General features: G+C 38.4%; 1 protein-coding gene across 1 annotated transcript; it reads right to left on the bottom strand.

Moving 5' to 3' along the window:
• Positions 1–28,088: 28,088 nt before the first annotated feature.
• On the bottom strand, positions 28,089–61,750 carry Papolg (poly(A) polymerase gamma). Its single transcript, XM_020185102.2, has 22 exons — positions 61,503–61,750; positions 57,995–58,156; positions 55,321–55,387; positions 50,690–50,771; positions 50,342–50,451; positions 49,401–49,454; positions 47,287–47,398; positions 45,061–45,150; positions 41,613–41,751; positions 40,252–40,324; positions 39,395–39,515; positions 39,016–39,100; positions 38,467–38,520; positions 36,585–36,704; positions 36,047–36,156; positions 34,562–34,683; positions 34,144–34,319; positions 33,583–33,671; positions 33,280–33,500; positions 32,670–32,735; positions 32,420–32,476; positions 28,089–30,114 (listed from the first exon to the last, which is right to left on the bottom strand). The coding sequence occupies exons 1-22, from the start codon at positions 61,517–61,519 to the stop codon at positions 30,016–30,018; spliced, it is 2,226 nt and encodes a 741-aa protein (XP_020040691.1). The 5' UTR covers positions 61,520–61,750; the 3' UTR covers positions 28,089–30,015.
• Positions 61,751–68,404: the final 6,654 nt, after the last annotated feature.

Below are 68,404 nucleotides of genomic sequence, written 5' to 3'. Positions count from 1 at the left end.
GGGATATATCTGTGAGTCCTGGGTCACCCTTGCTGCTTCTGCATGGATACAGTGTCTCCCTCCCACTGTACCTGGAACAGTGCCCCGCAGAGTGGCTGATGGTGGTAATTTCACACTCAGAACAAGACAAACACCGCCTTAAGGGGCAGGGAGATGGCTGAACCAGGGCTCCCAGGGAAATTCCTTTGGCCTGGAGCACTGTTCAGCAGAATGACTACATAGTGTTGACATATTTAGAGCAGTGATTATCAAATGGAAATACCCTATTTCACCAGGGACTGAGAGCCGAAGTCATTGGCTTCATATCTAAATGTCATTTACCTCTTCAGTGTAACCAAGGCTCTGAGAAACAGAAACACATGACTACATGCTAGGGGATTCAATTCCTGTTTTTCCTTCCTGTTTGTCCTCTGCTTAAAAAAAAAAAAAAAGAAAAAGAAAAGAACTACATAAAGAAACTTCTTTGTATTGTTATCCTGATAATACATTACTATTACATATGTGGAAATAAAATGAAACAAGTAGTTTTTGAGCGGGTGGCATTAAATGCCATCAATTTTTTTAAAGGCAAGTAAATAACAGCTGGGCCCTAAATCTGTTTGAAGGCATAGATTCCTTCTCTGGGTAATTCTACTTTTATACCTGCTCCACTGAAATGGCTGTAGGAATTTTTGTTAAGCTGGAATCAGTAAGCTTTTCTTTCAGTGGCTCATTCCTTAATTCAGCCGATAATGATAAACTTACGATGTGGCTAAAGCGATAGAGCTCCTGCCTAGCAAGTGCAAGGCCCTGAGTTCAACCCCTAGTACAGCCAAAAAAATAAATAAATGCGTATCAACCAGTATTTATCAAAAGTGTACGCTCAGTCACTGGACAAGATAGATGCAGGGCCTGTCCTCAGGGAGACTGATCTAATCTAGTACATAAATTCCAGATAGGAGCTATGTAAGAGAAAAGTAGGAGAAACAGTGATACAAATCCTTCTTCCAGTCTTGGGGTTGCTGGACAGAGAGTTTTCAGGAGAAGGTAACATTAAGATAAAATCTGAGTGTGGTAGGTGAAGGAAGAGGGGTTGGGTTGGGGGAGGGGCAGTCTAACAATAGAGAATAGCATTTTAGAAGGCTCAGGTCAAGGAAGAGAGAGAGATAGAGACAAAAAGTAGAGTTTTAATGGATTTACAAGTTCACTCTCACTGAATCAGAGAAGAGAAGCATGGAGAGAGACTATCATAACAGCAAATACTTTAGGTATGTACAGTGGGTGTCAGTTTTATATTTATTTACTTATTTATGTATGTACTTATTTATTTTGGTGGTACTGGGGTTGAACTCAGGGCCTCATACATGTTAGGTAGGCTCTCTACCACTTGCGACACACTCTTCCCGCCAGCCCTTTTGTTGTCGTTAGTTATTTTTCAGGTAAAGTCTCACATTTTCCATGGCCTGGCCTGGATGGTGATTCTCTTATCTAGGATCACAAGTGTGGGACTACCATGCCCAGCGTATTACTTGAGATGGGGCCTCACTGACTTTTTGCCTGGATTGGCCTTGTACTGAAATTCTCTTAATTTCTGCCTTTTGAGTAACTGGGATTACAGGCGTGACCCACTATGCCTGGCTTTAGTTTTTATTTTATTTATTTATTTATTTATTTTTTTGTGGTACTTGTGCATGATAGCGAAACTCTCTACCACTGAGCTAGTCCCCAACCTCCAGGGGTGCTATTATTACCCCCATCTTGCACATGTGAGAACTGAGAGGCTCAGGAACTTGCTCAAGGTCACCTAGCTAGTATGAGCAGATTCCATCTCAACCAAGTGTCTGTGCTTTGGAACTGACACAATACTACCTCCTATCTTGCCTTTGGGATAATTTTCAAAACTCCTTCCCAGCAACTTCTTGGAGGCCCCAGGAGAAAAGAGTAGACTGAGGCACTGATTTCATATTTTATGGGAAGTCTGAGTGGAAATGCCAACCACAGGAAGCCTATCCTCCCCCATCTCCTGCCCTCCATGCATCAGATTAAGGCTCTTCTTAGGGAATTTTCATTTAAATGGGAGAGCAGGTAGAAACAAGTTTTGGACACCCCAATTGGCAGGGTGGAACAAAGGGAGATATTTTGCAGTAGGGGGGGTCCAGCCTTCAAGGGGACAAGTAGGTAACAGATAAAGGGCCACCTAGTCATATATTCAGAGCATCTTTTTTGCCTCAAAGGGTTGGTATGAATCACTAAACTCTTAATTTTCTATCAGTAATGACTTGGACTCTCAAAATTTACATAGAAGATATTTTTTCCCCTTCTAATTGCTAATGACATAAGTGAACATTATTCAAGTTGACTAAAGGAGTCAGAAGCTTATTCAGAGAAGCTGAGTTTGGTTTAATTCAGAGACTGATTTAGAGCAAATAAAAGCTTTCTATTCCTTAAGGAGGAAGAAAACAAAAAGACTTTAATGCCATAAACTTTGCAAGTGAAGACTTCAACGTGGGGAAGTGTGCTCAAGCATGGGACATGGTGGTATGAATTCTTGAGACCAAATAATCTCTCAGGGATAATTACCCACCAGTTAGATGAAACAACATGAAATCTAACTTTTGTTCACAATTTTTCCTAGAATAAAAAAATTTCAGATTGAGAAGGACTGTATGCCATCCTTCCTGAGTTGAATACTCACTTTTCCTTGTTTCATTCCAGTTGGACAGAATAATACCTTAAGTGCTGAAAATGGCTGGAGTTAAAATGCCACCTCCAAGACCTCCTGTGGTGACACGAATGAGGACAGAGAGTTACCTTCCAACACTGATGGAGTTGATTGTTTAGAGATTGTGTGTGTGTGTGTGTGTGTGTGTGTGTGCATGTACATTTTGAATACAGACCCATACATATAACTGGATACAGGTGGCCCTTTTTTATCTGTGAGTCTTGCATCTATGGATTCAACCCATTACAGATTGAAAATATTTGGGAAAAAAATTGCATGTGTGCTGAATATGTACAGACATTTTTTGTCATTATTCCCTAAACAGTAGGGTATAACTATTGACATAGCATTCACATTATATTACGTATTATAAGTAACCCAGAGTGATCTACATTCCTCTGTGTCTGCAGGAAACTTGTTCCAGGAACCCCTCAGATATCAAAATCTGAGGGAGGGTGTTTCACATCCTTGTTTACACCAGTACCTAGGAAACTCAATCTTATGTGGAAGTCAATATGGTTTATCAATAAACCAAACCATTAGCTCTCTCCATTTAAACCATTCCCCATATCTCAACCAAAAAAATGGACAATAGTTTTATCAGCCTTTTCCCTACTACTTGAAACTCCTTGCACTTAGCCAGATCTGATTCTTCTCAGGCAGGTGAACAGAGAGCTGGGTTAGCATCTTCGGCTTGCTGAAGTTTCATATAGCTAATTAGTTGATTCACCACCATTACAATTCAGGAATGTCAGTTATCCCATGACTAACATCTTTTTCGTTGGAACATAGGCTGCCTCTGCCCTTTAGGCACGTATTGTGGTCAGATACGCAACAGTGAGCAGTGAGCCTTTATCCTTGTTTGTTTCTTCGTTGCCATTGGGTCTACGGATCTCAGTAGCTAGAAAACAGAGATGGGTCACTGCCCTTCTTCTCATCCCCCACCCTGAGAAGCCAGTGGCTTCATGAGTGCTGGCACAATGAGCCGGCCTGGAGGTTCTCATTCCACAAACATTGATTTGTTCAGACAAATGTGAGCTACACAGTAGGAAGCAAGGTCTGAACTTGAGCGCTCACATTTAGAACTCATTCAAAGGTGGGCCCATCAAAGTTGCTGAACACAACTGAGGTTTATTTGCTTCCTCTCTTCACAAAGCACAATGGATGGCATTTATTTCCACACTCCTCAGGCCTGACCTTGCCCATCCAGCTGTCTGTTGGTACCCACTAGGGATTGGTTCCAGGACTTGCCTCAGATACCAGAATCTGTAGGTGCTCAAGTGCCTTGCATAGAATGGTATGATATTTGCATATATTGTGTACATACATACTAGGTCACCTCTGTAACTTCAAGTTCCTAATACAATATAAATGTTATATAAATGGTTGTTACACTATATTGTTTAGGAAATAATGATGAGAAAAAAGTCCAGTACAGATACAACTCTTTTTCTGAGTATTTTTGACTTACCGTTGGTTGAATCTGTGGGTGTGGAACCTGTGGATGCTGAGAGCTGACTGTGTCAGTAAAACTGAAAGGGACAGACTCAAAATGACAGACAAAAGACAGGCTTTATTAGAAGGCTCCTGTACCTGAAAGAAGATCCAACAACCCAGTCATGAAGGGCAGCATTGGGATGAGGGAACCAGGGGATTCCTGCCTCCCCTACCCTCCCTGTCCCATGATCCTCTCTGACTGTCTTCCTTCTCTTTGCAGAGAAGGTCTCTCCCCACCTGGGTGGCACCCCAGCCTCATGTCTCCCAGTTTCTATCCCTCTCCTTATTTGTCTCCTTGTGGACTCAGTCCCTTACCTGGATGTCAAGTGTTAAAGCTCTTTGAGGTTCCACTCTAGAATCTCTTCTCCCTCAGAGGTCTCACTCATGCTACAGCTTCTGTCATCACCTCTACTTTGAGGGTTCCCAAATTTATTTTCCAACAGACTTTTCTCCAGGCCCCAGGCGTGTCTCTCCAAATGCCTACCTGGTGTTTATTCTTGGGTATCTCAAAGGCATCTGAAAGGTTTTCCTCTGTTGGTAATAGAATGACCAACTTATTGGAAATGGCAGTGAGTCCAGGTAAAAGGACTACATTTCCCAGATCCCCTTGCAGCCAAGAATGGACAATGAAATATAAGGGAAAAGTTCTTTATAAAAGACTGAATCAGCTGGAGTTTTCCATCTTTGTCCTATGCCTTCCTCTACTTTGAATGTAGACATGATAGCTAGTGCTACAGGGATCATCTTGAGACTAAGATCGTAAAGATGGAATCCAGCACTAAAATGGCAGAGAGAATGGTAGAAAGAGTAGGAATAAAGGCACTTTTTTTCTTTCATGAGAAGAATTACAAATATCTTATTAAAGACACTCCTAAGGGCTGATGGAGTGGCTCAAGTAGTAGAGCACCTGCCTAGTGAGTGGGAGGCCCTGAATTCAAACCCCAGTGCCGCCAAAAAAAAAAAAAAAAGGCTCTTACACATAATTAGAAGCTAAACACAATTCCTAACAGATATCATGGTCTCTTCCTACAACTCCATCCATATCTGATGCCAGCCCACGCCACCCTCATCCCTTTCTCCTGTCATGTTGCCCTTTCTTCTGATACCATGCCCTCTCCTGAGTTTTCTGCCTAGATCTCAGCTCAGTCATCATTTCTTTGCAGACACCATCTGTGACCTACTTCCTGGGTTAATTCCATCATTGTAGGCTCTCAAAGCATCTCAGCTTCTCCTTTGTTGCACCTGTCACTGCAGTTTTACATTTACTTCCATTATCTTCGAACTCACCTCTGTCCCTCATACTAGATTTTAAGGTCCTCAAAGGCAGGAATTTTGTCCTTCCTTTTCTTACTCTTTTATCTGTTCTACATAAGCACAGTAGTATAATAAGTGTTCACCCCCGAAACAAAAATGTTGACTACATGAATGTATCAGAAAGGAGTTACTCCAGTTATTGGAAAAATCCTGGGAAAGAGATCTGACTGGTCTAGCCTGGGCCAATTCCATGTCAAGACTGTGGCCAAAGGCAAGTCTATAGGAATATGGTAGCTCCCATTCAAATCACATGTTTAGAACAGGAAAAGGAACAATTCCAAATGAGGGGAAAGGAGATAGATATAACAACAAATGGCTACCCTTTTAAGACCATCCTTGATGCTTATTATAGCCTAATTTTACCTGGAGGGAAGACTGAGGAAAAAGCGTACACAATGTAATCAGACTCAGGTCCTGCATGCTCTAGGAAAGGATATGGTTCCCAAACTCCTACATATAATGAGATGGTGGTCTTATTACATTCCCTCGAGACCTATTATGCATTCATTGTCAATAGAAAAAGATAATAGGAATGAAAACCCTGTCTTATCTGACTATATGACTTTTATTTAATTCAACAAACACTTAGAATAAAATATAATATTATTATTTAATTCAAGCCCATGTCTCCTTCCATCTTCAGTCCTTACTGCCCTCATTGTGTTCTATTTACGCCAGCCTCCTACTTCTCAAAGACCAGGTTCAGTCCTGCCTCAGGGACTTTGTACTACTGTTCTGTTTGCCTTGAACTCTCTGCTCCCGGATCTTTGCAAGGCTGGTTCCTAAGGAGGCAGTCACTTCTCCAGTCTGTGCACTGTAAAAATACTGAGCTGAGCGTTGGCTAGGGGTGAAAGTCAATCCCAGTCCTTTCCTCAAAGTCTTGCACCCTGAGAAAGAGGCAAGTTTTCCTTCACCAAAGATAGCATCCTGCATAGCAAGTTCAAGGGTCCTTGGAGCCACCTTGAGCTACAGGGGAGATAGATCTTTGTTTAATTTGTATACACCATGTAAAGCCAGTAGTGTTCCAGGGCTAAAAGTCCTCCCCATAGGAGCTGGAAGGTTTTCTCTTCTGGATGATGACCTAAATTGACATGGGAACTAAGAACCTTGAAACTCAGGGCAAAGGTCAGGAGGGAGCCAGTTATCTTAACTGACTGAAGGGGAAGGGGAGACTGTTTCATGGGGTGATCCTGAAAGATGGTTCTGGGTTCTACGCTGTCCCAATGCTCTTTTGATTTTGTCACTTCATCACATCAGGCACTTCACTGTCTCACAGGGGTATTCTCAACTCAGACCTGTGCTGGCAAGGGATTACAGGCCTTGCCCTCAGGGAATGTATAGGTTATGACATTAGCATACCAGCATGAGGTAATTCCACTGCAATAAGGATCAAGAAGGAGAGGTATGGGTGGGGCTCCACAGCATATGTAGGGGACTTGATTTAAGGGACTGGGGAAGTGATTCCAGTTGGGAATGGCAGGATGGACAGAAGATGGACAGCCAGAGGATTAGAGGTGGTGTGGAGGGTTCCCTAGTTCCAAGAAGTATATAGTCCTGGAGTCTGAGACCTGGGCCCAACTCTGAGTGTAGGTCACTCTCATGCCCAAAGCTTTTTGGCCTTTAAGAAAATGAGGTGACATTTGTGGCCATTCTGGCAAGTTATCTCTCAGGGTCCAAGTAGAGGATGAGTTGGTGGTGTGGTGGAATAGGATCTTTTTTCTTGCAAGGGCTCAATTTCCTGTAGCATCACAAGTTTTCTTTACAAGGTTGCATTCATGGCAAAGTGACATGATGGCCTTTGGATCCTGCCTGAGACTGACTCACCTGGGATCTAGCATGATTTCTGTCACTCACCAGTGCTTCCCAGCAATTGGTTTTCCAGAAGCAGAGCTCCCAAGTGCTATAAGCAGAAGGGTTCGAGGTATTTTGACTTGGTCGGTCAGTGCTCCTGGCTGATTCCCTCCATTGTCAGATACTGTGGCCAGCTCTTGGGGCAAAGGGTAAAGGCACTAAGACCTCATCCCTCCCCTCCCCAACTAGCAGTTGGTTAGCAAGAGAGCACAGGTAAGAGTTATGAGTGTCATTCCCATCTTCCGTTTTCTACTTCTCAGTCCCTTGGGGAGGTCCCCATTCAGATGATGTGTCCCCTGAGAGCACAGTCAAAGTGATCCTTGTGCCCCTTGCAGTGTCTGGCCTGGTACCTGGCACACAGACAATCTCTCACTACAAAAGAGTCTGGCTTTTGAATTACTGCACCCCATGAAAGAGAACCCAGAAAATCTACACAGTGAGATCTTCCCTTCGCCCCAGGGGTTTCTCTTTCTGTCTTGTCTTTCTGACAACTCCTCTTTATCTTGATAAACTTAGCTCAGGGGAGCGCTGGGAAACCTTCCTTGGAGCCCCTGAGATTGGGGGATGTGACACATCTTTTTTTTTTTTTTTTTCTTTTTCCTTTGAACTCAGTGTTTCATGCTTGCTAAGCAGGTACTCTAGCACTTGAGTCACACCCCCAGTTCTGAGCCCCATCCCCACCCCCAGTCTGGATGTGACACTCTTCATCAGGGAATGGGCACCACATGTGACTGTGGGGCTGACCCTAGCACAAAGAGGACTCAAGGTTCAGAAAAGATTGCAGAACACCACTCTTAGAATCTGCTTCTGCATGTGAGTCACTTGAAGGGCAGAAAAATGTTACCAAAAACATGCCATGTTGGCATAAGGATTATTTAGAGATAAAGACAACTAAGGTGCAGATGCAAGAGAAGCTCTCTACCTCTTTCTCTTTGTCCAAAAGCAGAACATCAATTTTCAAAGATGTCTTTTCTTCCCCTCTCTACCAGGAAGGAGAGAAGTCAACCACCAGAGACAACTAGACCCTCATCAGCCCAGGAGGACATAGGAGGGAGCTGTGTAATGAGCTGCAGGCCCCAACTCCCTTGGTCCCCTCATGATTTGTCTTCCACATTTTCCTGCTTAGGAGCTGAAAATCCTTTTCCTTTGTTGTCACTTCTGTACAAAGCTACTGTGCTTTTGTTAAGATGTCCTGACCCAGGTTCTAACATGGCCCTGAGATGTCCTTTACTGAGCACTCCTGCATGAAAGCAGGGCGCAGGTGGTGACAGACTTCTGGTGGGGCTTCTCTCCTTGATCTGTCTTATGTCAGTCTAACTTATAGGAGAACTTATAAATTAGAAGAGTAGAGGGGAAAAGGGTTTTTTTCCTCTCCTACATATTGTACAAGGTCCTTCATACTCTTTCTCTTTTAATCCTTACAACCCTGTGAGGTAAATTCTATTGTATTCATTTTACAGAGAAGGAACTGAAGATAGTCACACACAACTTATAACAGGAAGAGCTAGTTTATTGGGGTCCAAATATTCCCAGTCTTCCACTGCACAGTGAGTAGTCATGGTGGGCTGGAGCCAGGATACTCAGTTGCACTGGTTGAAGCTGTTTTGACTGGAAGACCCTTTCTCTGCCTGGTTCTTGCCTTACCATCGCAGCCTTTGCTCCTTGGGGCCCATTAACTCGCTGTAAGCTTACAGGACATTGGGATCTATTTCTGTTGTGATCCTCACACCATCTCAGGGAACATGATGAACCAGTATTCCATTCACTTCAAGTGCTTTAGGTTTATGTAGCGGGAGCAAAGACTGAGATGCTTACGGAGCAGTAAATACATTCTGTTGAAACTCTTGACCAGTATGTTTTAGAGTAGCTCCAAAATAATTTGCACTGGAATTTTTGGGGATTTGGATAGGATTCGGAGTCCTGGCCCTAACAGTATAACAAAGCATACTATATTATTAGAGCTATAGCTCCATTACTGTGACAAAAGACCAGAGACTGGGTACTTCATAGGCTTTATTAACCTCAGTTTTGGAGACTGAAAGTCCGAATAGCAGGGCACCAGCTCTAGTACTGCTCCCCCTGCCCTCCTTCCAGGATGCATCACATCCTGGTGGATGGCCTCCTGGTGGGGGAATCACAAGGCAGGACAGGAAGTCAGAGGGCTCATGCTTTTATAATAGCCTTCTCATGAGAAGAGCTGGGGTCCCACAAGAACTACATCAATTCCCTCTGAGGACAGTGTCCTTAATGACCCAATGACTTCCCACTAGATTTTCTCTCTTATAGGCTCTGTCTCTTACCATCACCACACTGAGAACTACTTCCAACACGTGCACCTTGGGGCACACACTGAAACCATATCACAGCCATAATAGAGGGTAAATTGAGAATAAGAAGCACCACTGCCCAAAAATGCCCATTCCTGGGTATCTGTGTTGGGTGGGGCAGATCCTGCAGGTGCAGGGGGCACAGCGATGCCCCCAAAAAGAACCAACAAATAATCAGAGTCTAAACAGTCTAAAGAGACCTTACTCTCTCAGCCCAGTGCCCACCTGACCCACGAGAGCTTAGTGTCTCTTATTTGCACTTTGTGTGGAGGGAGGAAGTGATGAGTGTCTCCACCGCCCCACGGGTGTCACTGAAGATCAGATCTCACCCGGAGGAAGTTCGGGAACCGCAACACAGCCACCACACTCGAGGCTTACTCGGCACCTCCCGCCCATTGTTCTTCTTTCGCTCATGTGTGTTGTTTCCGTCCCAGCAGACATTCCCTTGTGACAAATGGAAAGAAAGTAAAAAATCTGGAAAGAATGAATGCACCAAAGAGAGAGCAGATGCCATGAACCAAGCCAGGGGGAGACACATTTAGCCCTGGACACCAGGCAGGAAGGGGGCTTTGAGAGAAAGCTCTGCGTTTCTCCTGACGTGTCCTCTGGAACCTAGGCCTCTAGTGGACCATTCATCTCTCCTGAGGGGTAGGTGACCAGCTGTGAGAAGGTCACAGGAGTAGTGTATCCCACACAATTCCATGCACTGAATTCAGCTCATGTGTGAACACACACCTGAGCAGCGTATGAACCCTGGCCAAATGCACTTACAACTAGGGTGGCCCAAGCAAGCCTCATACCCATGCTTTAGCTTTCTGTGCCTTGGTCTCCTCATCTGTAGAATGGGAGTGATAATAATGGTATTTGCCTCATAGTGTTATAAGGATCAGATTAGTGAGTATATGTAAAGAACTCAGGCTGGGTACTGGTGGCTCACCCCTGTCATCCTAGCTACTCAAGAGGCAGCAATCAAGAGGGTCATGGGTCAAAACCAGCCTGGGCAAATAGTTTGCAAGACCCTATCTCGAAAAAACCCATCACAAAAAAAAGCTGAAAGAGTGGCTCAAGGTGTAGACCCTGAGTTCAAATCCTAGCACTGGGAAAATTTAAAAAAAGGAACTCAGAACAGATTGTGGCACACACAGCAGTCTCCTACATGAACATTCTACAAATGGCAAATGGCACCAGTCCTCAAGCTGTTCCTATACTTAGGGAAGTACCACATTTTCATTTTTTACCTGACTGAAAGGCTGACATGCACGGAGGATTTTCACAATTTTGCCTCCTCCTCTCCACACTTCAGGTAGGGATATTGCTGCCCCCTTGGGGTTGTCATTTCTTGATTGCTTCGTGTCCCATGCTCCAGAAGGGGGAGATAACCACTGTCTTTTGGGTGAGGTGGGGGGTGTGGCAGAGAGGAAATTTTGATGAGCCCCTGATGACTCATGAGTTGCTGGCCGTTTGGCTCAGTGGATGAAGTCACAGCACAGACAGGAGACCAAGCTCAGGGCTCTTGGCCAGGAAATGGAGCTGTTTCCACATGAGGGAACCCAAACCACGGAGGGACCCTGCACACCACATAGTCTTCCTTCCTGGGTTCTTTTGCTCAGAGGGAGGGGTGAGGTGAGTCATGCAAACACAGGCAGGATTGGATCGTCTGGTTCTGGGTCTGGGGCTCAGTTTATTTGTACCATGTCCAATTTCCCAAAGATCCTTTGATCTCCCCAGAAAGTGGAGGAACATTTTCTGAACACAACAAGCTGACTTCTCCAGAAAGCAGGCTCCACGACAGAGATCTGTGCTAGGACATTTACTGGGGACTGTGCTCAAGTTCAGTACCCATGTGGAGAAAAGACACCAATAGGCAGGGGAAGCCAATTTAGAGGCCATCACAACAAAGGTTCTTGCCAGTGCCACTAGGAGTTCTGGAGCTAGACTGGTGCTTTGGAATGGGGGAGCACGGCCAGCTTCCTATCCCTGCATGTTCATCAGAAGCAGGTGTCCTGGAACTGAGAGAGGAAGCAATTGTAAGCTGGCAGCCAACCTGTCCAGCAGCTGGACCATCAGTGCCACTGTCTTTCAAGGAAGATCTGGGACAGGTCCCTCAGCAGTCAACACACTGAGCAGGGTTTGGACCTTTCTTACCTTTTGCTCCTATTTATACATTTCACATCCTCTAAGATACAGTGTATACTGACTGACGTATTTGTGCTCAAATGCCATTTCTGTATCCATTTGACAATATTTAGAGGAGCTATATTTCAGGTGCTTTTCCAGGCCTGAAACTTGCAACAGTGAATAAAAGAGATGGAGCCTGGTGCTGGTGGCTCACATCTGTAATCCTAGCTACTTAGGAGGCAGAGATCAGGAGGATCATGATTTGAAGCCAGCCCAAGCAAATAGTTTGTGAGACCCTATCTCAAAAAAAAAAGCCTTTCACAAAAAAGGGCTGGTGGAGTGACTCAAGATGTAGGCTCTGAGTTCAAACCCCAGAACTGCCAAAAAAAAAAAAAAAAGAAGAAGGCTGGCAGACTGGCTCAAGAGAGCCTGCCTAGGCTCTTTCAAGCATGAGATCCTGAGTTCAAACTCTAGTGCTGCTGAAAAGTAAAAATATAAAAGAGATGAACTCCTGCTTGTGGAGTTTATGTCCTGTGGGAGGCAGGGGGATGCAGACCATTAAAAGAGAAATATTTAACATGGTGATTTGTGCTATGTAATATACTTATGATCACCCTTTTAAAAATTAAGTGGGTGCATGGGGAAGGGGGAGGGTATGGTGGAGTTTTGTGTGGAGGTCAGGGAAGGTGGTGTTTGGGAAAAGAGGAGATGGTGTGGTTACAGAGAGCTAGGGCTAGTGGATTCTGGGTGGGGGAAAGAGTGAGAAGCAAAGCGCTGAGCAAAGAGTGAGCTGCCAGTGCTCAAGGCCCTCAAGGAGAAGGAAGGTGTTTCAGGAGCAGGAGATAAGATGATAGAGGTTTCTGTGAAATATCCCCAGAACAGGCCAATGTGTAAATAGAAAGCAGGTTGTTTAGTGCTGGGCAAGTGGGCGAGGTTGGTGAGTGTTCACTTGGGGATGCAGGCTTATTTCCGAAATTATGAAAATGTTCTAATTTTCACTGAGATGAAAATTAGTACAGAACCCTATGAATGTACTAAAAGCTACACAATTGGCTGGGCGTGGTGGCTCATGCCTGGAATCCTAGCAACTTGGGAGAGAGAGATCAGGAGGATTGAGGTCGAAGCCAGCCAGGGAAAATAGTTCTGGAGAACTTATCTCGAAAATACTCAACATGAATAAGGGCTGACAGAGTGAGTGCCTATACAGTGTGAGGCCCTAAGTTCAAACCCCAGTACTGCCAAGTAAAAATAAATAAATAAATAAGCTTTTATCCAAAGGAATATAAGTCAACAGACAACAGAGATACCTGCATACCTGTGTTTATTGCAGCACTACTCAAAATAGCCAAACTATTAGTCTTGATGCCCAAGAACTGACAAATGGATAAGGAAGATGTGAGGCTGGCAGAATGGCTCAAGAGGTAGATCACCTGCCTAGCAAGTGAAAGGTCCTGAGTTCAAACCCCAGTACCACCACCAAAATAAAATAAAATGTGGTATATACCCTATGGAGTATCTTTCAGCAATAAAGAAGAATGAAATTATGTTGTTTGCTGGAAAAATGTATGAAAGTATAAATTATCATGTTGAGCGAGATAAACCAAGCTCAGAAAGACAACTACACAAATATCAGGTGTTTTCACTCATGTGAAATCCAGACCTCAAAAAAAAAAAATCACATGATTGTAAAATTGTACTGGTATTGGGGGGGGAGGCAGGGAGAGGGAACAACCAGAGGTGGAAAGGGGAAGAGAGTGATGAAGGGTGGAATGTGACTGACGTATGGGGTGTGTGTGTAGGAAAATAGCATAATGAAACCCACTAAAAACTATTGAAAAGGAGAGTTAGGGAGGCTGGTTAAGAAAGAGTAATATAAAGAGTGTGAATTTGATCAAATACAATATATGCACGTCAGCAAATATCACAATGAAACTCCTTTTTACAATTAATTAATAAAAAATAAATTAAATTAAATTAAAAAAAGAATCTCTCCATCGAGGCATTGAGGATAGCTGGAAAGAGGATGGCTGGTGGAAGTGGGAGCTGAGTAAGGGGTTGACCGAAGTAATGGCAACTCCTACCAGGAGCTGGAAGCAGTGAGTAAAGGTTCAGTTCTGACACCATTTGATGGAAAGCTGGCAGAAAGTGCTGCATGTGCATGTGTGAAAGAGAGGAGTCAGATTTTTAGTTCTAGCCAAGTGATGTGGCACATGCCTGTAATTCCAGCTACTTGAGAAGTAAAGGCAGGAGGATTTGGAGTTGGAGGCCAGCCCTGGCAAAGTTAGTGAGACCCTATCTCAAATCCCTATCCTAACTGGTAGTAAGTCTCCATTTACCAGGATGGAGACTACTGTGGGAGTCACACATTTGGGTTGGAATCAGGAGCTGGTGAAGTTTGAGAGGTCTCCTAGGCAGTTGGGAATTGGGTCTACAGTTCAGCATTGGCACAGTCTGGCTAGAGATGAAATCTGAGTCAGCAGCATACTCACGGCATTGAGCCTTGAGACTGGATGAGAACTTAGGAGGGAAGACAGAAGTCATGGCCAGGTGCCAAGGAAGATCTACCTTGTAGATGCAGAATGGACAAGGTGCTCATGAATATTTGTCTTAGAATTCTTCAGGCATGTGTTGTCTGCTCAGCTCACTTTGGATCTCAGCATCTCCAGCCTTAGTGTTTCACTACTTGATCTGGTTCAGTCTTGAGCACTGACTACAAATCAGTTTATATTCTGCTGGGACCATCAGCTACCTAACGATCTACACTTTCTACCCTCCAAGGATGTACCTTCTAGTGGAGAAAACAGAAGATTCATCTCCTCTATGATAATGTGAAGCTAACTTATAAGGCTGGAACAGGTACAACCTTGGGCTGCTGGTGAGACATTGATTCAGACTGGAGGCATTTGTGAGGACTCATCAAGGAGGCAGAATATGGGCTTAGAGTTGAAAAGTGTGTTGGGGAAAGATGAAGGACAGACAGTGGGGGAGGAGGGGAGGAGGGTGACCAGGCAGATGTAACAAGAACAGAACCCTAGGAGTCCTTTGTAGCTGAAGCATGGTGCTTGTAGTAATGAGAAGGGGGAGCTTAGACTGGATGAGTTGGTAAGGGGCATTGTTACAGTTTGGATCTGGAATGTCCCACACAGGCCCATGTGCTAAAGGTGTGGCCTCCAGGGTGGTGATATTGGGAGGTGGTGGAACCTTTGAGAGATGAGGCTTAGTGAAAGGTCCTCAAGGTCATTGGGCATACTCTCCAGGAGAATTGTAAGACCCTGGTATCCTCCTTGTTTTCTTTTGCTTTCTGGCCATGAGTTAAGTGGTTTTGTTCTGTCATGCACTCCCACTATGATGTGCTGCCTTGCTACAAGACCAAAATAACAAGGCCAACTGATCATGGACTGGAATCTCCAAAACTATGAGCCAAATAAACCTCTTCTCTTTATCAGCCAATTATCTCAGATAAGCTGAGATAACATTGGCACTCCATTTTAACATTCCTGTACCTATAGGCACACCTTAACTTGTCTGGTTACCTATCACCTAGCGATGAGCCTGGGATCTTTTGCTTCCTCTCACTTGTAAGCCCATCATAGCAAGTCATCAGCTTCATTGAGTCTGCCACTACCTACCCATCTAGCCATGACCCTCCTCTTTTGTTCCCCTCTTATAGTTTTATTACTGCAGCTTGTCTCTTCCTCTCATCAACTGATTTGCCTCTTTGGCTTTCTATCCTATCATTTTATAAACTCCTAATCCTGGATTGATAGCTTCTCTCTCTTCCTCTATTTCAAAGTATAATTGGACAATAATCACTCATACTGTAGTAGTTTCAACTTCATTGTCACCAGTCTCAATCATTCTTATATACATTCTTAATCACCTTAATTTCCCATCTTCCACTGTGGTTATGCTAAAACTTTGTTCTCCACTCATTCTTTGCCTGGTGTGGTTTAGTTGGGTGCCTCTCCCTCAGCATTTCTCACAAAACTGCAGTCAAACTATTGGCTGGAGCTGCAGTCATTTCCTTGTTTAGGATCACTCACATGATCTAAAGTGATTGAAAGATCATTTTACATAGATGCCTTACAACATGGTAGCTTACTTTCCCCATGGTGAGTGATCCCAGGGGTAATAAGACCGAGTGTCCAAGCTAGAAGCCACAGTCTTTTTATAATCTAATATCAGGAAGTGACATACTGTCACTTGTACAGTGTTTAATTTGTTAGCAGTGAGTCTGGTCCCAACTCAAGGGCATGAATATCAGGAGGCAGAGATAATTAAGACCATCTTGGGATCTGTCCATTACAACTTCTCCCTCATTTCCTTATTTCTGCTCCCTTCAGGGCTAATTCCTCAACAGGTACAACTGCTCTTATAAGTAGCTAGCATCATTCCATTGGTTCCTTCCTCAACCTCAAGGTTGGCATGTCCAGATATCTTCTGTTAAAAATAAGCTTTCTCTTTACCTTGATCTGTGGCTTCTGATCTCTCCTTCCCTCCCCTGCTACTCTTGAGAATGTGACATTTGTTCCTGGCTTTCACTTCCACCTCCACAGCACTGCACTTCTGCAGTCATCAGTGACCTCCTAAATGCCAGATCACATGGCTACCTCTCAGTTTTTATCTAAGCTGACTTCTGAACACACATCCCCCGCTTTTGCAGTACTAAGGATCAAACCCATGCTAGGCAAGTGCTCTTCCATGGAGCTATACCCCCAGCTCTCTGCAGCATTTAGTGTTGTTAACTCTCCTCTTGAGTTTCTCCTGTATGGCTGACTTCATTTTTTCAACCTCCTCTTTCTTCGCTTATCCTAAATCTGAGACTGCCTGGGCTCTTCCCGCTTTCCTTGGCCCCACTCCTGCGGAATTCTCACCTGCACCAGTCCCTGCACCTCTGTGTTCTGTAGCTGTGACTCTGTCTTCCAGCTCTGATGTGAACGAAGCAACATACTTCCTGACTTTGTTTCAATCAACTCCAGACTGAGCTTGAGCCCCATTCTACTGAGCTGGCAGGGATAAATCTCAGTAGTTGTCGATGTCCCTCTCCCCAGGGTAGTCAGTTCTTCCTAGAAGGCCCTGCCAGGCAAAGACATTGGTCTTTGGTTCTCACTAATATCTGCAGAGATGTTCCCTGCTCCAACCATGTGGTCCTTCAGGTCCAATGGCCTTGTTGCTTAGAGCAAAGGAATTTTTTGGTAAAGTGAATGTTCCAGATCCTGGAGACCAGAATTCTTAACTGTACTAATAACTTGCCCTCTTTCAGTGTTTGTCACCTCCCTGTCCTTAGGGACTTGCTGATAACTTCCAATCTCCCAGTCCCAAGGGTTAATTTTTTCTCTCTTCTCTTTCAGCTCTCACAGCTCCCACTCCAAGAACACCACACACAGATGAGTATCTGTTTCTTATTCTGCAGAAACATCTCAGAAAAGGAACTACCATAGGCCTGGCCACCTACTCAGTTGCAGTGGAGGGAAAAGTACAGCAAACAAAACAAACTAATCCTTTTGGGAATTTGACAGTGGGTTTCAATACATTAACACTTTCTTTTCTGCCTCGTGAGTTTTTAGGAGGCACACAGAGATCCAAACATTCACTTCATTAATGATTCAGTTTATAGGGGGCTGTGGCTTTGGGTCTGCCCCAAATTGGTCTCGCTCTGTAGCCCCGCCCATCCAGCAAGTCCAGGAGAGCCACTGAGCACGTGACCAGAAAGAACTAAAAGGAGGGGGCGCATGCGCATGCGCAGTTCCTTCCCTCAACATGCCCAAGTAAGCCTCCTTAGTGCTGCTGGCAGGAGTGAGAAGCCAGGTGAGCTGGGAGTTCCTCCAGCAGGAACCTCTCTGATGCAGCCGGGAACCTGGATTCTCCCTCACAGTGATTTGTAAAGATGACTGGCCCGCTATGAAACCTGGCCTTGCAGCAAGGGCTCAGACCAGCCTTCCCCATAGTGTGCAGTGCATCTCCACGTGGTGGGTGTGAGGCGGCTTGAAGTCAACACCTCTGGTCCCAGCTTCCCTGTGTCGTCAGAGTTGATGAATAGTACTATCATGCTTTCTAGTCAAGGAAGGCACACATGAGCCTTAGCTCTTCCTGTTAGCCACTTTTGTGGCCGATCCCATCCTCTCTAACTCTGAAAGCTCTCAAAAATGTGTTTCTTCAGGCTACCTTAGCTTCCCCTCTTCTCATCTCTTAGCTGGACCACAGCAGGAGCCTCCTCAACGTCTCCCTGTCTCTATGTCTTCCTCTGCCACCTGTGGGAAGGGGGACTGTTAACTTGGCAAAAGGTATTTCCTGATGATCTTGGTGCTTGCGCTCTGGGTGGAAGAATCCAGGCAGAACACGCGGGTGTGAAGAGAGTTTATTAAATGTTAGGGAAAGACAAGGGAGCATGGTGGGACACTGGTGGAGTCTGCTGACAGAGCGTCTTTCATTAGCGTTAAAATTTAAAGGTCATCTATGGGAAGGGAGGAACGAGATTTCCATCCAATAATCAATTGGTGAGGAGGGAGAGGATATGGACGGTTCCCAGCCAGGTGAGGGTGGTCTGGGGCATCCCTGGGCAACCTGCATAAGCGTCCCAAACTTTCCCTACTCCTAGCCTGTCTCAGGACTGCCCACATCTCCAGCGTCTAAACACTTTCCCCAAAATGCATCCGGTACTTCACAGACCCACCGCAACATCCCGTTTCCAAAGCCTCCATGCTTTGCACGAGTGGTTTCCTCTGTGCTGCCTTCAGTCCTGTGGTCTTTCTTTCCCAGCACCATCCCTGACCAAGATGGAATTAATAGGGCCCTCTGTTCTGCTGTCAGTAGTGTAGTCTGACCTAGCTGCTTGTTAGTCAATTTCCCACCGGTGTGAGAGTCTCTCAGAGTAGGGACAAGGGTTTAATTCCCATTCCTACTCTGGGTGCCTAGCTCAATGCCTGGTGACGGTGGGAACTTGATAAACATTTATGGAATGAACAACCTCATGGCTACCACATGCCACTGGCCCCCAACAATTAACCTTTTCAAATGGACTTCATCCTTTCTTCCCTCCTTCCCACCTTCCTCACCTGGCGGCCTTGGTGCAGCTCATTGGTTGGAGATCTCACAGGGAATTTAAGGGTGCTTTCCCTCTGGGGTGCTCAGTTGGATGCAGGCAAAACAGGCGTCTTTGCAGGCTGTGAGTGGGCCTTGCTGGGGAGTGACTGCTTTGTGCAACCTCAGGGCCTCCTGCAAGTCAGACTTGTTCGCCTTCACTTCCTGTGCTCAAGGAGATTAGATACTGCTAATCAAGGTCGATTTTTTTTTTCTTTTCTTAATAGTTGAAACTACCAAGTACCAATTGCCATCCAAGTGGGTGGCTTTCAGAAATCCCCTCTTTTTTGGTGTCTGACTTCTTGTGAGTTTCAAGAAACCAATCTATTTGGAAAAAAACCTGCACTTAGAAGTTCTTTGAATTGCTGCGAAGCCCTAGCAGGACGTGATCTGGATCAGGGTTAGATAGCCTTGCCTCATGCCCAGGAGAGGTGGGAGGAGTGAGGTACAGGTGCATCTGGTGTGGTCATGGCTTTAGATCATTCTTGTGGCCATTTCCCCATGTGTGGTGTTTAACAGATCTAGTTGGATCTGAAATCAGGATGTCTGTTTACACTATAGAATACATATTCCACTCTGGTGGGACACTCGCTTAGCCAAGCATTCTGAGAGTCCTGGGCTGGCAGAGACAGGCTTGATAAGTGTTCTCATCTCAGCCTAACCCATTGTAATCTTTAAGTAGACTGAAAAATAGTTCAGTGAAACTTCATAAGAATTCAATAAATCCTACACATTTCTCCAAATAAAACAACTGTTCTGAGAAGTACATTTCAAGAAGGGCTTGGTGGCAAGGCAAGGACGACATCTTCCCCGCATGGGAGGTGGAGATCTATTCAGTCTGGCCGCGAGGCAGACATTAGCCTTCTTCCCTGATTCTTGTGCTGTATTTCTAGGAGGATAGATGTCCACTGGGGGTCAAGCGCTATCACAGTGCATGACACACATCATTTCATATAACATATAGTGTCCCAACATGATTTACTGAATTCTGCTATGTGTCAGGAACTTTAACTCATTCAGTGACTGTTTGAGGTAGGTTCTGTTATTGTAAGTAAGCATCCAACAAATTAAGCTATGATTCCAGCCCAGGTTCTGTTTTTTAATCATCACTCTTTTTTTAGGAGAGAAAAATGGAGGCACAGATTAAGTAACTTCAACAGTTTCTCGCAGTCAACATATTGCAGGGCTGGAACCTGAGCCTGGGCAGTGACTGCAGAGCCTCAAATTCCATAATGCTGGAAATAGGGACAGCTATTCTCCCCATTTTGCAGATTAGTAATGTTGCAACTTGCACAAGGTTGCACAAGTGGTAAGAGACACAGGTGAGGTACTTCCCTAGATCTCCTGCTTTAAAGTCTACCACATTCTTCTACCCCATGCTGTTTAGATAGTGGATTCACTAGTTAAAAAGTTAAAAAATGTCTGCATGTCTTATTTTTTTTTTTAAAAAGAAAAAAGTCATCTCCTACCTTCATCTTCTGCATTCTTGCATTCTTGATTTCTGTTCCCTACAGGCAACCAATTTTCAGCATGTTAAGACTTTTGTCCTAGTATTCATTTACATATTTCTCTTTTTTTCTTTCTTTAAAAAAGTTTTTTCTTTTTTTAAATTGAGACAGGGTCTCACTATGTATCCCAGTTAGCCTTGAACTCCTCATTTACCCATCTCTGCCTCCTAAATGCTGGGCTACAGATGTGTTCCGTCATGCCCACCATCACTTACCTGTTTCTAACTATTCTAGAGTGTTCAGTTTTGGATATTTTCTACTTATTACTATTAAGACAAAGATTTCACTGTCTTATACCCTGTCCTCCCGCATTCTGGAATCCTTAATATAGTTACAATGTTTTGTTTGCTCAATATTCTCCATTTACATTATTAAGACTGAATATTCACAGTTGAACCATATGAGGTACCGTAGTTACATTTCTTTTTTATTTAGCTTTTGGATTTCTCTGAAATTAAAATACGTCACTTGAAAATTTTACTTGCTTAGAAGAGCAATATTGGCGACATCACAATACTTGAAACGATACTACAGAGTTACTATACTATACCAGTAGATACTATAGTAACTAAAACAGTACGGTACTGGCACAAAAACAAATACATAGACCAATGTAATAGAAGATACAGAAATAAGTCCCAAGTAGGTATGCCATCTGATTCTTGATAAAGGCATCAAAAACATACATTGGCGAAAAGACAGCCTCTTTAACAAGTGGTGTTGGGAAAGCTGGATATCCACATATAGAAGACTGAAACTAGACCTGTATCTCTCATCAGGTACAAAAATCAACTCAAACTAGATCAAATACCTCAGTTTAAGACCTAAAACTTTGAAACTACTAGAGGAAAACACAGGAGAAATTCTTGAAGATAGAGGGACAGACAAGGACTTTCTGAATAGGACTCCGATAGCTTAGGAAATAAGAACAAGAATTGACAAATGGTATTGCATCAAAGTAAACTTCTGCACAGGAAAAGCAACAATCAACAGAGTGGAGTGACAGCCTACAGAACGGGAGAAAATCTTCACTAGATATTTATTCAACAAAGGATTAATAGCTAGAATACATAAAAAACTAAAAAAACTATCATAACAGTAAATAAGTCACAGAATAAATGAGTAATGGAACTGAACAGATTCTTTTCAAATGGAGAGATACAAATCGCCATAACTACATGAGGAAATGCTCACCATGCTTAGCAATTAGGGGATGCAAATCAAAACTACATTGAGATTTCATCTTATTCCAGTTAGAATGGCTATCAGCAAGAAAATAAATAACAAATGCTTTTAAGAATGTGTGGTAGGGCAGGGGACAGGAGGAGGAACTCTTATACCCTGTTGGTGGGAATGCAAATTAGTCCAGCCACTATAGAAATTATATATAGAGTTTCCTCGAAAACTTATAAATGGAGCTTCCTGACTCAGCCATACCACTTCTGGGTATGTATCCTAAAGAATCAGTGTCAGCTTACTACAGAGATACTTGTACACCCAAGTTTATCATGTCATTATTCACAATGGTCAAACTATGGAATCAGTCTAGATGCCAATCAATGAATGAATGGATAAAGAAAATGTGATCTGTATGCACAATTGATTTTTACTTAGTATTTAAGAAGAATGAAATTAAACTGGGCTGCTGTGGTTTATGTGTGTAATACTAGCTACTTGGAAGACTGAGATCCAGAGGATCATGGTTTGAGGTCAGCCCTGGCAAAAAAAAAAAATGCACAAAACTGGATCTCAATGGAAAACAGCTGGGCATGGTGGTGAGTGCCTGTCATCTTAGTGACAATGAGATGCTTAAAATAGGAAGATCATGGTGCAGGCCAGCTGGGGCAAAAAGTAACCAGAGCAAAAAGGGCTGGAATTGTGGCTCAAATGGTCAAGTTCCTGGCTCACACAAAGCCCTGAGTTCAAGCCCTACTACTGGGGAAAAAAAAAGAATTAAATTATGTCATTTGCTAGAAAGTGGATAGAACTAAGCCAATCCCACAAAGACAAATATATGTTTTCTCTTATTTGTTGAAGCTAGGGGAAAACAAAAAAACCTAAAGTAGTAACAGAAAAAGGACAACTAGGGAGGTGAGAGGGGAAGAGAAAGAGGGGAGGGAAGAGAGAGGGAAGAAACAGCAATAGAGGGGGGCAAATATAATCAAACTATACTATGTAAATGTATGGAAATTTAATTCATGCCAGAAAAAAAAAAAAAAAAAGAAAAAACTGACTTGCTTGTTCTCCAGCTTTTTGACAGAGGCGTATCACCGTCTTCTCATTGCTCCTAGGCATATCAGGTTAGTGTTCATCTCCTTTTTTTTCTTGGTGATATTCCTGCTGAACCTCTTTGTCTTTCTGCTTCAATCTGGTCTGATGGCTAAAGGATGCTAGTAGCTGTTAATACAGACCAACTGTCTGCCTGCTGCTTTTTTAGAATATTTTCATGTCATAGCTACTCTGAAGGCAAGAGTTTCAGATGGGAGCAAACAAAGCATGGAGCAGGGTGGGAGGTGGGAGGTTAAAGTCACACAGACATTAAGTGGTAGAGCCAGGCTGGAACGGGGCTCTCTGCCAGATGCCACAGTGCTCCCTGCAGCCTTGCACAAAGGACTGTGGTGGCTGTTAGCCAGGCTACCCACAGAACTTCCAGACCCTATGGAACAGTGTAGGGTGGTGGGTCTAACTTCTTTCATAACTGGGAGATACAGCTGAGTCCACGTCCAACTTGGACTTTGAGTCACACTTCCAGATCTGCCACTTAGTAATCATACAATTCAGAGATGACCATGTAATCTCCCTAAGCCTCAGTTTCCCCATTTGCAAAGTATTTGTAAAAATATTGCAAAAAATGCAAAATATTTGTAAAAAATATCTCATAGGGTCATCATGAAGATTAAGTGTCATAATGTTTTAAATGCTTAGTAAACATTAAGCTTTTATAATTATGATCTAGATCTTTGGGAGGTGGCAATACTTTTATCATCGAACCCCTATAATCTAGCATCCTTGAATTTCTGGACCATGCTGGGATATTATGGAAGAGAACAGTGTAAAATAGAATCTTCTGAATGACTTGTTCCTCTCACTTGAGCAAATTTTGCTCAGTAAGCTATTGCTGTCATTTTTCAGTTTAACAGCAGTCCACCCTCTGAGAATTGATGCCATCTATTGGTGAACCGGTCAACTGGTCAATACTAAAATGAATTGTGTCCAAATGTCCCAACTCATGCTTTTTGACTTCTACATTTTTTTCTTTATTGTTGATTGGTGCAAAGATATTACATTTTGGGGCAAGAAATTTTCCTTGGGAGAAAGGAATGTCTATACTTTTACCTATTTCTCCCTTTTCCTTCATACTTCTGTCCTTTTCAGAGCTATTAACTATAACGGTTTGCAATATAGAACCGAAAGAAAAAGAAAGACGACACAAGTTTGGGATGAACATTTGGGAAAATATACTGCTCTAATGTAGTATATTTCAAACTGTAGGTCTCAGTTCAAGACAGGTTGTGAAATCACCCTAGTGAAATCAACCAGGATTTTTTAAAAAATGAAGTAAAACATCAATCTGTATCACACATAGTAAGGAGCTGTTTTGTGAGCTTGTTTAATTATATATATATATATTTTACATAAACCTATGTAAATTATATATGAGCAGATATCATCTAATGTATACAGGTGGTAACTTGCAACATGAAATGTACTTCTCAGTAAGGGTTATGGTTGAAAGTTGGACTTCGATCCTCCTGATCTCTGCCTCCTGAGTAGCTAGGATAACAGGAGTGAGCCACCTGCACCCTGAAGAATCAGTTAATTTTACTGTGGCTAAAAACAGTTGAAATCTGATATATCCAGTTTCAAAAGATATATTTTGTTTTTTTTTCTCATTGTAATAAATGTATTACAATGTCAGAAGGTATTTTGTCAAAAATATCCCTTTATGTAATTTTTTTTTTTTCCGTACAGGGGATTTAGGGCCTGCAAGGCTGACAGGCTCTCAACTGCTTGAACCACACCTCCAGCAGTTGTTTTTATGATTCTAATCAAACTGTATGCAGAGACAATGTGAAGTCTGAACATGAAAAGATAGTGCATCGATCTCTACCATTTTACAGGATATGTGCTATAAATTGATACACAGACCCTATAACGGAATGCATCACAGGTGTTCTTGTAATTCTGTTCAGTTCAAGCTGTAATGAAAATCTGATTCATTTTCTTAAAACAAAAAAAGGCATTGCTTTTCTTTCATGCTGGTGAGGGAGATGGGAACATTGCATTGCTATTGTTTCTGCAAGGACCTCTCCCTTTGCTTATCTTTCAACATGCTTCAGTTTTAGCAATGCTACATTTTGCATTTTTAAACAAGTATAAATTCTGTAATAAAGGCATCTGTGTGTGTGTTTATAAATACTGTAACATGCTTGGAGCCATAAAGAGCCTGTTTAGTATGGTGTCAATTTAGTTTAAAACATTTCAGCGTAGAATGGTAATTGCTAGTGTAAGCTCCAATCAGAAATAAACATTCCAGGAATGGTCAGGAGCCAGTCAGGAATCCCACACTTCCTCAGTGACTACTGGAAGCCCTTGTTATTCATTGCTCAACCAATACAGGAACTTTGCTAATTAGCTTAATAAATGTCAAATGTGTTCCCATTGGTGCCACCTGAGGCTTGCTAATAATCTTGATGTAGAATACACTTGTGAGTTTACTACTGGAATGTGAATTTGGCTAAAAATGAGTTACTTTTTTATTTTGAGATAAGGTCTATGTAGTTCTGGCTGCTTAGAACTCATGACCTCTTGCCTTAGCCTCCAGCTTGCTGGGATTTACAGGCATGCACTGTCCATTCTTACAAGAGGAGGTACAAAAATGTAACAAACCCTGTGACTTTTGCTTCTAGGGATAGTCCCCATGACTTGCTTGCTGATTGTACCTGTGTCCAGCCATAAATACAGAGGATACTAGTTGCTTGATATTGACCACAAAGATGGCAGAATTTTTCTGATTACTTGAAACAAATGCCTCAAGTGACACTCTCATCAAAGTGTGCTCAGATCACATAAAGACAGAAAGCTGGAGACATCTTTAAACTTAAAGCAGATTGTACAAACTGTTGTGCTACCATTTGCCAATGAACTTTTTTTTTTTTACATTTTTCTTAGCATGTATTAGTTGTGTGTGGGGGTCACTGTGACATTTAAATATGTGCTTACAACGTAACTTAGGTTCACCCCTTCCCCTCCTCCTGCCCTCCTCTCCCTTCTTAGGACAATTTCAACAGTTTTCATTGTTCTATTTTTATACACATATAAAAAGCGTATTGACCATATTAGCCCTCCTTCACCCTCTTTGTTTGCCCATCTCCCTCCCACTGGTATCTAACCCTAGACAGCATCTGTTTTACCTTCTTATCCTTCATTTTTAGTGTATATTGATTGTTAAATGGAGTTTTGCCAGGGTATTTCATACGTGTATATTGTACTTTGATTCTATGTGAGGCTAATGAATTTGATCTTTGCTTTCATATTAAGTGGGTAAGCAATACCATTATCTACTAGAGTCTGGGTGGTAAATGACCAAATTGCTTGTCAGCTTGAAAATAAGTAAAAAAGTAAAATTAGTAAAAATTTCTGGTACTTTTGAATTACTCCCAAATAATAACACTCAACCATCACCTATATATCAAAGCAAGTTAATTACTTATTCCAATAAATGAGGCTTATGTGTACAACTGAGACAAGCTGGGTGTTGGCGGCTCACACCTGTGATCTTAGCTACTTGGGAGGCAGAGATGAGAAGGATCTTGGTTTGAAGCCAGCCCAGGAAAATAACTTGTGAGACCCTTTCTCGAAAATACCCAACACAAAAAAGGGCTGGAGTGACTGAAGTGGTAGAGCACCTGCCTAGCAAGTGTGATGCCTGAGTACTGCCAAAAAAAAAAAAAAAAAAAAAAAAAAAAGTTAAGACAATCCAAATAAATGGCAGGAAAAACTAATAAATGGCAGGAAAAATTAATATGAACTACACAGCTATCTAGAAAGGAGCAGCAGTAGCTGCAGTTATTTATAGAATACTGAGGGATGATGTAGCCCCATTTACATCAAAGATGTCCTAAATACATTATAAGGTAATTGTGTGGGTCTTTGTTGAAATGCAATAATAGCTTAAAATTTATAGTAAACTCAGTATCTTATGCTCAACTCATTTCAAATGTGAAATATAAATTATTTCAGAAAAATAGGGAGCTTGGGAATAATATCTCATACAATTCTTTTAGAAAACCCTAAGAGTTAGCATTACTGAAACTGGTTTCTTACCATCTTCTGCTCATTTGTTACTATAATCATGACTAATTTAAATGATAAACTATGGACAATGTATTAGGTAGTTGCCTATTTAAACAGAATTTTATTTATATAAAAATATATATTTAAAACTAAAGCACTTCAACTTACGTTGAAATATGTTCCACTCAAGTTCGACTTTGCTAATGAATTTAACGTGATGGTAAAACACTTTTCTAGATAAACCACATTGCCTTTCTTTTGAAGTATATAAAGAACCTTAGGAATGCAGTGTTCCACAGTCCTCCACCAGCCCCTTGTGCCAGTTAAGGGACACAGTGATTTTGAGAAATATACTACAGTAAAATGAAATGGAGGAAATTATAAAGATTCCAGGATTGTTCGATCCTGGTGGTTCCCACTCCTCACATTTTTGGGGTCATGAACCACCTTGAGAAATGAAAGCTATGAACTTCCCCTCAGAAATGCACATAAAAACTTCTTATATACAATTATAAAGGTGTCCCTAAGGATCCATGATCCCAAAGTCAGGAATTCCTATTTCAAAACTGCGGAACATAATGGAAAGTTTAGCCTATTTTGATGCTGCTATTTTCCCTTAATCACTACTATTGAAAGCATTTTAATAACAATACTAAATGGCTGCATTATGACAAAATTAAATCTTATTTAAAGTTCATCCTTCTGCTCCAATTTTACAAGATGTTATGCCAAGTAGCTTCAATCTCAAATTCAGTCCTTAAAACTATCAGATACCTGCTTTCCTTTGATATGTACTATTCTCTAGAGCAAGTCACTGAAAACTGAGCAAATTAAAATATAATACCTTATGAAAATGAACATGTATCTATATGCTGAAGAACAGATTGACTTACAGAATATATTTCTAGGCTTCACACTTGAAAACAAGACACATGTAGTTAGTGCCTCTGAACATAATATTCAATCCCAGACCCTATCTTCTCCTCTTACTTACTTGGAACCAATACAACAGAAGACTCCTGTTATGGTAATGAAATGTACTTTCTACTGGTCCAGATAGGAAACACTTCAGATTTCAGAACCCACCATTTCAAAAGCATCTAATCAACTCCTCAGTTGCCCAATAGGTTGAAGAATGCCATCTTTGAGGATTTTGAAGTTGAACCATTGACCATGTCTTACTTAATACCATGCTGATGGACCCTTAATCTAAAAGAAATAACCCTATTATAGTACAAGGGTTAGGCTTGTTTTTTCTTATTAAAGAAAAACCCCACTGGTTACTCAAAGGATCCGTTTACATAATATAGTAAAAATGGATGCACAGGAATTTCTTTGAGACTGTGAAAGCTTGATTTAAAAGCAGGAAACATTAAATACAGAAACACACACAGAGCAATGATATAAAATTTAATCAAATCCCTTACCAAAGAATTTTTCAAAGTCCAAAGTCAGGTGACAATTATTCACAGTCCTTTCATAACCATTCACTTTTGCTTAAGTAGACTATTAATAGAACAAATCCCAGATTATCTGAATATATGAAAGGAGTCAGCTGAATAAATGGCTTAGCCAAGAAAGCTACAACTTGGTTATGGGATTTCATTCTTATTTTCTGCTGCTATGTAAAGTGAATAATGGAACATTTTTCTCCCTTGCTCTACTTTACTTACAAGTTTCTTTGTAAAAGTTAAACACTAGAACTTGCATTTCAGAGACCTAGGGGTCAGGGAACAAGAGCAGGAGAGGGGAGGACAATGCTCTCTGGTAACCTGAATTCAAAAATTTAAACAATGATAAAGGGTTTGCAAGTGAAAATGGATTGCTATTTCTCCACTGACTAGATGGCATCTCATGAGTCCAATAAAATACACAACCAGGGATTTCCCCCTCATTATCAATGTATCATTTTGTGTTTTTCCTGCTGGAATTACTAAATGCTGAATGAGAGCTGAAGAAGGTAATATATACCAGCATTCCTGGCTGGGCACCTATACATTTTCATTTTAAATATTTAATTCAAGCATAATCCATATTTAAAAAATTAGACTAAAGACAGACAGTAAAGGTTTTAAAGGTTTCTCTTTGAAAAGATGGTATCTTACAGTACATACAAAAATACTCTGAAAATACATACGACTTCATTTACAAAACACTGAATCAACATATTACAAGAATTACATGGTTATGGATTTTAATAAACTGAGCATGCGTTCATGAAACTTAAAAAATATTAAGAAATGCACTGAAAAAAGCAGTGTAAAAAAAGACAACTCATATAGTTAAATAAAAGTTACAAAGATCCTGAGCCAATTAATGGTTGGTAACAATGTCATTCAAAAATGCCTTTAGGTTTCAATAAAATCCACTGCTTATTTCTGCATGCCTAGTCGTGAAGAAACTGTTTGAAGTTGTGGGGTAAGTTATGATCAGGTATTATCATGCTGAGTCAATTTTACACCTCAAAAATACAAGTCTGCCATACTTAAAGGTATCTTATCATTGATGGTGAAATGTGTTGCTCCTCGGTAAAAAATACCAATCAACTGACAAGAATGGCATGAGATAGTAGAATATGTAACAATTTCACCATTCATATACTGACTTTCAGTATCCTGGTTAAATTCTGATTTTTAATAAAGATGCATTTTGAAGGCCTCCATGGGAGGCAAGATATAGAGAATTTATGGTGCCCAATTCTTGTCATCACTGGACTAATCCTCCCTGGTAACTAAGCAACATTTGGACAGAAAGGCACAAAAAATAAAAGTTTAAATATTACATGTGCTGAGAGGGAAAAAATAATTTAAATCAACAGGACAGTACATGTACACAAATGAAAAAAGCAGAAAAGATATCTCACATTCATTAATCTCAGGTTTCACAAAGTGGCGTCAATGTTAAAGTAAATACGTTAACATTTGGAAAATTACAATTTTTTTTGTTTTCAACTTTTTCAGCTCTATACAATGATTAAAACATAAGACTTAAAAAAAAAAAAATTCAGGACTTGTTTTATCAGGGTCCAAGTGGCCAAGAACTGGTTCCCATAACAGAGAAATGAACACTGAAAGTTAAGGCAGTAAAACCTCCAAATGCAAAGCCATTATTACAATTTGATAGCAGGTGATCCTCAGGAGTGTATGTAGCAATCAGTGAAAGAATGCTACAGTATCTGCAGGTCAACACCACTTCAAGGTCATTAGCCTGATGACTGTAACTTTCACCTATTTTATATATGGCAGCCATTTCTATTTTGAAGAGTAGCTGCATCTATGCCATTATATGATTGCATGTTCACGTAAGTGAGGAGGCACTGCTTTTACCGATTAAGGGTCAGTCTAATGGAATTTTTGATGACACGTATGTTATTAGCTGGAACTGGAGAGGATGAATCTGGTAGTTCTTTACTGGGTAGTCTCTATTAAAAAGAAACAAACACACACATCATAATGGCTCATCTATCACAGAATTCTTGAGCTTTTTTCTAAATCTTTTAAGCTCCTAAACGCTCAAATGTGTGAATATTTTCTTCCAGGGCTAGTTCATAGGCATTTCTTGCTTTCAGATTTTTTTTTATTTACAGTCAGAACTAAGAAGCAGAGGAACAAGGAAAAGTGGCAAGAGTGTGAATATGTATAGCAAAAGAGAAAAAGAGAATTTTGTTAACTCACTCACCACTTCTGGATTGAGAAATAAAGAAAACCTCCAAATGCCATTCTTTTTTTTGGATGGTATCTGGGGTTTGAACTCAAGACCTCATGCGTGCTAGGCAGGCCCTCTACCACTTGAGCCACTCCGCTAGTCCTGTTTTGTGTGGGTGTTTGCAAGACAGGGTCTCGTCTCACATAACTATTTGCCCAGGCTGGCTTCAAACTGAGGGCCTCTTGATCTCTGCCTCCCAAGTAGCTGGGATTACAAGTGTGATCCACTGCCACCTGGCAGAACCACCAGTTCTCTCTTTCTCTTTTTTTTTTTTTTTTTTTGATGATACTGGGGTTTGAATTCAAGGTCTCATACTTGCTAGGCAGGCATTCTACCACTTCAGCCACTCCACTACAGCCCCCACCATCCTTTAACTTAAAGTCAGGCAATGTTACTGAGAAATAGGAAAATAGTGCATGGTGACTAAACAAGAAACTCTTGGGGCGTGAAAATGAAAAGTGAGTGTTATGGAGGAAGATACATCCAAGAGTTCTCTCCTTTAATTAGTTTCTGTAATTCATTCAAGGAGAACACTGAAATACTTAAGTTTTCAGGAAAACTGAACTTTGAAGTCTGACTAGGTAACTTTAATGATGGTGAAATTCAGGGACATCTATGTGAGGAATTCTGAGGACACTAAGAGTATTATCTAATGAAAGGGGAAAAAAAATCTAAGAAACTGAGACGCAAAGTCAGACTTCTAAAATACAGACTTTTGTGTGATGGAAATAGTATAATTAAATTTTTTGTCAAGATATGGCTGCAAGAGTTAATTCTCAGGCTGAGATTAGCTCAGAAGTAAAAAGGCTTGCCAAGCATATATGAGGCCCTGGGTTTGATCCCCAGCACTAAAATGGAAAAAAAAAAAGAAAAAAAGTAACTCTCCTGTGTTAACTTGGCAAAAGAACCATCTCTACATTGTCAAAAAGGAAAAATTTAGGGCAAACATAAAAGTAGAGAAAGGGCAATGAAGACTCAGATACCTCAGACATCATTAAATTTTTGCCACATTTGTCTAGTTTACCCACTTACTCTTTTTTCTTTTGGTATGTCTAGGGTTTGAACTCAGGGTTTCACACTTCCAAAGCAGGCGCTCTACTGCTTGAGCCACACCTTCAGTGCAAACTTATCCTTTATATTTGGATTTAAAACCCAAACATGTCTTTTCACTCTTTTAAACTTTAATATCCACTTCAATGTTTTCTTTCACATCATATACTTAATATACTTAATATACTTAATACAGGTAATTATATACCTGTATTTTTTTTTTTTTTTTTTTTTTGCAATTCAGTCTTATAACAAATTCTGTAACTAACAGCCTGTGAGAATATCATTTTGCTATCAAAGGGCCAATACATCCTGGAAAGCCTGACAGGGTGATAGGTGATTACAATGAGAAGCACTTTATACTTTAATAGGAGGAGTGAAAAAAAGTCATTTTGTTTACTGTAAACTCTGAGAAGAATGTTCCTTGATTTACACAAGGCTGCTTTTTGAGCACCTTGTTTAATAATACTATATACACTATTAGTTTCAATGGTAATTCACTAAAGAATAAATTTTAAAATTGAGACTCAGGGGCTCTTTAGCTCATGTATTAAAGTTACTTTCTATGTACACTGCTACTGCTACATTTGGTTCCCCTGAAACACTAATATGTGTGAATTCCAGTAATCACATCTAAATTTTGACAGCAGTGCATACAACAAAAGCTATACTCTGAAAGTGTTGGTAAGAAATTCCTACGCTGAGCAACCAATTTTTCCTTTATAAATAAATAAAAAACAAAGAGGGAATATAAATAAATCATGAAGTCTTAACTATTCACTCTTTTCTAGACTTCTGAGGTATGTATGCTCAGGACTATACACTTTTGCTATCTCCAACCTTAACTCCAACCGAACTGCTGGGTCTTGAGAACAGGGATAAAATCTTAACCTTTTCAGTGTTTGGCTCTTAAGCTTTTCATAATTGTTTTCAATCTACATATTTTACCTATGAATAAGACTATGTATTACCTTTTTGCGTGATGTATCAATAGTTGGAATAGGCATAGATTCTCCTTCGATGGTATCCTAAAAACAGAATTATATACAAGTGAAACTTTCTTCCCTATATGCAATACATTTCTTAATAACTACTTAAAACGTAATTAAAACTTGACATGTTTAATCTGATGTACTTTCTAAATATAGTACTTTTCCTGATACACTGCTCTTTAAAAGTAAATATTCTGAAGCACATTCATTAATCTATTATATTATTTACCATTGATTTTCTTTTTCTCTCTTCAGCAGCACGGGAATCCTTAAATGTTGATTCAAGTCGAATAAACTAAAATATAAACATTAAAAATGAATTGCTATTATATATCTGCTAAGACCACACATATCTATATAAATTGGGAGACCCAATTATTAGACTATCATCAAAAACGACTACAATTTAATTAGTTACTACAATTTAAGTAGAATTTAAATTAGATTGAACTCAACTGCCACTCTTAATTTCTACAGTTTGGGTGATCTTTTTTGGCTTAATGGATTCAGATTCTAAGAAATAAAATATAGTTCTACCACCACCTACTGGAAGCAGAGAAGATCCACATAACACAGAATAAATAACATTTTTTGTTACCAACAGTGATTTTTGTGTTAAGTCAAGGAGAAACTCAGACCAATCATTCAAATTTTCAGACACATCAGTAATTTGAACTTAAGATGAGCAATATTATATTGTCCTTTTGGGTTTGAAATACTCTTTTCAAACACCAACTCTTAATGGAAAACATAGTTATAGAGAATTGTGAGGTGTTTTTTTTACTATTAAGTTAACTTAAAAATTAACTACTTAATCAACACTAATATTGAAACTTTACCTTTTCTACATCTTTCAACCTTTTAGAAGTTCCATCTATTGATGGGGAATGGGATCTTTTGGGTGCAACATTCTTAGTTATATTTGACATTCCATTTAGATGTGGTTGTCCCTGGGCAGAGTTGTGGGGTGTAGTGATTCTAGGAATGACGTTTCGTCCTACTACAGTAGGAATGGTACACACAGCTGGGGATGACACAGCTTTTACTGAAGAGTCCACCTCTGAAAAGGAGAAAAGCAATGTTAGTTTTATTAATGATTCTACTATATAAGTAGAATCATTAATAAAAGTTTGGATACCTACTTGCACCAATGACTGGAATAGATAGTCCTTGAGCTGGTGGGACACTCAATGGCTTCTCCATAGTTACAGCAGCAGGTTCAGCACTATTCCTAACAAAAGTGTTAAATTACCATCATTAAATGATTTAAATATTATTTATTTAAAAAAACTCATTTGAAAAAATTACTCTAACTTTATTCACTGAAAAAGGGAAGAAAAGACAGAGGACTCAATGAGAACAGAAAAATCTAAGCACAAAATCTGTGTATTTCTGTGTAATGTTTCTCATATGCTCTTAAGCTCATACCATCTTCCACAGCAGTACCATAAACTGCCAAATATTTCTACACAAAAAAACAGACTAGCAGCTAGTAAAACAAAAATGATTTAACCATTAAAAAAGACATTAAAGGACTGGCAGAGTGGCTTAAGCAGTAAAAGTGCTTGCTTATCAAGTGTGAAGCCCTGAGTTTAAATCCCAGTGCCACCAAAAAAAGGACATTTAACAAAGGTATATAAAAGATCACATTAGCCATAAATAAATTGAACAGAAGAATAACAGGACTATGTTGATATACAGACCTTTCTGATTCTCCTGCAGGGGGACTCTCAGACTTGGAAGGTTTGTTTGTAGACACTGGAGAATTAAAAGGTGTTCCACTGTCGGTGTCTCTAGAGCTATCCAGACAACTGCTATCCAGAGATGATCTTTTGGACTGAAATCCACCTGAACTTCGACTGACATCAGAGAGACTTTGCTGAAAGAGAAGAAAGCTGTTAGGATTTCAAAAAGCACACAAGAACAGACTGGCTTCGATTCTGAAATTCATATAAGCAAATTATTTCTTTTGATTATTCAAAGTAAGAATTTTAATCCTGGATTGAACTGTTACATCTTCTCTCATTTTCTCAATAGGTCTGGGAGATATATATTCAAATTTTGTCTCAGGATCATTTGTCTGAATGGAACTATGCTGGAGAGTTAAGATTATAAGCTCACCTTTTTCTTCTTTTGAAGAATCTCTGCTGGAAGGTAGTGATGAAGTTGTTTTTTCTTCACATGAGTTGCTTCAATTTTCATTCCCTCCTTTAGCATGTTTATATTGTTTGCTTGTCTGTACACTGTAACAATGTAAATATGTAAAATAGGAAGTCCTTTCTAAGAGCTGTTCTCTCTTTCTGAAATGCATATACCTTCAGTATTTCCCCAGAACCCACAGAAGTGTATGTGTGGGGACATACACACACACACACACACACACACACACACACACACACACACACACAATCTCTTTAGAGAATATTTCTAGAACATTCCCATGGTGTCACAATCCTACTTAAGAATTGATGAGTTCTACTTGTCCATCTTCTGAGACTTTCTCATAACCAAATCTCATTAACAAAATATATATATGGCAAAGCATTTTTTCCCCAATCTTGACTTTGGCTATTTCCCCAAAATGCAATTTCTCCTAATAATTACTCACTCAAGTCTAAGCTAATTATGATGCAAATATCCAAGATAAAACTCAAGTTCTCCCTTTTACTGCTGTAGCCCACATCAATCACAAAATGGGAGATTTCAGAAACCACTTACATCCTTTGTGTAAGTAGAAAAATGAGGACCAACACCTTGCCTGAATACAACAGCTCTGGATTTCCTTTCTAGTGCTTTTCACCATGTGCTACCAACCAGTTACATTAATTATCACATAAATTAATGTATGTTTAACTGTGACTATCCAATTAGAATTAAGACCACTGAAGACAGGGAGGGGAGGCTTATTTTGCATAGCATCTTATTATGAAACAAGGTGAATTATTCAGTCTCTTGGGACTTCATCTGGAAAACAGCATTTTACAAATTTATCATAAACAGAGCATCCCAACCTCATACTTTTTGAAAAATCTGAGCTCTACTTAGATGGAAAAAATTGATATCTATGTTTTTTTTCTAGACTGCTTATAATTACCAAGAGTGCTTGTTCAAATTGTAGATTCTCTGTTTCCACTGATAAATGTGAGGGCTAGTTTTAAAAAAAAATTAGAGAGCTGGGGGTGTAGCTTAAGTGGTAGAGCACTTGCCTAGCATGGACAAGGCCCTGGGTTCAATCCCGAGCACCTCACCAAGCAAAAGAAAATTTAGAAAATGCAATGAACCTAGAAGAGTAATAGTATGAATGTATATAATTCCAGATTAAGATAAGCCCAAGTTTATTACAGATAGTTTCATGTTTTCCTTTCTTAAATACCAGCATAGATTTCTACAATATGGATATACCATTTCACTTAACCAATTGTGAAACTTTATGAAAGCTTATTTTTTGGCAGTACTGGGGTTTGAAGCCAGGGCCTCATGTTTGCTGGGCAGGTACTCTTCCACTTGAGCCACTCTGCCAGCTCAATTGTGGAACTTTAAATATATAGCCAGGTAGATCTTAGAGATATGATACAGAGTTACAGCTCGATAATGACAAAGTCTTACCTGTATCAGTAAATGACTGTATATCATATGTCAAATCTATGTTAACACTTTCTGCATTTTCTACTCTCCGAAAAATTATCCCAAGGAACCACATTGATATATAATTGTTGCTGTAAAGTAAAATTTAAGAATTTTCATTAATTGTTTTTACAATTTTACAGATGCTATTTGGTGATTAAAACTTACTATATCTCTATCTCATTAACAGAGATTGCAGTGATTTGGCCAAGATCTAAAAACAGACATCCATAACAATGGTAAGTTAGCCTGTTATTCTAGAGAGGATTAAGAGGCTTTGAAAAGTACTCTTTGAATATGTACTTACAGATGCTCCAAATATTGTAATGGAGTTTTTGCTAGAGTCTATTGTCTACCAAAGTAGTATGTATTTTTAATTCATGGCACTTATACTCAAATATATAATGTATCACCCCGCCCCCATCAATACCTGTTAAAAGACAACCTCACAACTGATATGAAAGAATCCATATGCTAAATGACATTTAAGAAAGATAATATTAAAAAACAATTAACTTACTCTTTATGATGCTCCTTATTTCCAGGGAATGACTGGGGATTCACATGGGCAAGAGTAATAAATTCATTCCGTTCCAAGTTTCCAACAAGTACACGGATTTTAGATTCTACTAATCCAACCCTAAAATAAACAAGTAAGATTTTTCTTATGACCCTATCAAATTTGGAAACTATATTCAAGTAAACCTAACAGCATATTAGCTATGAAGCTTTACATGTTCATTTAAAAAATCTAGTTCAATTATAATAGTGATTCTAAAATATCAACCATGCAAATGATAAATTTAATGAGTTTCTGTGTGTTACTATTCATTTACTTTTAGAAGAACTGATCTATTTAATGCATACGCTGTCTTGATTAAGACTATAAAATAGTCATGACTTGAATATGAACAAAAACTATTGGTTAATCTGCCCCTGAATATTCCTCTACTTCCAAATCTTATATCTAATCCGTAAGACTAAGATATGTTTAAATAATATGAACCAAAAAGCTAACATTGGCACAAAATTTACAAAATAAACACACTATGATATTCACAAAATACTGGACCTTGCATTTAAAAAAATTCACTAGATTCAAATCAGATACTAGAAAAACATAGTTTCATCAGATTTCTGCAACTTCATTTTCTACCTCATGTAAGAAATGTGATTAATGTCAATTATTATTTACTAGTGACTTTATGAAATAACTTCAAGAATACTTTAAAATTTTTCCAAACACCTGCAAAAGCTTACACATTATCACTGTGTGTGCTTCAATAGTACATACACAAAAATTTGTTACTACAATGTTATCTAAATTGAGAAGTTGGCAAACTTCTTCTGTGAAGGGTTCAAAGAGCACATATTTTAGGTTTTTCAGGCCATACAATATCATTGCAACTATTTGACTTTGCTGTGAAGCACAGAAACAGCCACAGGCAATATATTAATGAATAAGCATTCCTGTGTCCAGAAAAACTGTAAAAATTAGGCGGTAGACTGAATTTGGCACAGGCTGTAGTTTCCTGCCCTTTGATCTAAATACTGTTTCAGTAAAAGGATTGTTATTTACCAATGAAACAAGATTAAACTCTTGAAGTCACAGTAAGATAGTTATTACGCTTTGCTTTCTACAAGTTAGATGAAGAAAGTACAAGCATTTCTGCTGGTCCAATAGTCTCTGCCTAAAAAGGATCCAAAAATGTGAATACATTGGAGGCAGAAGCAATGATGCACTAGAAAGAATACACTGTTCCTTGAACAAGCTATTGCTTCTCCATTTTTTATACCACCTTCTTCTAAATTAAAAGGATATATTAAATGTTTTTGAGTTTTGGACATAACCATGATGGGAACAAGAAACTGGCTTTCAGAATAATCCACACTACTTCAAAATTTTGCTTAAATCTGACTCTGAAAAGCCACAACAATGTGGGAGAGAGGAAGGTGAATGGAGATGAAGGTGACAGAATATGGTTGATGGGCTTCATATACATATATGAAATAGAATGATGAAACTTCTTGAAATTGCTTTAAGGGGGTGTGAGGGGGGACGGTGGGGTGATCTAACCAATGTACAACATCGGCTATTCAGAACTGTCACAATGGATTCCCCCACACAATGACTATACGCTAAGAAAAATGAAAAAGCCACAACAAGCAAAATCTATACATATATCTTCATCTCATTTCACTCCTGATTCTAAAACATTAACTTGGTGGTATTTCTTAATTACTGATGCTCCAATAATCCAATAATGATGGTCATGTTTATTGCTCCCCAGTAAGACAGTAATTTTGAAAACCAAGTAAGAAACTACTGTATTAAGTAGTAAAATACCATATAAAAAATTATAACCAGATAGTAGGTAGAGAACTTAAAATACAAGTCTTACCACTCAAGGTGATTTTCTTCTGTGGATGCACTGGCAGTTAATACTATATAATGTCTATGAAGAATTTGCAGCAACAATCAAGAAAAAAAAAAAAGGCAAGAAACATTGTTAAGAGTCTCTTTTTGATCATTTTTCTTTCTCTTTCCCAATGATCGAAGAACAATATAAGCATACAGTTTATGAAAATTAAAGTATGCTCTGATTTTCACAAAATTAATTCTAGACTCTACTAATTCACTTAAAAATCACTAATACTGGACACTAAAGACTTTTAGAATAAAGAAACTCATTATCACTTACAATTTTTATTAACCTATTCTCCCACTAACCCTGCCTAAGAAATGAAAGTAACAAGAAGTGGGGGTATGGCTAAGGGGTAAAGCACTTCCCTGGCAAGTGTAAGGCCCTGAGTTCAAATGCCACTACTGCTAAAAAGAGGAAACAAAACAGAAGTATAAATAACAGCTGTTGCATATGTTAACTTTCTAAATTTAACCTTCTTAAACATACACACATACAAACATATACACAAAGCAAAATTTCAAATACCTATACTTTTGAAAGAAATTTGGTGGCTCGAGTAGTTTGGACCAATCTGATTTTCCTTGAAGAATTTCATCTGTAACTGCAAGACCTAAATAAAAACAAAGAGAAAAAATATGTCTGATTTTGGTAACTGGTCAGCTTTTTTATCACCCTATCTCCAAACCCCTAACCCCAACATATTCTTGAGTTATAAAATATAAATATATTGTTTTTTGGAACACAAAAGTTTAGACTGGTTCAACTTTGGCATTAATAAAAACATTTCAAAGAATTTTTAAGAAAGTGTTACATAATTCTAACTGCCAATCCATGGCTGCAACAGAAAGTAAAACTCAACCAAAACCTTGTGGGGCTATGTTAAATGGCAATAGCGCCTTTTTACCTTGTTTAAATTCTTCTACCATTACTGTTCGAGTTGATGAGGACACATTATACGTAGAATTCTGCTGTGGGTAGGCAGGGGTGATTATGGGCATGAGATGATATCTATCTGATGGATTTACCTGTGAAATTAGAAGCAGAATAATTGATCTAGTCTCCTATTTCAGTTGTCCTCACTTCATTTCCCCAAAAGTCTGAAGAATATGAAATATAAATTTAATACTAAATTTACTCTAAGAAGTACATTTTCCATCACCAACTAATTTCTTTCTGAAGTCATATGTGTCTGCCAAAGTCAAAGGAAACTCTGCAGTTTATTTTTCCTCAGAAAAGCTGTTAAGTTGATGGAGCATCTTATAAACAATGGTCTTTTAGAATCAAGGAGATACAGTATCATAACTACAAAAAGCATTATCTGGCCTAATGGTCTCAGTGGATGACTTTCCTTTGGTTATACAGAGGAATGAGTGCTCAATCTACAATCAAATTAAAATGCAAGGTATGTGAGAACTATGCTATTTTGGAACCATGATTCTGCTTTAAATTGCTTTGCAAAGAAATGCTTTTATACACCTTATTATCATTACTTGTGAGGCAGTTTTTCACAATGCATGTATGACACTGTGGTTGATACACCCACTTATCTAGTCTTGTATGAGTGATTTTTAATGAGGTAACATTTGAATCAGCATCAGAAATCCAAGCCCTGATCCAAAAATCACAGTAAAGGGAAGGAAAGGACTATAGCTGTACAGAAGAAAAAGGAGCAAGAAAAAGAGGAATTATCTAACTAGACTGTAATGGAGAAAAATGTTCTTTCTTAAAAGATTTAATGAACTTGCACAATAAATCACATACCCGAGGATCCCAGACAGGCAAATTCAAATTGCTTTCTTCTGGTTGCTTCAATAGCACCGGATTTGGCCATTCCCTAACATGAATAAGGCAAATTAACTCACATAGTATCTAACTTCAGATGCCAAACAAAATAATAAAGACATTAGATTGTTCCAACTTTCATACAGCAGATATTCTGGGTGTAGTATTAAGGAAAAAAAACAAAAGGAAACTGGTAATTATTTTGAAGCAGGGTTCTCTGAAAGGGCAAATGGTACTTTATTAGTTGTAACTAATTTACATCCTTCTCATTTGCTTTCATGGATTTAATTCTGATAATTTAGTAATAACAACAATAAACATTTGCTGAAAATACTAACAAATCAATGCAGTGGCTATGATTATTACCTCCATTTGCAGAGGAGGAGAGCTTAAACAACTTCTACACAGCTGGTAATGCACAGAATCAATCGATGGTTACTATTCTTCTGAACTAAAAGCCAACCTTTATAAACCCCTGGAAGAAAGTGTCATACTACTCAGCCATTAGAAAAAGGGATGAAATCCTGTCATTTGTGATAACATGGATGGAACTAGAGGTCATTATACTAAATGAAACAGGACAGGCACAGAAAGACAAATACTGCATGATTTCACTTATGTACAATCTAAAAAAACTAACCTCATAAAAGGTGAGAGTAGAATGGTGGTTACCAGAGGCTAGGGAGAGCAGGGCAGACAGAGGTGTAGGGAAATGTTCGTCAGTGGGTACAAGTTACAGTTAGATAAGAGAAGTTCTGGGGTTTTATTGTACAGTAAGGTGACTACAGCTAATGATATTGTATACTCAAAAAAGCTGAAAGATTTTGAACATCTTCACCATAAGAAACAGTATTTGAGGAGATGCATATGCTTTCCCTGATTTGAATATTATACAATGTACACATGTAGCAAAACATTATGGTACCCCATATGTATGTACAATTTTTATGCGTCAATTAGAAAAAAGAAAAAATGTGCCATCTGGGTGTTGTACCATTGCCTCAAATCTGATAAGGTTTTAAACTTTTTTGGGGGGTGGGACTGGGGTGTGAACTCAGGGCTTCACACCTTCAAAGCAGCCTATTTTTCTCTGGTTATTTTGGAGATGGGGTCTTATGAACTATTTACCTGGGCTGATCTCCAACTCCCCTGCCTCCTTCTAATCTCAGCTTCCCAAGTAGCTAGGATTACAGGTGGGAGCTAAAATTTTAAACTTTTAACTTAAGGAATCTAAAACAACAAAAAAAGTCAATGCATACCTTTTAAATTCCCAAATGAAATTTACATATAGGCAGAAGTAAATAAATATTCAAAGTATATACATAAGCACATACACTTACCACTTGGAAAAAACTAAAAAAAACTTATGAACTAAAGTTGAAGCTGCTGCATTTGGATATAATTGGCAAGTTCTGGCAACTAACATTGCCCAGGAGACTCCACCAAGGAATCCTAGCATGTTGGAATAAATACCACGACCTAGAAAATTAATATATTTATTACTTATTGTTATGGTAAACTATCCTTGATATTCAGTTGAATAACTTCATTCTTAAGACTGTTGCTTAGATCTTTTTTTTTCCTCTGAAAACATTAAAATCAAAGAGCAGATCTTCATGTTAGGCTCACAATGTATTAGTAAATCAGTCTACTAGTAAACCCACTCTACTTTGCCCTTGGATGGATACTTCTGTGCCCTGCCTCAGTTTCAACTATCCAACTGGGCTCTATTTGAAATTACACTGGAATTTTCCCATATTTTAGCATCTGGGATTGAGAGAGAAACAAAAGAAGGAAGAGACATCTAGAGTCTGTATAAGTAATGTTCATTCCTGGTGAATGAACATTTCACCAGGAATCATACTCATGGGTAGCATTTCAGAATCAAGTGTAAAGTTGGTAACTAACTTCAGTGCTTCACAGAATTTGGATGCTCTCCATAAAACAGAATATACCACTGATATAAGGATCATTTCTCATGTGATTGCTTCTTGTAGCAATCTGTAAAAAATCATTACATTTCACCAAACCTAAACTGCCCTCCATTACATTATGTGACATTATTTTATGTCACAAAGAGAGGGGAAAAAAACACTACAAAATATCAATTTTGGATATGTTAAATGTGAAAAATATGTATCTCAAGCTGATAAAACATGGTATTTAATCTGTAAGGAAAGATAATTTGTTCATGTTATCCTTTCACTGCAAATTACTTTATCCTGACTATACAAGATACTTAAGTCCAAGGGCAAACTGTACTTGTTAAAGGTCTTTTTAGACCTCCACTGTCCAATATGGTAGCCACAAACCATATGTGGCTATTTAATTTTTTTGATAACAGCTTTGCTGATATAATTCATATACTATAAAGATTCATTCATTTAAACTACACAATTCAAAGTTTTTGGCATATTCAGAGTTGTACAACCACCATAATCACCTCCAGAACACTTTCATCACTCTAAAGAGAAACCTTTAGCAGCCACACTGCTCCTCTTTCCTCTCCCAGACCTAAGCAACCAGTAATTCACTGTCTGTCTCTACAGATCTGCCTATTTTGGACATTTCATATAAATGGAAGCATACAATATGTGGTCTTTTAGTGAGTAGCTTCTTTCATTTAACAAAATGGTCTCAAAATTCATGTATGTTATAACATATATCAGTACTACATTCCTTTTTATTGCCAAATAATGTTTCACAGCATAGATAGACCATCTACTTATTTACTCATCAGTTTTGGACATGTGGTTGTTTTTACTCTCCGGCTATTATGAATAATGGAGTTATAAATACTTATGTCTAAGATTTTGTGCAAACATATATTTTTACTTCTCTTGGGAACTAATTTTAAATTTATTGAAATGAATTAAAAGATTCAGTACCTTAATTACAAATTTCAAGAGCTCAACAGCCATAGTTACTGTATTTGACAGTGCAGATACAAAACATTTCTATAATCACAGAAAATTTTACCCAAGAGTGCTATTTTTGACTATCTGAAATCTAGTGTCAGAAGTGCAGCACTATTTGAATATACAGTCATGAGATGTATCGTAATATGTCAGTCAATGACAGACCACATCTATCATGGTGGTTCCACAAGATCATAATGGATATAAAAAAATTCCTATTGCCTAGTGAACACATAGTTCAAAGCAAGAGAAAATAAAACAGCAGGAGAATAAAATAATGAACCACCAAGAAAATTCAGTGAAGATGGGCTGGGGATATAGCTCCATGGCAGAGCACTTGGTTAGCATGGGCGGTATCACCAGAACTGCAAACAAACCACAGTGAAGTGGTTAGCAGAAGTGTTTGCAGATCTAATAAATTTCTCCAAAGTTTGAAAACATGGATTCCCCCAACACTGAAAGATTTTCACTAATAGAAACGAATGTTCATGGTACATTACTGCCTGCAAGCAAATCTATGAGGGGAAAAAAAAGAAACAAACCAAGCAAACTGCCATGTTTCTGAAAAGAATGACATGTCCTAAACAAAAGCCTGTAACAGATCCTGCAGGATGGATTACAGAAAAAGGCACTGTTATCATAGGGAATGACAGCTCCATGCCTATTACTGTCCAAGAGAAGCCCTTATTGTGAGACAAGATGTACAGACTGAAGACAGTGAGGATGATAATTCTAATTATGTGTAGGCCCAGGCTAATGAGTGTGTTTGTGCCTTAGTTTAAAAAAAAAAGTTTAGGAGCTGGGGGTATGGCTCAAGTGGTAGAATGCTTGCTTCCCTAGCAAGCACAAGGTCCTAAGTTCAAATCACAGTACCACCATTACCAAAAAATATTTTTTTAATATAAAAAAATTAAAATAGAAAAAGCTATGGAAAAGGATAAAAAGAGAAAATGTTTTTGTACAGCTATACAATGTGTTTATGTTTTTGTTTTCTTTTAAGAGAAAGAGTCTTATTATGTTGGCCAGGCTGACCTCCAACTCCTGAGTTCAAGTGATCCTCCTGCCTCAACATCCTGAGTAGTCTGTACTACAGGCATATGCCACTATACCTGGCTATGTTTTGTACTTTAAGCTGTGTTACTGCAAGAGTCAAAAAGTTTAAAAGAAAAACAAAACTGAAATGTTATAAACTAAAAGTTCAGTAAGCGAAAGTTAATTTATTACTAGAGAAAGAAAAAAGAAATTTAGAGTAGCTTAAGTGTACAGTATAATGTCTACAGTAGCAGATAGTAATGTCCTAGGTCTTTGCTTTCACTCACCACTCACTGACTCATCTAGACAACTTCTAGTCCTGCATACTCCATTCATGGTTAAGTGTATACAGGTGTACCATTTTGTATCTTTTAAGTTGTATTTTTGCTGTACTTTTTCTATATTTAGGCATCGTGCCATTGTGCTGCCTACAATATTCAGTATAGCAGGGCTGGCAGAGTGGTTATACTTACAAATAATATAGAATGTCCTATGCCAGATCAGGACTACATAAAGGGCATCATTAGGCAATTTTGTTGTGAGAACATTGTAGATTGTGCTTACATAAACCTAAATGATATAATCTGCTATACGTATAGGCTGTATGCAGTATAGCTATTACTTCTAAGCTGCAAGCATATACAGCATTGTAGGCAGTTTATACCGCTATAACTGAACTATACTGAATCTTCTTTTTTTTTTTTTGGTGGTGTATTTGGGGTTTGAACTCAGGGCCTCAACACTTACTAGGCAGGCATTCTATCACTTGAGTGTTCATAAAAGGCCAACAGAAAATCAGAATTTTATAATGTAAACATAAAAGACCTCGAATACTTACGTTTTGCCCATAATTTGACTGCTCTTAGAGTGAGTCTAAAAGTTTCTTTATTTGGCACTAAATGTAAAATTTCATCAGTAACTCTGCATCCTGTAAAAGATAAAACGTTTATTTGTCACAATGAAACACGATTCAGTTAACTGAAATACGCCCCCAGCCTCCAGAATCTCAAATACTAAAAATATGAAAGACAACGTCAGAGTTTATTTTTCTGTTTCACATGTGAAAGTACCTTGTTTTAGAAGAATTACAAAGTCTATGGGCAATGAAATCCATACTAAAATAGAGATGAATCTGAGTACCCTTTTTCTTCCACATTTGACTTTGTTAATCAAAGTCATGCCTCCAACTTATAAAACTATTATTAATTCAACATAAATCTTATCCACAAATAGTGTGATTTACTGTTACATTCTGGAAGTATAGTAAAGTGCAATAATTAAACAAAGACAAATTTCTTTGCCTTTTTTACTGTGTTAACATCTGCACTGATGATGCAAAAGCAATGGTGGATAAAACTGCTGTTACCTTAGTAGTGAATCAAGACAGTGGTAATAAATTGCACAAGTATACAACATATCTTCACCAGCCCTCATACACTCACAGTGAAAAAACAGACAATAATATGTGTCATCATTTGAGTTGTACCTATTTTTTTTTTTTTCAAGGAACACCAACCAGTCTTGCTTGAAAGTGTGATTGATAAACAAACAAACATTGGTATTCACAGTTGGGTATCTAGATATTTCCTAAAAAAATGACACAATTTATTGTGAATAACAAAATTTAAGTTTTCAAGTTAAATTTGAATTTTGGACAAAAAGTCCTATCTATCTGCTACTGTGTGCCTGATAGCTTTCTTATACTTAAAAGACTTTCTTGACAAATTGGTGGTGATTTTAATGAATGAAATTTAAAAACTATTTTATAGTAAAATTTATATTAACATTTGGAAGATACAAGTAACTTTGTGAACCAATACTTTCTAAATGGCCAAAGTATGATAGTACAGAATCATGCGTGGGTAAAAGACCATTCAAAGAGCAAGACAGACCAATGGACTTTAATGTAATAGAATAGGAAATTTCACTGATAAGATTTTAGAGTCCATATTCTATTTAACCTGTATAAAACTACTTTTATTCAGCAATAAAAAAAAAAGAAGCAAATTACCAACATGAATGAAACTCACATTATGCTAAGTGAAAGAAGCCAGACACAAAAGACCACACATTGTATGATTCCATTTATAAGAAATGTCTAGAAAACGCAAATATGTAAACACAGAAACAGGATTAGTGGTTGTCTGAGACTGAGGCCTGGAAGGGAAAATGACTGCAAATGGGAATGAGGGATCTTGAGGGTGACATAAAGTTCTAAAGTTGGATTATAGTGTACCACTCTGTAAATACACTAAAGTCTATTGAATTGTACATCTGGAAAGGATGAATTGGATAGAAGGTTATTATACCTCAAAAAAAAAAAAAGAAGAAAAAAATTTCACTGGTTAAGTTTTGGTATAGAATCAAAGAGAAACAATCACAATTATCTGAAAAGGTTATTTAAACTCTCCTTTTCCAAGTACATATCCCTAGGAGGCCAGTTTCTTCTTATATTTAAACCAAACAAAATATTACAACAGGTTGACTATAGAAGCAGATAAGATAATCCAGCTCCTTTATTAAGTCAAATACTAAAGAGATTAGCAAAAATGCAAAAAAGCAGCCATTTCATATACAAAAATTTATTTATTAAACTTATAATGGGTTTATTGTTATTTCTAAATGACTAGTAAGTACTTTAAACATTTCTGTTGTTTAGTATATGGTAAATACTAACTGATGACTCACATAAGCAAAAACACTCTGGTGCTCTCAGTAAATCTTAAGGGTTGGTTTACAAGGGTCCTGACCTCAGTACCTTTGTCAGCCACAACTTTAAATAGTAAATAACCTTTCGAATAAATTTGTGTTTTTTAGGATGCTTAAATGTAGCCATATTATCTGTATAAAGAAAACTAGAATATCTTTTTCTTATTTATGGGGATTGAACCCAGGGTCTCTCACACGCTAAGCACATACTCTACCACTGAGCTATACCCTCAGTCACCATCATTTTTTTAATTAGTCCAATCCCTTAAAAAGTCCATTAATAGTTCTGTAAAAAGAGCTCCGTTTGTCTAATTGTTTTCAAGTAGGTATCTGAGATTTCTTTTTAGAAGCTTACCATTTAAGCTGCGAATACACCTTATATCAAGGCTTCTCAGGCGAGAGTCGTCTCTTAGATCTAAATTATCTGATATGGTTTGTATTGCCAATCTTGCAAAGACTAGATCAATCTTTGGAAAGAGGTTAAAAAAAAGAGAAAAATATTACTTTTTCTCCTTCTAGTCCATTCTCCCCAATCCCACCTCAAAAACATAGAAAGTTCTAATTATTAGTTTGGGAAGTCCTATCAAAACTTCAAATGGCCTATGAAGGCAATCTCACATGGGAAAAAATCACTGCAAAGTTTTAAGGTAATTTTCAAATTAAAGAACACATTTAGGTTTTAGCATATATGCTAAAAAAAAAAAAAGTCAAAATGGGTTTTAAAAAGCCCATCAAAGCCTTATGAGTGAATTTCTAAAGATGGAAGATCCAAAACACATTTACATTCACTCCCTCCTGAAAAACAACTAAAGTACCAAGAAAATCTTGTTTTGTTTTCGTTCAGTTTTTGTTTTGATTTTAAAGGCATAACCCACAAAGAGGAGACAAAAGCAAAAGGTATAAAAGCTGGAAAGTAGATGGACAAGTAGTAAAGGATCCAGAAGACCTAAGAAAGCAGATAAAATTTTTTTTTTCAGGAAATAAGAAAAGACAGCTATAAATAAATACATAAATAAAAAAGGAATATTTAGAAAATATTTTTTAAATTCTTAGAAATTAAAAATATGACAGCAGAAATGAAAAAAAAAATAACAAAGTTTGAAAGACAAGACCAAAGAAGAGGTGTTTAAAAAAAAGAAAAAAAAAAAAAAGGAGAAAAAAGAGCTATTTCTAGAGACCTAACATGTGTTAGGTCGAGAAGGGGAGGATGGGAAAACAAAAGCAGGAAATCCAACAGATCCAAGAACTAAGGGACAAAGTTTTTAAACTGAAAGAAGACTACTGAATACCTAGCACACTGACTGGAAAAACACATACCAAAGTATATTATCATGAATTTTACAACTATGAAGACAAAAAAATTTGACTAAGCCCTCAAAAAAGACAAAATTATTCATAAACAAAGAATGAAGAATCAAATGACATCACATTTTCTCAACATAACACAAAAGCTAAGACAAAATAGCCATCAAATTCTGAGAAAAATAGTTTTTTACCTAGAATGCCATACCCAGCCAAATTAACAATTTGGCACAAGAACAAAGACATTTCTAAATACACAAGATTAAAAAAAAACTTTTTTTTAGGAAGCCAATGAATAAGCTCTACTAAAATGAGAGTAAATCAAGAAAGAAAGAAAAAAAAAATTGCAGAGATGGTAAAGGGAGATGCCAGGATGACAACTATATACCAGTCATGGAAAATCAGATTAGATTGGAACACATGAGAAGACTCAGTAGGATTTTTTTAGATGATAACGACATAATCTAATGAATCTAAACTTACCTAAAGGAGACTTAGGGAACTAAGAAAGACTGGGTTTAAATTAGTTTTGAGGATAAAAAGACAAGCAAAAAAGACCCCTTGAAAGAATTACTAACTACCAAGAAGACAAAATGTCACATAACAAACAATGGTAATCCAAAATACTTAGGGTATATTCAGCTTTGAATACTATTTATAAGATCATAACAATGTACACATGGAAAACTGACTGCTCCAATGAAAATTATAATAATAAAATTATGTTAATTATAGGAATGAGAAAGGTGTATATAAAAATTGTGAGGGTAGGGATGGAGGCTGATTGTCCATGGTGAGAAGTAAATAAAAATAGGAAGAAGGTGAGAGGCTATTTACAGACTATTTAATTCTTTAAAATATGTGCCTTAGTGCCAGGCAAGGTGGTGTATACCTATAATCCCAGCACTCAGGAGTTTGAGGCCGGAGGACTTCAAGGTCAAGGCCAACCTGGACCATAGAGTGAGACTGCCTCCAAATGTGCCTAAGTCTGGATTTAAAAACAAAACAAGCTGGCAGAGTGGCTCAAGTGGTAGAGCACCTCCCTAGTAAGTGTGAGGCCCTGAGTTCAAACTCCAGTACCACAAAACAAACAAAACAAAAAAAACCCTTCAAAACTTACAGGTCAATTAATTCCATTAGAAAGTCAGAAAAATATTAAGTACTTACTTCAATACCATCAAATTCAAATTTTATAACAGGCACGAAAGCATCTTCTACAGCCTATAAAAGAGGAAAATAATTATAACACATAGATTAATCCATCCTTTGTCCTTCCTAGCTGCCAATAATGTATCTTGGCCCTCCTTTTCTATTTTAACTCAATAAAAAAGTGAAAATGTTCTTGATCTTACAGTCAGGTTAAGGCCTTCTATTTTATAACCTGTTACTCAAGATACACAAAATGCTTACAACAGTAGTTATCTAACTTACCATCCTCCTAAATATTGTCAGAACTGGAAGGCAGAATTTCTTTCATATAGGTACTTATTATTACTTTGGTCTAAATTGGAAAACTGATTATTTACAAAGAATACTAGTGTTAAAATTTTAAAAATAATCAGAGCTCATGACTAATCAAAAAATTCTAAGACTAATTATTGGTACTGAAACATGAACAGCTACTATATAGTTACTAAATGAACCTTACACATAGTATCATCCACAATATGATATGCAGCAACCATTCATCAGATATTATAGTAGTTTTTATAGATAACCTCATCAATCCTCAAAAAAAACCTTATATAAAAAATTATCACCACATCTCTATTTGACAGATGAAGAAACAGGCTCATAGACAGATAACTTAGGTCTAAGAGGTAAAAGTGAAAGATTCTAGATGCAAATCCAGGTCTACTTAATTATAAAGCCAACACTCACATCTTTACGCATTATTTTAACAAGCTATAGCAACTTTTTTTTTTTTTTTGTGGTATAGGGGTTTGAACTCAGGGCCTCACACTTGCTAGGCAGGTACTCTACCACTTGAGCAATGATCCAGCCCAAGATACAGCAACTTCTTAAGAGGTATTTCAATAATCATAAGCTCTAGCTTTTATAGGTATTTGTTACTAAGCTCAAAATACTAAATGCTGGAGGACACTTACTCTTAAGTTTCGAATGCCATCTTGATGTTTCAATTTTTCAAAAAAGGACTGAAAAAAATCAGATCTTTCCACGTGCCTTGGAGCTACACAAAGTGCATCAATGTCAGCTCCTACAAATCAAAGTACTTCTTATTAGAAAGAGTGTATTCTGTATTGTATTTTCATTAACGTTCACATAAACATGTATAGAACAAAGTATGGAAGATGAGTATAAGAAAATGCTAATGATTAGCTCTGAGATAAGTTAACAATGATAAGCTCTGGGATAATCAGAATTTTGTTCTGCATTTTCTAACAAATCAAGAGTTTATTATTCTTATAACTAGAATGTAATAGAAAAGCAGTTACCTTTGGTGTGTACTCCAAGTCTATAGGATCCAAATGTGAAAATTTTACCACCAACAGTAGCCACTACAGATGGTGGGAGATTCTAAAATAAAATTAAGCAAAAGGCAATCAATCATTCAAAAGTTATTTTGCATAAAAAGTACCTAAATGTTTACTGCATGTCATTGAGCAAATGATATTCAGTATACTTGTCAATCTTGGTAAGATGACATTTATAAAAGGACTCTAAGGCTCTTTTGGTTGCAACTTGAAATAAAGACAGTTTCCAGAGGGAAGACAAAACAAATCACACATGTCCACGTCTCTATCTTAAGAAAAATATCTTTAAAAATCACTTAACTATACTTGTTCCCTTCAAGTGCCTATCTTTGGATTCATTACTCTGAAGTGTCACCAAGAACTTTTAACTACCAAAGCACTGAGTTTTCAGTTCTTTCCAACACAAAACTCTTGGTCAATCCCATCCCCCACTTTAGTTTTTGTGACAAATTTAATTGCTTGACTCTAGTTCTGCAATCTCTGTCAAGAGTGAGGTCATTCTTGACATGATCTTCTTAGGAAAGCTAATTCAGTAACTTCGATTAACATTTATTTGATTGTACCATTACTACAGAACTAGTTTTCACCTATCTCTACAGCCAGTTCTAACTGCCATCAAATATTTCCATTTAGACATCCTGATCCATTTCAATATCGATGCCCCAAACATCCTTCCTATGATAAAAACTAGGCATCCCTTCTAATTCTCCTATTTCTTTTCCTCATTATCCTATCCTTACTGCCAAATTTATCATTCTTCTTTTTTACTTACTAATGCTAATTTATACCCTTCACATTTGCTGCTTCCTTTTTATTTAACTACTACTCCTCTAATTCTAGGCTACTTAATACTTGTCCTAAGCTACACCCTTGCCCTTATCTTTCTTTTCTCTTATTCTGTGTTGTACACAACTCACTGGCTGATGTTCCTGAATTATTCTACTGTACAGCTCTTCTACTCAAAACTTTCCATGCATTCTTCCCTCCCCCGCCCCCCAAAGAATAAACTGTACTAAACCAGACCCATAAAAGTAAGGATTCTCTGTGTTCATTAAAAGACAAAACAAAACAACCTACATTTTTCTTGGACTACTGAGTAAAGGATTCTTGAACCTGCCACTGAAAATCTTGGTAATATGCACCTGGGTATCTTGCTTTCTGAAACTCAAACTGCTAACTCTTTCATAACCCAATTTCCTTTCCACTGCATTTGCCATTATCCCTGCCTGCCTCAAAATGCTTGCTCATCCACTCTGAGCAGCTTAATACCATCTATTTTTTCAAAATTCACTTTAAGTTCCATTTCTTCCATGAAGCCTTACCTATTACTCTTACTCTGTAACTAGTTTTTTCCTCTGTGTTCCTCTACCATTACAATCTTTACATTCTTTTATGCTATATTTACTGACTTTAAAAAATATCTAAGTCTCATCTCTTTGACCATATTTAAATTCCTCAAAGATGAGAGGAATAGTCTCTTACTATTTATTTTTCCATTTTGGAGTACAAGCTCCAAAGACTATCTGCTCATTAACCTGAATAAAAGTATCTGTAAAGCAAAACATGTTACTTCCTCTGTTTAATGACTATTAATGCTTCAAAAGTACCACAGTTTTATAGTTAGAAAGGAGTCAATAAATTTATTGATTAACATGAATAAAAAGAATATAGAAGCCAGAACCTTAAAACAAAAATATCTTTTAGTTTACTTTTCTACTTTGAAAAGTATGATCCTTGTATGATTCATGAGAAAGTAATATGCTGAATCACAGGGTAAAACAGTTTTGATATAGCCATAGCACTTGTCAAAAATGATTTTTTAATCTGGTTTTAGATTAAAATTTAAGTCATCTGTATGCAGAATATTCAAATGATCTTAGATTTTGCTCAAATCATTATTTTCCAAATTAAAACATGCATAAATGAAAGAGAATTATGAATGACATAGAAAATGACCAATTAGCTTATTTACTCAATGCACATTAAAACTGACTTGATTATTCATGACGAGGATTTCACCTTTTCAGAATCTGAGTTATCCAACAACCTCAGCTATTAATAATTGTGCTGAAAGATCAGAAATAAGCCAGATAGCCTTTTAAAAAAAAATTATTCAGTGTTTTATTTCTTGATGCTATTGTATATGGAATTATTTTTTATTCTGATTTTTATTAGTATATAATAGTTGTACAAGGGGATATTTTATGACATTTATGTGTGCTTACGGTATCTTAATTAGATTCACCTTAATTAGATTCCCCTCCATCATTCTCCCTTATTCCCACTCTCTTCTTAGAACAATTTCAAAAAGTTTTATTATTCTATTTTCACACATGAATACCAAATGCATTCACCACATTCACCTTCCTTTATCCTCTGCATTTACCCTCCCACTGATATTCACCCTAGGACAGGAACTGTTTTACCTTCCTGTCCTTCATTTTCCAAAGTGTATGTTGACTGTTCAAGGGAGTTTTGTCTTGATATTTCAGACATGTATATATTCTACTTTAATCAAATTAACTCCTTCCAATTACTTTCTCTTTTTCTACGGCCCTGCTCCCCTATTATCTAACAGCTTATAGTGCACTGTATTATATTATCTTCATACACTGATGCATTGTTTCATATTTGATAGCCTTTTGGAAACAAATATATCATAAAGACCAGATAAATTCAGTGACTAAAGTCTTAGGAGACTCATAACCATTATTTAAAAACACCATATGTATAAAAAGAAATAATTAAAGTTGTAAAAGAAAGAATTCTAGCAGGTGTGTACCTACTTTCTAAACTCATGCAGATTAAGGAGAAAGAGACTCTACAAACAGATATGCTGACAACTTTAAGACAGTAACTTTCAACTGACTGGCTGTTAAGGGAACAGATGGGAAAACTATGAAAAACAAACAAAAAGCTTAAAATACAACAGTTTGGGCCACCTGGTAAAGAGGCAAATGGTTTCATATGAGTGGAGTCCCCCAAAGATCCATATGTTAAAAGGTTTTGTTCCCAGCATGGCAGTATTAGGAGGCAGTATGGACCTCACAGGAGAAAGATCTTAGTTCACTGGCAGTATGTCCTGAAAGGGGATTGTGGATCCCCACTGGTTCTCTGTGTTTCTTGGTTGAATTCATTCTGACATATACTCCCATCACTGCCATCTGCTGTTCTTGACAAAGGTCCAAAGCAAAAAAACACCTGATCTTCGACTTGAACCTCCAACATTATATACTAACTAAACCTTTTCTTCATTAAGTAGCCTGTCTCGTGTATTAAGTTACAGTACTGAAAAGCTGACTAATACAAATTTTTTTTTGGTGGTACTGGTGTTTTAACTCATATTTGCTGGGCAGGGGCTCTACCACTTGAGCCACTCTGCCAGCCCTAATAAAAACTTTTATCACCGAGCTCTATGTGCCCTACCTCATTCTAATCCAAATCAATAAAATAATATTCATAGTGATGATTTTCAGGCAATAATGAAAACTTAAATATATTTAAAACACTCCAAAAAATAGGGAATGTAATTCATTTCAGAGGATGAGGGGAAAAAGTTACATAATTATAAATTAGAGTTTGCAAACACCTGTATCTCTAGGGCCCACCAAGTATGCAAATGAGGGAATATCATATAAGAAATACAGAAACTAGCCAGGTGCTGCCGGTGGCTCATGCCTGTAATCCTAGCTACTCAGGAGGCAGAGATCAGGACTGCAGTTCAAAGCCAGTCGAGGAAAAATAGTTAGCAAGATCCCATCTCATAAAAAACCATCTCATAAAAAGGGCTAGAGTGGCTCAAGGTATAGGCCCTGAGTTCAAACCCCAGTACTGCAAAAAACAAAAAAGAAATATAGAAATTGATAAATTCAGAGAGAATAGGTAATAGGGAGTGGTGGGGGCTGAGAAGCACTGCCGGGCAGGAAGCCAATCCCATTCAAGACTCTTTCTGCCGTGCATAAAAGCAGGCACAGAACTGCCAGATCTGACACTTCATAAGAAGTCTGAAATCTGGCTTTAAAGTGAATCTCCTGATTCATACAATTTTGGCCCACTACATATGGGTCACAGATATTGTTATACAGACTTAACTCTGGGATAGAAAATCAATTGTCTAGACCAAATCATTCCCAGGTATATCAGAGTGCCAAATATTTGCGTGTGTGTTGTTGTTCAATATGAAACCCAGTGGCTTATTTATAAAAAAAATCAAAATGTAGAAATGTGAAATTGCTATATCCACTCAAAATGAGTAACTTACATGAAATACAGATTGTGACATAGATGTAAGAAGTGAAAGTCAAAATCACTGGATCGAACCACGTTTCATTAGCTCACAAACTTATATACACTATTATTGTTCAAAAAAGATGACTGCAGCAAAGAAAAAGAAAACTGCCCTTTTACAAACATGCCTAAAAGCATCCTTTCAAAAAGGCAGAAATGAACATGCACATAATATGTATACAGTGTTACTGTTCAACACAAATTCAGAGCTACGTTTTAATATATTTCAGATAATTCTCAACTCTTGCACCTTACTGCTGGAACCAATATAATGAAACAAAGAATTCCACATAGTTTAGTCTTACCTTACTCTCACTAACATCAGAAATCCATTCCTTTACTAAATTGTTCAATTTACCAAGAACAACCAGCCTATAATAAAAAGATAAAAGTTTAGATTTAAATTTAAAAAAATTTAAATCAAACATTATGAAAGAGATAAAACAATTAGGCAGTACCTTTGCATCGATCCCAGGGTAAAAGTATATTACAGACATGCTAATGCTATCACATCTATTGCACATTTTTGGCATTCTTAGATCACTAACAGTGACAAAGAGATGATAAATGTAATGATGGGTCTTTCATCTATTTTCAAAATTTAAGAAACCTAATACAAATTACAAAGTTACCTACAATGGGACTGTAAAAGTCAACTCAATTGTCAACTTTCTTTGCCTTATTATAGAATTAAATCAATTCCATGTAGCACTAGATGCTTGTATTCTCTCATTGATAGTTATAGATCTTCAGATAATTAAAATGGGTACATTAATTACTGGCTAATTTTTACAAAATATTACTTAACAAAAGCAGTTTGGATTTTGGTATTATTATTATAGCAAACGTGCAATCAGTGGCATAAACGTCCACATTAAAAAAAAAAAAAAAAAAGACTAGGATTTAGACATCTCAAAGATAGCATGCAAAACTGAGCTCCTGCTAACGGAGTAGCTCAAGTGGTAGAGGGCCTGTCTAGCAAGCATGAGGGCCTAACTTCAAACCCACTACGCCAAAAAACAAAAATGAAACCAAAAAACCAACCAAACAAAAAAGTCAAAAACTGAACTCCTATTCCTAATCTTTCCAAACTTGGTTCACTCTCAGTGTTACCCAGAAAATGGAATTCTACCTTTAAAGGTGCTGGAACTGAAAACCTTGGGGTTATAACCCTTGAAAGCCTTCTCTTTTTCATATTCCACAGTCATTAACAACCCTATCTTTAAGACTTTTCCAAAATTCTACTACTAATCGCTTGTCTACTATTACTGCTACTCTCCTGATTCCTGGCACCATCATTTCCTCACTGGGTTATTATAATGGCATTTTAACTAGTTTCTGCTTCTCTTGTAGCCTTCTTCACACTATTCCTAACACAGCTACCAAAGTGACTGTATTAAAACATGAGTCAGATCATCAATCTTCTATTAAAAACTTTAGTAACTTCCCATTTCCAAAACTTTTTTTTTTTTTTGCAGTACTGGGGCTTGAACACAGGGCCTGTATCTTGAGCCACTCCACCAGCCCTTTTTTGTGAAGGGTTTTTTCAAGATGGGGTCTCATGAAACTATTTGCCCAGGCTGGCTTCGAACTGCCATCCTCCTGATCTCTGCTTTCTGAATAGCTAGGATTACAAGTGTGAGCCACCGGTGCCCAGCTCCAACTTTTACAATGCCTTACAATGACCTAAATGCCTTTGTCCTCTGAGTTCCTTCACACCTCACTTTAAACTCAAATTTCCCCCATTTACTTGCTCTGCTTCAGTCACCCAGGAAATCTTCCTACATATTCTTCAAATATACTCTCACTTCAGGATTTCTGCTCAGCTCAGAACAGTCTTTGTTTAAATATTCCCTTAAATATCACTTTCTTAATGAGGTCTTTTCTGAAGACCTCTACTCCTAGACTTTTCATAGCAGCACTTATATAATGTGCAATACAGTATTTATCTTATTTATTTGATTGTTAGTCTCCTTCTGTAACCCTCATTTTTTTTTCATTTTTCTTTTATTATTCATATGTGCATACAAGGCTTGGTTCATTTCTTCCCCCTGCCCCCACCCCTCCCTTACCACCCACTCCGCCCCCTCCCTCTCCCCTCCCCTCAATACCCAGCAGAAACTATTTTGCCCTTATTTCTAACTTTGTTGTAGAGAGAGTATAAGCAATAATAGGAAGGAACAAGGGTTTTTGCTGGTTGAGATAAGGATAGCTATACAGGGCATTGACTCACATTGATTTCCTGTGCATGGGTGTTACCTTCTAGGTTAATTCTTTTTGATCTAACCTTTTCTCTAGTACCTGTTCCCCTTTTCCTATTGGCCTCAGTTGCTTTAAGGTATCTGCTTTAGTTTCTCTGCATTAAGGGCAACAAATGCTAGCTAGTTTTTTAGGTGTCTTACCTATCCTCACCCCTCCCTTGTGTGCTCTCGCTTTTATCATGTGCTCATAGTCCAATCCCCTTGTTGTGTTTGCCCTTGATCTAATGTCCACATATGAGGGAGAACATACGATTTTTGGTTTTTTGAGCCAGGCTAACCTCACTCAGAATGATGTTCTCCAATTCCATCCATTTACCAGTGAATGGTAACATTTCGTGTAATCCTCATTTTAAATGTAACCTCCACACATGTAATCCAAGTTACTTAGGAGGCAGAGATCAGGAGGATGGCAGCTTGAAGCCAGCCTCAGGCAAATAGTTCTTGAGACTCTATCTTGAAAATAACCAACACTGATGGAGTGGCTCAAGTACCAGAGTGCCTATCTAGCAAACTTGAAGCCCTGAGTTCAAACCCTAAAAATAAAGTTCACCCAAAAATAAAAATAAATAAATAAAATGTCACTTCTAGGAGGGCCAAAATTTTTCTTATTTTGTCACTTCTGTATTTGTAGGCAGGGACATAGTGGACACGCAATATACATTGCTGAATTAATGATTACATAGTGTGCTATAAAATATTTTCAGTTTCAATGATATACCTGTGGTTCAATTCTTCCTCATCTTCAAACACTCCAAATGGTTTCATGGCATCAATTAATTTCTGTGTGTAAATATGATCAATTTCTTTAGGACATGCCAAACTAATTGGAGAAGTAATTCCATAATGCTTTTGTTGACGCTGGCTATCCAGCATGGTGTTTCTGTTCAAGAAAAATAAAACAGTAGAAAAAAATTAAATTATTACAGCATAACCAATACTCTGACCCCTAATCCACTCATGTTAACTGAGCTTCCTTAACAGTTTATTGAGTACTAACAGTCATGCAGGCACTTTTTTAAAAAGGAAAAATGAGATTCTGTGTTTATGTTTATGAAAGGCTATTCATACTGCCTCTAGCTTTCATGTTTAGGATCTTTTCAAGCCAACAGCAGCATGTGTTGGCATCAGGACAACTGTACCAATACCACTCAGTTCAAATGCAAAGAGCCTGAATGGGATCTGTGCCAGGTCTACCTCCACTACACTCTTCAGACTTAAGTCAAGTACCATCTAGATTCTAGAATCTTTGAAAAGCAGTCAAACACTTGAAAGAAGCATATGATAAAAACAATGTTTTTTTCCTCCCAGGAAAACATCTCATCAGAAGGTCCTTGTGATACAATCTGGCTTTTAAAAAGAAATCACAAATATGATTTGTCCTTGGGAAATCTACATTAATACCCTTTGCTTGAATCGGTGTTTATAGTTCTAATATTCTTGTGATTTTAGTTAATTGTTCTCTTCATTTTAAACTTGGTACTCAGATAATTTTCACACTGAATCATTACCAAACCTTTTACATTAAATGACACCCTTTAACAGTATACAAGTGACCTTCTATAGACCCTAGCCAGCAGGAAATTATAGTCTTGAATAACATGCAACAGAATTTCTGAGATTTTGGGTTTATGCTGATGAATAATTTCAAAATAAATTTTGGGAACAAGAGTTAGTAAGAACTGGTGGAGTGGCTCAAGTGGTAAGAGTGCCTGCCTAGCAAGCATAAGGTCCTGAGTTCAAACCCCAGTACCACCAAAGAAAAAGAAAACAAGAGCTGGTCAAACTTTATTTTGCTATGCAAGTAAAGTAAAAACAAGCATACACACTAACCTACTAACCTTATATCATCTAACTTCATTATGCTTTCATGAAGGGTCATTAATTCCAATAGTATTGATGACATTAAAATAAATAAAACTTGTAAAAACTAACACACAGGGTGATGGAGAGACAAAGGCTAACAGGCCGGACATGGTGGCTCCCACCTATAATCCTAGCCACTTGTGAGGCTGAAAACAGGAGAATTGAGAGTTCAAGGCCAGCCTGAGTTATACAGTAAGTTATATATACCCTGTCTCAAAAAAGAAAAAAAAAAAAGGTTAATAGATAAAGTGATATGGTTGGACAGGAAGGTTAACTTCTAATGTTCTATAGCATAGTAGGGTAATTGTGATTAACAAAAATTAATTGGATTTTTCAAAATGGTGAAGATGTTGAGTGTTCCCTAATGTCTTAGGTGATGGATATGCCAATTGCCCTAATGTGATCATTACACACTGGACCAATGAAGATACACTATATTCCATTAAATATGTATAATTACTGTCAATTTTTAAAAATTTAAAAGTAAAATAGTGGTTAATTGGAATTTTAACTGGTCAAAACACTGGCTTTGGGTAGAGCTAGCTAAGCTGTGGAGTGTTTGCTAGCAAGAGTAGAGCCCTAGTACCAAAAACAAACAATAACCACATTGGCTTCTTATCACTACTAAGTCACAGTGTAGGACATGTCCATTAGCTAAGATTTCACTAGGTAGGGACAGAGAATCAAACAGTAGATAGAACATCAATAGCAGTTACTTTAATTTCTCTCTGATAATTATTTTGCTGTGCAACAAACAAAACTTCAATTAGTTATTTCAAGTTGCATTTCTTCTTAATGATTTGGTTTTTTACCTCTAAGAGAGCTGAAGAAGTGTTTTGGTATTTTTTAATGTGTATATGAGGCAGACTGATTATATTCTTCATATATAATCATTCCATTAATCTCAACAATAACTCTGAGGTAGTTCTCCAATAAGTGCTATTTCAGATAAGAACCTGAGGTTCAAAGAGAGGAAGAACAAGAACCTGAACTTTAAAGCTGTTTCTCACCACTACATTCTCCCCTCTGTAACTACTTCAGTTCTGACATTATGATTCTCATTTCACTTTCTTATCCGTATGCTCAAAAAATTGACTATCTAGGTCATACTGGCCTCCAGATTCCAAATCTAGGGTTCTGAATCTCCCTCATCTAGGCAGGGGAGGGAAAGTAAGTAAGCAACATATCCCACATTCCTTTCAACCCATCAATTTCACTTATGAGTTAAAAACCTTAGAGAAATTCCTAGTCAAGTATACAAGGAGACATGTAAAAGAATATTCACTGCTGCACTGTAATATTAAAAACTTTGAAATCACCTAAAATAGTTACCAACAGCAAAAGGACTAAATTAAGTTGTATCTCTACAATGGATCACAACACATTAGTTAACACGAATTAATTCAGATACCATGTTGCTCTAAAGAAGCAGGTTGCAGAGTGACAAGTGTGATACTAGTTATATAAAGTTTAGGAAACAAGTACAACAATGACAATTATGGTCCTCTTGCATATGTAGTATGAGCCTTCAAAAAAAAAAGCAACAATAAACATCCAATTCAGGACTGTGGGGTCCTCTGAAAAGGGACATAAATGGGACCACAGAAGAGAGTAGGAGAGTCCTTCAGATGTATCTGGAATGCTTGATTTCTTTTTTAAGTAAAGAAACACAGATATTCTTCGGCAGAAATGGGTGGTGACTACACACACACACACACACACAAACACACACAGTGTTTATTACTCCCTGCATTTTTCTGTACGTCTAAATGATTTCCTAATAAACCAAAATGTAGGAAGCTGTAATAAATTCCTGACTTATCAAAGTGTGAGCAGGAGGCGCAGACGGGTAGATATTGTGGGAAGGTGGGGAGGAGGGGGTGTGTGTGGGGGGGTGCCCGAAAAGATCTTAGCCTTTATCAGAGAACCCCCTAACCCGGGTGGGGGACAGGTCGGTCACTCGGAAGACCTGAGGACAGCAGGTCCGGCGGGCGGGCGGGGAAGAGCGGAGGCAGGGGGATGGTATTTGCGCCAATGCAGACGGGAGCAGACGGCTCAGGCAGTGCTGGGGCAGGAGTGACCCGCAATTCCTCCCTACAGACACAGGAGCCCCGCCTGATCTGGGGGCGTCCTCAGAGGCGCTCAGCGGCGGGCAGAAGGGGACTCCGGACTCCCCCAAGTCTGGGCAGGGTTGGCCAGGTGAGCGGCCGGGTGTAAAGGAGATGCCCTTGCGGAACGGCCAGGGGCGGGGAAGGGGACCACAGGGACAAGCTGTAGGCAGGGAACGGAAACGCGACCCCAGACTTCCCACCTCAGCCCATCTCAGCTCACCTCGCCCTCAACCGCCGCCCCCCACCACTTACGCAGACATCTCTTTCATCGCTTCCTGCGTCTCCCTCTTCAGCGGGTGTCTGGCGCTCTGGAGTCCCGTTCTTGCTCTGCCCCTTTTCCCTCTGTCCGCTTTGCTCCGGTCGCTTGTAGCTCGCTTGCTCGCTCACTTTCTCACGTACTACGGCCGAGGCATCCAACCGAGTAGTGAAAACACCACAAAACCGGCTCTATTTATGACAATACAGCGCGGCCGACGCCAATATGGCGCCGCTTCCCAGCCTGCCTCTCGCCCGCCGCGGCTCCGCCCCCGGCGTCCTAAGCCACGCCTCCTGTCACGCCTCCTCAGCCGTCCGGCCCGGGGATGCTCGTGGCCCCGCCCACAGGGGAGAGCGCTCTCTGTGCAAATGCGGGTCCTGAAGAGCCAGCGTGGGTGGGGTGGGCTCCTTTGTCCACGGGGCTGTCAATCCAGGCAAACCACTTGGAAGGTAATTTGGAAATCTGTTTTCCTTGTTTCTGTAACTAAAGCATATATATTTTTATAACATCACAGCTTTGCCTTAACGAACACTACAACTCTTCCATTTATTTCCCCCAATCTTCAGTCAGAGTCAGACGTAATGCGGTCCTTGAGGTTTTTGTCGTGAGCGGGTCACACCCAGGAACACCCAGAAATGTGCGACTTTGATACAGTTATCCCAGGGAAGAACAAGCTCGTAAAGTGGAATCTAACTGTTCACGTCGAAATGATTCATAACATTCTGGCCATTTAAGCTGAGAGAAGTTGAAAGTAATCGCTACTGCTTTGCAATGGGATAAATTCAAGGCGGAACAAAAAACCCTCACACTTTCAAATAGTGAAAATCATGTTCCATGAAAGTGGTGAAAAAAATGACCGATTAAAAAATGTGACAAGGGTAGAAGTCATTTCAAACACTAAATCATTACAAAGAAAATATTGTCAGGAAGCTGCTTATTCTTAGAATATGAGTCAGAGTCACAGTAAATAGAGGAGCTTACTTACTGAATTATTAATTCGATAATATTTATTGAAAACCTGGTGCGTGCCTGGATCTGTGTTATACTCCAAGGACTTATTGGTGCATAAAACCGTATGTATTCTTTGACCTTATTAAGTTCAAAGGTTGACGGAGCAAACAATCAGATTAAGTGATAATTCTGTTGTAGAAGTATATGTCCAACTGGAGAAACTTAATTCCTGTTCTCAAGAATTTACTTGAGAACAAAATTGTACCAGCGAGTCCGTCTGAGAGACCTAGGGGAGGTGGGAGAGAGAAAGAAACTGTTAGAGAATGAAAAATATTGAAACAGACCACCTATATATGACTATACTATAATGCACTGTACTGTAAGCTGTAGAATATTAGGGGAGCATGGTGATAGAGAATGAGTAAGTAATGGAGAGGAGGAAGTTAATTTGATAAAAGCATGATATGTACAGACCTGAAGAACTGATGTGAATCCCCCTTGGACTATCAATATACACTCAATTTTTTAAAAATGAAGGGCGGGAGAGGAAAAATAAGTATTTTCTGGGAATGATTACCAGTGCAGGCGGGTGGGCACAAGGAAAGGGGGAATGAGGTGAATATGGTGGATGTGTTTTGTATCCATATATGAAAATAGAAGAATGAAACCTGTTAAAATTGTTCTAAGGAGAGAGGGCAGGGGAGAAGAGGGAGAATGATGGAGGGGGCAAGTCCAACTAAGATATACTTTAAACTCATATGTAAATATTACAATGTATATGTCATTGTATATGCTATTAAAGTCATTAAAAAGTTTACTGTCTAGTGGAGGAGAATATATACACAGATCATTAAAATACAGTACAGCCTATGATACAGATGTGATCAGCATGACAAGGGAAGCCTAAAGAGAGCCACCTAAACTTGAGGTGAGGGGGCTCAATGGTAGCTTCCTAGAAGAGGAGATGTTGCCTAAATTAGCAAGATTTGGGAGTAGAGATTGGATGTGGGTGGTAGGGAAAAGGCAAAACCTATTCCAGAAGATATAGACTAGTAGCTAGCATGGGCTTCAGTACAAGGGAGACCAAAATTTGAGTTCTAGTTTTGTGATCTCAATATCTTAAAAAAAAAAAAAAAAAAAAGAAAAACCCACCAAAACCAGAAACCTTTGAACCTTAAGAAAACTTTTTCCTCATCTGTAAAATGAAGATAATAGAATTACAAGAGAACCAAATGAGAAGCATATATATAGCCAATATAAATCTCTGTCCAAAAATTCAGAAATGCAAGAATTAGCGCTTTATTTTCAATAGACTTCCCCCTTTGGCAGTACTGGGGTTGAACACAGGGCCTTATGCTTGCTAGGTAGTCACTCTACCACTTGAGTTCTTTATGCATTGATTATTTTTGAGATAGGGTCTCACTTTTTGCTTGGGCCAGAATGGAAAGTGATCCTCCTATTTATGCTTCCTCTTCTAACTGGAATGACAGGTGCCCACCACCATGTTTAGCCGTTGGTTGAGATGAGGTCTCAGGAACTTTTTGCCCAGGCTGTTCTCAAACTGTTATCCTCCTCATCTCAGTTGCCAGGATTACAGGCTTGAACCACAGTAACTGAACAAAAACTTATTTTTTTGGAGGGGGAGGTACTAGGGTTTGAACTCAGAGCCTACACTTTGAGCCACTCCACCAGCTCTTTTTTTGTGATGGGTTTTTTTGAGATAGGGTTTTGCAAATTATTTGCCCCTGCTGGCTTTGAACCACGATCCTTCTGATCTCTGTCTCCTGAGTAGCTAGGATTAAAGGTGTGAGCCACCAGCGCCTGGCCAAAAACTTAAATTTTAACCTTGATCCCCTCATTCTTTTGAGATAGTAGTCAAAGACAATCTTGGTTTTCCTGTCTCTCCTTCCCCCATTCTTGGTATACTGCCAAGGGACTTTCAGAGATAGGACAGATTGTATACATCTGGTCCTGTCTTCCTGGCACCTGAGCCTGGAGGCTCTCTACTGCATCTGGGTCATACTTGGGACTCATGGCAAGGGCTTGTAGTCTTCTCAGCCCAGAGCACTGCAGAGCTAGTTCTTTTTTTTTTTTTTTTTGAGACAGGGTCTCACTATGTAGTCCAGGTTAGCCTCAACAACTCGCTATCCTGCCTCTACCTCCCAAGTGCTGAAATTACAGGGGTGTGCCACCATGCCTGATCATAAACTATTTTTTTAAATTTTGGAATATCATTTTATTTTACAAGATTGCATTGAATCTATAAATCTATAAATGTATGTACCATGCATATTTTCACATCTTTTAGCAACTTTTATTTTGAGTTTTGATAACATTAATAGCACTTTTGAAATCTGTGATTTCTTAAAAATGTTTTTATGTTCCATGGTGGACTCTTCTGGTTTTGTTCAAGCAGTCAATACAATTTTTTTTTTAAGCATTTTTCTTTTTTTTGGGCGGCACTGAGGCTTGAACTCAGGGCCTCACAACTTGCTAGGCAGGTAATCTTACCGTTTGAGTCATTCCACCAGCCCTTTTCTCAAGGTAAGTAGGGTCTCCTGAGCTATTTGCCTGGGGCTGCCTTTAAATTGTGGTTCTTGATCCTCGTGATTTCTGCCTCCTGAGTAGTTAGGATATAGGCGTGAGCCATTGATGACCTGCTCAAAGCATTTTTATTAGCATTTATTAGTTGTGTGTGTGGGGGGGGGATTCATTGTGACATTTCTACATATGCTTACAATGTATCTTGGTTAGGTTACTCCCCCGCTATCTCTCTCCCTCACCCCCCCTAAAAAGTATTTTTTATGCTTCGCAGCACTATGAATCAAACTGAGTGGCTCATTCATGATAGGCAACCACGGAGCTACAATCCTTAGCACCACAGGGCACTCTTCTCTCCAAACCCCATATAAAAAGGATATTTTCCTTTTTTTGCAGTATACATTATAGCTGTTTTTTATTAAGAGAAATAATTGTTAAAGTGCAAAAGTAATCCACGCTCATAAAAAGGGAGTGGGTGTGGATGCCTCTCCTCCATCCTTCACTCCAATTTTAGTTTTATTTCCCAGGGGAACCATTATTAACAGGTGTGAATTTATTCTGCCAGTACCTCAAATCGCATATGTCAGATGTTTTGGTTTTTATTGTTTTTTTTTAATTTTGAAAAAAAATGAGATCATAGCATGTATGCTCTATTCTTTGCTTTCTTTTTAAAACTCAGAATTATGTGTATCTTTGTATGTTTGCAAATATTGTGGGCTGAATTGTGTTCCCCCAAATTTTGTATGCTGAAATCCTAACCTAAGTACCTCAGAATGTGACTGTATTTGGAGACATGGTCTTTAAAGAGATTATCAAGTTAAAATGAAGTCATTAGTGTACATCCTACAATACGACTAATGTTCTTATAAGAAGAAATGTGGACACAGATGGGGAGAGACAGAAGACCATGTGAAGTTACTGGGAGAAGACAGCAAGTTTCAAGACAAGGAGAGAGGTCTTAGCAGAAACCAACCCTGCTACATCTGGTCTTGGACATCTAGCCTCCAGAACTGTGAGAAAAGAAATTTCAAAGTGGTACTTTGTTATGGCAGTTCTAGTGAACTAACACAGTAGATTTATCTCTCCTTTGCTCTTTTAAATAGTGGCATGATATTCTTTGTCATCAGTGATAAATAATCTATTGTCATATATTTTATAATTTTCCAAGTATCTCAGGTTTGGTTAGAATACAAATTAGTGCTATAATAAATATCCTATATGTGTATCTGAGGTACTTGTATTACCTCATGGAATAATGGGATAGTTTCTTTTTTCATTTATTTCTCTCCTCCTCTTCTTCCTCTTCCTCCTTCTTCTTTTGGGATAGAGCTTCTTGTTTTTCTATGTTGTCCAGGCTGGTCTAAACTCCTGGGATGAAATCATCCTCCCACCTCAGCCTCCTGAGTATTTGGAACTATAGGCATATGCTACTGTGCCCAAATGATTGAATAGATTTTTAAAGATAGAATTATTGTGTCAAAGGGTATTTGTATTTTAAAATAAAATTTATAGATTTCAAATTTCTTTAAGAAGGTTGTACAACTATATGTATAGTCTGTTTTCTCAAACCCTCACAAATGCTAGATGTTCAAAATGTTTTTTATACTTTTCATTCATTTATTTTTTGAGACAGGTTCTTGCTATCTACCCAGGCTGGCTTTAGACTTGAGATCCTCCTGATCTCTGCCTCCTGGATAGTTAGGATTACAGGGCTGAGCCACCAGTGCCCAGCACTCCTAAATATTTTGATATGTATATCTAATAAGAACACTTTCCTACACAGCCATATGTTATTATACTCAAGTTCTCCCACTTGTCTTCAAAATGTCTTTTGTACTGTTTATAGAATCTATTCAAGAACCATGATTGTGTTTAATGGTTGGGCTTCTGAAGTAAGTGTTTTTTTTCTTCTTCTTCTTTTTTTCCAGTGCTGGGGATTGAACCTAGGGCATCCTACATGGTACATAAGTGCTCTACCACAGAGTTACATTCCCAGCCCTCTGAAGTGTACTTTTTTTTTTTTTGCAGTGGTACTAGTATTTGAACTCAGAACCTCAGCCATTCCGCCAGTCCTGAAGTGTAGTTTTTTAAACTTTATTTTTTATGAGCAATTTTAGGTCCACAGCAAACTTGAGAGGAAGGTACAGCTTTCCTATGATACTCCCTGCTCTCACATATACATAGCCTTTCCTATTACCAACATTTTTTGAAGTGTGTTTCAATCTAGAATAGACATTCTCTTGTTTTTTTTTTTTTTTTCCTATGACCTTGACTAGGAGAGTCCAGGTTAGTTATTTCCCAAAATGTCCAAGTTTCTGGATTTTCTTGATTGTTTGCTTGTGGTGTTATCTAATAATAACCTCTGTATTTTCTACTTTTGGAAGTTAGGTTTGAAGTCATGATTAGATTCAGGCTAAATATTGCATCACACTAGGAAGCACTTAATGAAACTCTGGTTACCCCATTACTAATTACATTAAGATTGGTCACTGGGTCTATATGGTGACAGTTATGTTGGAAATAGTGTTCTGCAAGGTGGTTACTTTCCCAGCCTTTCACCTAACTGTTACAGTATCTATTAATAATTCTTGACTTAATTAACTATTTCCTTAGGAATTACAAGTTTTGATTTTTTCAATTCTGACATTGATAGCTGGTCTTTTTCTGGAAAGAAGGGCTTATTCTCATCACCTGGGGCTATTATGTTACTTTGCAAAGCAGAGCCACAGCAAAGGAATAACAATTCTCTTCTTTTCAGAGTGAGAACATGATGTGATGGCCACCTCCAAAGAAGTTTTTCTTTGCTTCCTTGTTTATTCTTCCCACTTTTTGAGTTTTGAGTATCATATGGCCTCATGGTCTTTTATGTAGTTATTGTGTTTTAACTGATAACAGTTATTGTTTTTTTGATGCTAAAATTCTCCCAACTTTGGGTGCCTCTGCAAAATTGTTCTCTGTTAATACTTTTTAAAAATTTTAAATCGATATGATAGGTTGGAAAGTAATATTTCTTTGTGGTTTTAACTAGCAGATCCCCAACCAGTGGTGAAAGCCAGCATCTTTCATGTTTTACCAGCCATTTCTATTTCTTTCTTTTTTTTTTGTGGAAATGGGATTTGAACTCAGGGCCTTCACCTTGAGCCACTCCACCAGCCTTATTTTTGTGATTTTTTTTGAGATAGGGTCTCACGAACTATATGCTTGGGCTGGTCTTGAACCGTGATCCTCCTAATCTCTGCCTCCTAAGTAGCTAGGAATAAGGTGTGAGCCACTGGTGCCTGCATTCCATTTACATTTCTTACTCTATAGATTGCGTATTCATATCTATTGCCCATTTGCCCATTGGCATAACTGTGTTCATACCAGTTATCAAGATTTGTTCCTACAAACTGTTTTCAGCACTCAC

The sequence above is a fragment of the Castor canadensis genome, chromosome 12 (genome assembly GCF_047511655.1).
Source record: "Castor canadensis chromosome 12, mCasCan1.hap1v2, whole genome shotgun sequence".
Lineage (NCBI taxonomy): Eukaryota > Metazoa > Chordata > Mammalia > Rodentia > Castoridae > Castor > Castor canadensis.
This window is presented reverse-complemented; position numbering and strand designations above follow the sequence as displayed.

Bases quoted from the DNA above. Each gene is read 5' to 3' on its own strand.
- Papolg (XM_020185102.2), bottom strand. The intron at 38,521-39,015 runs GTATTTGAAATT...AATTCTTCATAG, and splicing joins AATTTCTTTCAAAAGTATAG to ACATTATATAGTATTAACTG. The intron at 34,684-36,046 runs GTAAGACTTTGT...ACATTGTTACAG, and splicing joins ACAGTCATTTACTGATACAG to TGTACAGACAAGCAAACAAT.